Source organism: Melanotaenia boesemani, chromosome 5, assembly GCF_017639745.1.
Source record: "Melanotaenia boesemani isolate fMelBoe1 chromosome 5, fMelBoe1.pri, whole genome shotgun sequence".
Lineage (NCBI taxonomy): Eukaryota > Metazoa > Chordata > Actinopteri > Atheriniformes > Melanotaeniidae > Melanotaenia > Melanotaenia boesemani.
Window position 1 is genome coordinate 993,601 of NC_055686.1, and position 66,676 is coordinate 1,060,276.

The window sequence follows — 66,676 nt, forward strand, 5'->3', positions numbered from 1 at the left end:
AGAATACATCTAACTTTATTTTCTGTTCCCTCAATATTCCCTGTTTTACAGAACGAGGAGAAATTTAGCAAATATTTTAAATGGAGTCTGGTTCTTCGCTCCGTTCAGACACAAAAACGGTTAAAAATATGTTTTTAAAAACAAATTTATCAAAAAATAATAATTTCACAGAAAAACAAACGTGACCGTGTCAAAATATATAGAAATAAACATTAAAAACACGTTTCTTGAGCTCTTTTTTCCTAGATCTGCGAGTATTTACCTTTCCTTCCTGTCTCTCACAGGACCCCACTAAAAAGGTATCTGCTAACATGCCTGAACAAAACCATTTTTAACGTTTAATAATTTAACATTTGACTTTTATAAACACGCACTCATACAACACTACATGGTTTAATATAGGAATAAAGCTCACATGTCTGCTTGTGATTTTAATAAACCTCAACAACAACTAATGCCGTGAAACAGAACAAATCCTCGCGGCATTTACGGACAGCTCCTCATGGTCAGTTTATCAAAGAGAGAAAAGATGGCGGTAGCAGCACCTATGATGCCGATCTATGGACGGCAAATATCTTCCAAAAACGAGCTGGTTCCAGACTGGACCAGTCAAGAAGTCAGCACCGGGGTGAGTGGAGGGTCCGTGGGGCTGGATCCAGACCAGACGGAAACATTTTGGTTCCAGTTTGGAGACTTTAACTAGCGGACCGCCGCTGAATGAGACAGCAGTTCTGTGGCAGCTATCGGAGGCTAACGTTAGCTAACTAATTTGATTCAAAACTATGTTCAGACCAGCAGGAGACAAGGCTGGATCAAAGCGGACTAGTTTCAGTCAAAGTCCGCGGTCTGAAACATACAATGGTTCCAAAATATGATTTTAAATTTGGTGTGAAGCGGTGAGGTCACTTAACAGCAGCTAATGGTGATGTTTCCATTGTCGGACAGGTCCCGCTGAACAGTGTGTTGTAGCCGCGTCCAAGATGTTTGTCCGATAATTAGCTCAGCTATTAAAGGAACATTAACGGCTTCAGACGAGGAACTGTCCGATTATTGAATCAGGATGATGCTGTTGACAGTGACTCAGTTTAGAGTTAATCTGCAGCTCGCGGGTTCATGTCATGTAACTGTGTGTAAATGTCATGGCTTACCAGTATTTTTACCTGTGTGTGTGTGTGTGTGTGTGTGTGTGCCAGACCACCATCATGGCGGTGGAGTATGATGGAGGAGTGGTGATCGGAGCTGATTCTCGCACCACTACAGGGTGAGAAGAAAACCAGCCAGATTATTTTACTGTCTGCAGTGGACCGTCAGGTTAACACAAACCGTCCACCTGTCCATCTACCTGTTCGTCCACCTGTCCGTTCACCTGTCCCTCTACATGTCCGTCCACCTGTCTTTCTGTCCACCTGTCCATCTACCTGTTCGTCCACCTGTCCGTTCACCTGTCCCTCTACCTGTCCGTCCACCTGTCTTTCCCTCTACCTGTCCGTCTACCTGTCCGTCTACCTGTCCCTCTACCTGTCCGTCTACCTGTCTGTCCACCTGTCCCTCTACCTGTCCCTCTACCTGTCCGTCCACCTGTCCGTCTACCTGTCCCTCTACCTGTCCTTCCACCTGTCTTTCTGTCCACCTGTCCCTCTACCTGTCCGTCTACCTGTCTGTCCACCTGTCCCTCTACCTGTCCCTCTACCTGTCCGTCCACCTGTCCCTCTACCTGTCCGTCTACCTGTCCCTCTACCTGTCCGTCTACCTGTCTTTCCCTCTACCTGTCCGTCCACCTGTCCGTCTACCTGTCCCTCTACCTGTCCGTCCACCTGTCTTTCTGTCCACCTGTCCCTCTACCTGTCCGTCTACCTGTCTTTCCCTCTACCTGTCCGTCTACCTGTCTTTCCCTCTACCTGTCCGTCCACCTGTCCCTCTACCTGTCCGTCCACCTGTCCGTCTACCTGTCCCTCTACCTGTCCGTCCACCTGTCTTTCTGTCCACCTGTCCCTCTACCTGTCCGTCCACCTGTCCGTCTACCTGTCCCTCTACCTGTCCGTCTATTTGTTTGTCCACCTGTCCGTTCACCTGTCTTTCTGTCCACCTGTCCCTCTACCTGTCCGTCCACCTGTCCGTCTACCTGTCCCTCTACCTGTCCGTCCACCTGTCTTTCTGTCCACCTGTCCCTCTACCTGTCCGTCCACCTGTCCGTCTATTTGTTTGTCCACCTGTCCGTCCACCTGTCTTTCTGTCCACCTGTCCCTCTACCTGTCCGTCCACCTGTCCGTCTATTTGTTTGTCCACCTGTCCGTCCACCTGTCTCTCTGTCCACCTGTCCCTCTACCTGTCCGTCTACCTGTCTGTCCACCTGTCCCTCTACCTGTCCCTCTACCTGTCCGTCCACCTGTCCCTCTACCTGTCCGTCTACCTGTCCCTCTACCTGTCCGTCTACCTGTCTTTCCCTCTACCTGTCCGTCCACCTGTCCGTCTACCTGTCCCTCTACCTGTCCGTCCACCTGTCTTTCTGTCCACCTGTCCCTCTACCTGTCCGTCTACCTGTCTTTCCCTCTACCTGTCCGTCTACCTGTCTTTCCCTCTACCTGTCCGTCTACCTGTCTTTCCCTCTACCTGTCCGTCCACCTGTCCCTCTACCTGTCCGTCCACCTGTCCGTCTACCTGTCCCTCTACCTGTCCGTCCACCTGTCTTTCTGTCCACCTGTCCCTCTACCTGTCCGTCCACCTGTCCGTCTACCTGTCCCTCTACCTGTCCGTCTATTTGTTTGTCCACCTGTCCGTTCACCTGTCTTTCTGTCCACCTGTCCCTCTACCTGTCCGTCCACCTGTCCGTCTACCTGTCCCTCTACCTGTCCGTCCACCTGTCTTTCTGTCCACCTGTCCCTCTACCTGTCCGTCCACCTGTCCGTCTATTTGTTTGTCCACCTGTCCGTTCACCTGTCTTTCTGTCCACCTGTCCCTCTACCTGTCCGTCCACCTGTCCCTCTACCTGTCTGTCTTTCAGAGCCTACATCGCCAACAGAGTGACGGACAAACTGACTCCGATCCACGACCGGATCTTCTGCTGCAGGTCAGTTCTTTCCCGTCTCCTCATTAAATACCACCGTTACGGACCACCTGGACCTTTATTTATTTATTGATTGATTTATTAAATGTGTCAGGAGAAGTCCTTTGTTAGACAAACTTGTCCTCCTCCTTGTCTTTTAGGACAAATGTAACTTCTGAAAATGAGCAAATATTTGACATGATTATGACAGAAATGCTTAAAATGATGTTTTAACAAAAACATTTATCAGTTTTAATAATTCATGCCAAGCATACGTATAAACACACACGATCGTTTCCACTTCAGACTGCGATGCTTCTTACTGAGGGTTTATATTCTGGACCCAGAAGGACGAGCCGGCGTCTTGGCGTCAGCTGATGAGCATCCGTCTAATAAACATGAGAACATGCTGAGTTTACAGGATCCATGTTAAACAGCACAGAGCTGCTACAATAATAAATTTAACCCAGAAAACGTGATGAAACGTCTCTGAAGCTGTTTGAGACGGAGCTTATAAAGGAAGATGTACCACGTAGTAACGCTGGTATAAAGACCAGGAAGAACCTGTGTTTACAGGATCCATGTTAAACAGCACAGAGCTGCTACAATAATAAATTTAACCCAGAAAACGTGATGAAACGTCTCTGAAGCTGTTTGAGACGGAGCTTATAAAGGAAGATGTACCACGTAGTAACGCTGGTATAAAGACCAGGAAGAACCTGTGTTTACAGGATCCATGTTAAACAGTACAGAGCTGCTACAATAATAAATTTAACCCAGAAAACGTGATGAAACGTCTCTGAAGCTGTTTGAGACGGAGCTTATAAAGGAAGATGTACCACGTAGTAACGCTGGTATAAAGACGAGCTGGACTACTGACCGTGGCTGGGCGGCGACTCTCAGATCTTTCCTAAGACCCGGTACGGGTCCTGGACTTTCTCCCTCCACTAGTTATAAACTATCATGACTAAAATCATGGATTACTGTCCCGGGTGGCGACGTGGCCCCGATCAGGGCCGCCACCGTGGGTTCTTTTGGATCAGGGGAAGCAGAGTTAAACCACACTAAAAGGTAAAAGGTTTTATTTATATAAAAGTGGTGAACAAGCTTCGAGTCTCTGAAATGTTCACCAGTCTCAGAGTTTTCCATGTGTCCAGACATGCAGCCTCTGGCAGCGTTCCGGACGGGATCTTGCCGGCATTTCCTCTTGTGTCCATGCGGCTCCTCTCCGGTGTAGGGTCTAGTCCACCAAGTCCTGCAGAGAAGAGGAGAACATGAAGGCAGCAGTCCTCTGCTTCACTGGAGATACGTCCTCTTTTCCTGCTGCTGGCACCTCACTACAGGTTCCTCATTAGATCGTACGATGTACTCTTCCTGGGCCGACACGGAGTTCCTGCGGCTCAGGGCTGAGTAGCTCCCAGAGATCCGTTACTGTTGTCCTCCCGACACGATCCGCCCGCCACTCCTCCCAGGTCCCGCGTCGCCTTCTCCAGTCTCGGCCGCCCTGCGGAGGCCAGAATGTTACCGTGATCGGTCAGTTGGGCTGGAGAAGACAGGCTTATCTCTACATACATATACAAGATCATTCAACGTGCTTCACATAAAACATTAACAGCATCACAGCAGCCGCAGGAAGCAACAAGAGCAGCGTTAAAAACTCACTTTAAAAGAAATTGAATTAAAGCAGTAAGAAAAAAGATAAAATACATATACAGCCAGAAAAAAGTTCCAGTGTGGGGAACTAACAGCTGTTCTGATGAAAGGCAGCAAATACAAAAGTTTTAACCCTGATGTAAAACTGCTGAGTCAGCAGACCTGACCCTGATGTAAAACTGCTGAGTCAGCAGACCTGCAGGTTTCTGGGAGTTTGTTCCACATGTGAGGAGCATAAAGCTGAGTGCTGCCTCTCCACGTTTAGTTCTGGCTCTGGGAACAGAAAGTAGACCTGACCCTGATGACCTGAGGGATCTGGTTGACCAACCAGAAGATCCTGAATGGATTCTGGTCCTAAACCATTCAGGTCTTTGTAAAGATCTGAGGACTGGAATTCTAGGATCTACTTTTCTGTTCTTAGTGAGGACTGGAATTCTAGGATCTACTTTTCTGTTCTTAGTGAGGACTGGAGTTCTAGGATCTACTTTCCTGGTCTCAGTGAGGACTGGAGTTCTAGGATCTACTTTTCTGGTCTTAGTGAGGACTGGAGTTCTAGGATCTACTTTCCTGGTCTCAGTGAGGACTGGAGTTCTAGAACCTACTTTCCTGGTCTTTGTGAGGACTGGAGTTCTAGGATCTACTTTTCTGTTCTTAGTGAGGACTGGAGTTCTAGGATCTACTTTCCTGGTCTCAGTGAGGACTGGAGTTCTAGGATCTACTTTCCTGGTCTTAGTGAGGACTGGAGTTCTAGGATCTACTGTCCTGATCTTAGTGAGGACAGGAGTTCCAGGATCTACTTTTCTGGTCTTAGTGAGGACTGGAGTTCTAGGATCTACTTTCCTGGTCTTAGTGAGGACTGGAGTTCTAGGATCTACTGTCCTGGTCTTAGTGAGGACAGGAGTTCCAGGATCTACTTTTCTGGTCTTAGTGAGGACTGGAGTTCTAGGATCTACTTTCATGGTCTTAGTGAGGACTGGAGTTCTAGGATCTACTTTCCTGGTCTTAGTGAGGACTGGAGTTCTAGGATCTACTTTTCTGGTCTCAGTGAGGACTGGAGTTCTAGGATCTACGTTTCTGGTCTTAGTGAGGACTGGAGTTCTAGGATCTACTTTCCTGGTCTTAGTGAGGACTGGAGTTCTAGGATCTACTTTTCTGGTCTCAGTGAGGACTGGAGTTCTAGGATCTACGTTTCTGGTCTTAGTGAGGACTGGAGGTCTAGGATCTACTTTCCTGGTCTCAGTGAGGACTGGAGTTCTAGGATCTACTTTTCTGGTCTTAGTGAGGACTGGAGTTCTAGGATCTACTTTCCTGGTCTTAGTGAGGACTGGAGTTCTAGCATCTACTTTCCTGGTCTCAGTGAGGACTGGAGTTCTAGGATCTACTTTCCTGGTCTCAGTGAGGACTGGAATTCTAGGATCTACTTTTCTGGTCTTAGTGAGGACTGGATTTCTAGGATCTACTTTTCTGGTCTTAGTGAGGACAGGAGTTCTAGGATCTACTTTCCTGGTCTTAGTGAGGACTGGAGTTCTAAGATCTACTTTTCTGGTCTTAGTGAGGACTGGAGTAGAGGGCGGTCAAACGGTGGAAGCTACGTAGGGGGCGGTCAAACGGTGGAAGCTACGTAGGGGGCGGTCAAACGGTGGAAGCTACGTAGGGGACGGTTAACGGTGGAAGCTACGTAGGGGACGGTGAAACGGTGGAAGCTACGTAGGGGACGGTCAAACGGTGGAAGCTACGTAGGGGGCGGTCAAACGGTGGAAGCTACGTAGGGGACGGTGAAACGGTGGAAGCTACGTAGGGGGCGGTCAAACGGTGGAAGCTACGTAGGGGGCGGTCAAACGGTGGAAGCTACGTAGGGGGCGGTTAAACGGTGGAAGCTACGTAGGGGACGGTGAAACGGTGGAAGCTACGTAGGGGACGGTGAAACGGTGGAAGCTACGTAGGGGACGGTCAAACGGTGGAAGCTACGTAGGGGGCGGTCAAACGGTGGAAGCTACGTAGGGGACGGTTAACGGTGGAAGCTACGTAGGGGACGGTGAAACGGTGGAAGCTACGTAGGGGACGGTCAAACGGTGGAAGCTACGTAGGGGACGGTGAAACGGTGGAAGCTACGTAGGGGGCGGTCAAACGGTGGAAGCTACGTAGGGGACGGTTAACGGTGGAAGCTACGTAGGGGACGGTGAAACGGTGGAAGCTACGTAGGGGACGGTGAAACGGTGGAAGCTACGTAGGGGACGGTGAAACGGTGGAAGCTACGTAGGGGACGGTGAAACGGTGGAAGCTACGTAGGGGACGGTCAAACGGTGGAAGCTACGTAGGGGACGGTCAAACGGTGGAAGCTACGTAGGGGACGGTGAAACGGTGGAAGCTACGTAGGGGACGGTCAAACGGTGGAAGCTACGTAGGGGGCGGTCGAACGGTGGAAGCTACGTAGGGGGCGGTGGAACTGGTTCTTTCTGGGTGTTTTTTTTTCCTTTATTTATTTTATTTTATTTTTTTATTTATTTATTTTTTTATGTTTTTTTTTCCAATTAACTTTTGTTTAATCTCCTGCTTCCGTCACCATAGCAACTAGTTGCTCCATGTTTCAGATTCTAACATGGCTGCCCCCATCAAACATGTGTTATCATGGTATCTGAACACATGACCGACTTGAGATCATTTTATTCCTAAATCTGAGTCAGAGCTAATCATCTGATCAGCTGATCATCGGTCCATCTCAGACTGTTTTTAACACCTGTCCTGACGATGTCACAGTCACATGACCTCTGAACCTTTTTCCAGGTCGGGTTCTGCTGCAGACACTCAGGCCATCGCTGACGTTGTAACCTACCAGCTGGGCTTCCACAGGTGACACATACACACGCAGTAACACCTGTCCGTTAAGCTTACCTGGTCTAACTTGTGGCCCCGCCCCACAGCATCGAGCTGGACGAGCCCCCCCTGGTAGAAACGGCAGCCAACCTGTTCAGAGCGAGCTGCTACCGTTACAGAGAGGAACTGATGGCCGGGATTCTGGTGGCCGGTTGGGACAAAAGGAAGGGGGGACAGGTGAGGACACACCAGCTCTGGTCTCTGCTAGCTATGTCTCATAGTCTGACCAAGATCTAACCTGTCTCAGGTGTACTCAGTTCCCATTGGCGGGATGCTGGTGAGACAGCCGGTGTCTGTGGGCGGCAGTGGAAGCACCTACATCTACGGCTTCATGGACTCCAACTACAAACCAGGACTCAGCAAAGACCAGTGTCTGGAACTGGCTGCTACAGGTAGGCTGCCGCAAGGTCTGCCAAAGATATGCTGCCACATGGCCTGCTGGGAGCTAGCTGCCAAAGGTACGCTGCCGCAAGGCCTGCTGGGAGCTAGCTGCCAAAGGTACGCTGCCGCAAGGCCTGCTGGGAGCTAGTTGCCAAAGGTACGCTGCCGCAAGGCCTGCTGGGAGCTAGCTGCCAAAGGTACGCTGCCGCAAGGCCTGCTGGGAGCTAGTTGCCAAAGGTACGCTGCCGCAAGGCCTGCTGGGAGCTAGCTGCCAAAGGCACGCTGCCGCAAGGCCTGCTGCTGCAAGGCCTGCTGCCGCAAGGCCTGCTGGGAGCTGGAGTCCTGTCTCCCCTCTCTGTCCCTGTCTCACATGTCTTTGTCTCTTTGTCCTTCTCCAGCTCTGACCCTGGCCATGGAGAGGGACGGCTCCAGCGGGGGCGTGGTCAGATTGGCCACCATCTCGGAGGAGGGGGTGGAGCGGCGCGTCATCCTGGGAAATCAGTTGCCCAAGTTCTCTACCCACTGAGCATGCTCAGTAGCTCTATACGCATCATTTCTGTTAATAAAGTTTTCATTCAATCAGCCAATCAAACTTTATTTATAAAGCACTTTTCATGCTTGAGCAACACAAAGTGCTTTACATAAAAAATCAATTCTTCCATATTAAAACAAAAATCAACTGCATAACGGGAGAAAACAAAATTACAGTTGCATGCAGGAACACGCATTTATACACACATAGCATATACACCCCCACCTCCACCCTGAACAACCCCCAACCCTTATTCCACACACAACTCTTTGATTTCTTCGTACTAAAAGTAGCATAAAACACTAAAAGTGAAAACCATGTGGCTTGATGGTGCTGTAAGGAAACAATACCATGGCGATCCATCCACACCAGGAGCCAGTTATCCCATGTCCTACAGAGGCCACCGTCACGACAACCACCCAATCAGGACAGACCGGGGCCCACATCACAGCCATAAGGCTGCAGTGCAGGACCCCAGACACCCAGACAAGGGCGACCACCGCAGCAACAACCCCAGACTGAGCAGGCAGAGCCCCCGACATGGAGGATCCCCATGAGGAAAACACTGGAGGAAAAATAAATATTAAATAACCTTAAGAAACAATTATGCTAACTGTATGTAAATAAATAAACAACTAAAATAAATACAGTTGAGTAAAATAACATGAAAATAAAATAAATTTAAAAGGTCTGTTAAAATCAAGATGTTCAGATAAAAACTGGATCTAATAACATTGATTTAACTTCTGAAGTGGTCTCACATGCAGCATCTGATGCAGGCATGGAAGACTTATTAAAACTTTATTTTTATTAAAAGATCTATTGTTTTAAAAAGAAATGGGGTTATTCTTGTTTTCTGTGATAGGATTGGAAAAATGAAGGGTTCTGGCTTGTTTCACTGTTTTATTGTAGGTTTCTAAATGATTGATTTTGTTTTCCTCTCGGCTCTCCTGTAATGTCTCTTGACTTCTTTGATTGGTTCATTCCTCCACGGGTTTTAAGTGGGTTTTATTTTTTTAGTTTGGAGAGGAGCTACAGCATCAATAGCTGTTTCTGTTAAAATGATCCACAATAAAATCACATGATGCAGGTAAAATCTGAGTTTGGTTTAAAAGTTTAATAAACTGTGCAGCCACTTCAGAAGTAATATATAAATATTACTATAATATTCTCATTCTGTGTAGTTCCTTCAGCGTCCAGCAGATGGAGACAGACTGGTTTTACTGGTTTCTCTGGTCTGTGTTGGAGGTCCTGGTCCATCAGAACTGGCTCCTTTGTTTCTTTAATATATTTTATTAATTTCATTTTAGGTTTCTTACTACACAGAGTCTAAATAAAATCAGACTGATGGAGGTGGAAGACATCAACATGAGGTGACGTTGTTCCTCCATCATTTCCTGTGGAACCACCGCGATGAGGAGCAAACCGCCGTTTGCTGCAGGCGACGTGGGAAACGTTGCGCTCGTTCACGTAGTCGTGCACATGGGGCTTGCAACGCGACATAAAGTATCAGGTCTTTGTAGCTGCGCCAGACTTCACGCAGACATTATAGAGATGGAAATAAAAAGCAGTCACATGGCTCCAGGGTGGATTTGTCTGAACGTAGGTCCTGGTTCTATGTGGATCAGCCTGGAGCTCCATCAGATGATCTTCACCATGCTGGTTCCTGGTTTGTAGAACCCAGGGTGGTCTTCTCTGGTTCAGTAGAGTCCAGGTTTGTGTCAGCTCCAGCACGGTCTCTTCATCCTCCATGTCTCAGGTGAATAGATCAGCTCAGTTAGCTGGTCGTATCTGATAACAACTCATAGGTCTATACAGAAGCTTTAATGCTTCTTGTCCTGTTTACTAACCTCCAAACTCCTCTGAAGATGTTTTCACTGCGGATGATCGCCTCCGCAAGCAGGAGTCATTTGCTGCGGCGTTGCCTGAGTAGACATGTCGGTGGTACAAGCTGTCGAACTGTTTGTTCGGTTCGTCCGGCTGTCGTGGTTCTTAATTTATTTGTAGTCTTGTGTGTGTTTTCTACGTGCGCTGCTTCGCGTTATCTCCGCGTTCTCTGACTGAGAGCTGATCAGGAATATTTTTATATTTCGCTGCGAACCTTCAAAACCTCTCTGAAGATCGTCTGTGGTGTAGACGGTCAGAAGAGCTTCGACCTCCTCGTCGGTCCATTTATCGCTGCTCTGTTGTTGTTTTTGTCTGTATGTGCAACCGTGTCTTTAAATGTGGCGGGGACACAAGATGCGGAAATCTGGCAAGGATCGGAGCTACCAGTCACCAAACACCTACGTCACGAGGGTTCCTGTAGAACCCCGCTCAGACCCTGCCTCGGAGCAGGAGCTAAAATGGTTCTAGGAACTGAGGGCTTTGGTCCCTAGTTCCTATATGTCCAAAATGGTTCTAGGAACTGAGGGCTTTGGTCCCTAGTTCCTATATGTCCAAAATGGTTCTAGGAACTGAGGGCTTTGGTCCCTAGTTCCTATATGTCCGAAATGGTTCTAGGAACTGCAAAAGGGTCCTACAGTCGGAAAGGGGCATGGTGACACCATCAGGAGCCTTTCACTCAACTTTATTTATAAAGCCTTTAAAACAAGCACAGCTGGAACAAAGAGCTGCACAGAAACAAAACACATAAAATACAAGAATCAACAGGGAAATAAATAATATGATAAAATAATTGTTCATTGTTTTTAAAACAGTTTAAAACAAAGAGCGATTTTAAAAGAATAAACTACTTATAAACAAATAAAACCAATAAATAAAACAAACCACAGGAACAGTCTCACACTGGGCTGAAAGCCAAAGAATAAAAACAGGTTTTAAGATGAGTTTTAAAAGAAGACAATGAGGAAGCTTGTCTAATGAGGAAGCTCATTACAAAGTTTTGGACCAGCGACTGAAAAAGCTCGATCCCCCCCGAGCTTCCGTTTGGACCTCGGTACGTCCAGGAGCAGCAGGTCAGCTGACCTGTAGGGGTGGAGTAACTCAGAGAGGAAGGAGGGCCAGACCTTTTAAAGGTTTAAAAACAAATAAAAGAATTTTAAAATGACCTCTGTAGTGCCCTGGCAGCCGGTGGAGGGAGGCCAGGACGGGTTATGTGCTCCCTCTTACGTACTCCAGCTAGGAAGTGTGTGAGGGAGGACTGGCTAACCCCGAAATTATTACAATAATCCAGCCGAGCTGTAATGAAGGCATGGATTACTGCTTCAAAGTGTTGTTTTTTAAGAAAAGGTTTGACCTTAGCAAGCTGCCTGATGTGGAAGAAGCTGGACTTCACTACAGAGCAGTTTAAAATCGCTGTCCATCTTAAAACCCAAGTCTTTAAAAAACCTGCCAAAGGACCCAAATCAATGGAGCAGGGTTCACAAAAGCTACTGGGACCGAACACCATCACTTCAGTTTTTTCCTCATTAAGGAATAAAAAGTTTAGGGCCAACCAGGCTTTTATGTCTTTGAGACATGCCAGAAGAGGGGCAAGGGAGAAAGACTGTTTCTTTTTAAGGGGCATATATATCTGACTGTCGTCGGCATAAAAGTGATAAGAGATGCCTTCTCAGGATTGATCCCAGGGGCAGTAAATACAAAGAGAAGAGTAGAGGCCCTAAAATCCACCCCTGGGGAATCCCATAAGGAAGTGGAGCAGAGCTGGATTCAAAGTTTCCAGAGGTCACACTCATGCTTCTGTCAGAGAGATAAGAACCACTCCAATGCAGTACCACCGATGCCCACTAGGTGGCATAACCGAGTCACTAAAGTGTTGTGGTCCACAGTGTCAAAAGCTGCTGTTAAATCTAATAAAATAAGAATAATATGTTCACCAGAGTCATTTGCTAAGAGGATGTCGTTGAACACTCTTAACAAAGCTGCCTCGGTGCTGTGCAGAGTTTTAAAACCAGACTGGAACCCCTCCAGGACATCATGATCATCTAAAAACAGCTTGAGTTGAGTGTGGACAACTTTTTCTAAGATTTTAGAAATAAAAGGCAGCCTCGAAATAGGTCTGAAACTGGCCAGCACGCTGCCATCAAGGCCAGGTCTTTTAAAGTAAGGGCTGGACCACAGCATGTTTAAAACTCAACGGAACAAGTCCAGATGACAAACTACTGCTAATAACGGCCAGAACCTCCTGCCCTAGACCAGGAAACCTTTAGTTAAGAAACCAGGAGGGACAACATCATGAGGAGAACCTGACGGCTTCATAGGGCCAATCAGATCTTCCAGAACTGGAAAAGATACCAACACACTTAAAGAGCATCTTTCAGGTTGAATTTTCCACAATATGACGTTTTGAAAAAGTCCGAGAGACACTCTGGCATAAATAAAAGCTTCTTAAAATTTCATTTTTTGTAATTGCACTTAATTCAGCTCGTCTGCGATCCAGTGCTTTAAAAAACATAACTTTTCCTGTCACGTGATACGTGACGTCATGTAAGGTAAACGAGCCCATACGCCAGCGGCTATCAGCTCAGTTTATCGTAGGCATCGGCTGTGTTTTTTACTCCAGACTTCTGATAGTAAAACTAAAGATTTCTGGAACATCACCATGGTGAATACTTGTGTTTGTGCATCCTGCACAAATTCAAGTCTCTCTGGACATCGTGTCCACAGTTTCCCTAACAAGAAGAGCCCCACCTTTCGCTCCTGGGTCAGGTTTGTCCAGGCTAGGCGCCAAGACTTCACTTTCAAGTCCGTTCATCCCAAAAACTCCGTCATTTGCAGCGCACACTTTGTGGAAACGGACTATATGCCTAGTGACCTAACTGCGTTTAAGATGGGGTACAAGACCATGAGGTCAGTGCGTTTAAGGTCTGATGCAGTTCCCACTGTTCATGCTACGGCTAGCATGCTAGCAGCAGCAGGTGCCCCATCACGTCTGCCTTCACCGGGGAAGCTGCGGGCCGCCCATCGGAAACGGGAGACGAGCAGAGTAAGTTTTTCTCTCTGTTTTTTAACCTGTTTATAACCTTTTCTTATAAAACGGAATTGTCCCCTTTTTACTACTTATTATTGAGGACAGTTTCAACATATTTAATCCCGTTTGCAAAGGTGGATTCACTGTGCGTCCAGTAAAGAAGGAGCCATCATATGGTAAATAATTGAAGGCATCGCGCACATTTTCTTCAAATAATGGCCATCTATTTTCCCACAGAATTATATAATCCATAAGATTCTGGACCATCTAATATGTGCCTGTGTATTTCAGAGTGTATTTTCTATCTCTATTCTCTCTTTGTAATTCCTGTATGACTGTGTAAATTAATTGAGCTTTATTTACTTCTAGCAACAAGTTTAAATAAGATGTTTTGCTTCTAATAATTAGAACTTATTAAATAAATCCAGGAAGATGATCATAACAGAAAGATGACATTGAGATGGAAGCAAAATATTTTATTTATTATTACAATTTACAGAATAGGAAGACATGTCTTGTATGTGTTACAGGTCAGGCCATCTGAAACCTTGGTAGACACCATGTTCATCAGGGAAAGCTAACCGGATTGCTGAGACAACACATGCTGGAAGAGGTTTCCTCACATGTCGTCTAAGCACTCCATGTGCCCAGCGTACCATCTGCCTGTAGGCAGTATACCTGAACTGTTCATTTTGGGTCAGATCAAGTGGACCATGTTCCTGCTTGAAAGCGCTGTAGGCCACCTGAAGCACCCAGGGGTTCAAACAGCATGCAGAGAACCCAGGATGCTGTCCCACACAAGTAATGCCTTCGGGTTGTGGATGGAGGTCTTCGACGAGGCTCCAAATTGCAGGAATCTCCCTGCAGCATATGCTCTCCTCCGCACTGCTCATGGGCTGACAGTGTCCACATAAACACCTGTAATTAGATAACATGCTGTTAAAGAATTTCTGTTGTTAAATGTAGATACAGTGTTGTAAATATATGTTCAACCATGTAAAGATTTTTATTTTTTTTACTTTTACATACAGGCTTTAAAAATTAAATGTTTATATTTCATCCGTAGTCATAGCTGCTTATAACATGCTGAAACATTTCATGTAATACATAAAGCTGAGATGCCCTTTTTTCTGTTGTCACTGGCCTTGCTGAATATAGGGGGAAGAGGGATTACCAATTGTGGGTGAGAGTTGTGGGCTCTGGTGTTTGGGGGATAAAGTGTTAAGACTGCAGTGCACATGGCATCATATGTGGAATGACCATTATTCAGAAGGGTTTACAATCCAGTTTTAAAAATAGTTTTTCTGTTTTAACAATATCTTTAAACCTCAGAATCAGGCTTTATTTATCATTGGGAAAAAAGTGCAAAATTATACACATCCTGAAAAAGCTGAGACCAAGTGTTGGATTAGAAAAAAAAGGTAAGTTTAGCGAAAAAACAAAACAAAAAAAAAAAAAACAAGCGATGGATCTGCTCAGCCAGTGCGCAGATCCATCCTTCGTCATGGAACCAGCATCCTGGCGCAACAAATTTTCTTCCAGTTTTTTTTTTTTTTTTTTTTTAAGCGTATTTAAATACCGCATTGAAATAGTCTGCTTCTAAGTTTAGAGAGTGCTGGTAAAACTAAGACATTACAGCACGTACATTCTATGAGGTATTTGAGTTTAGAACAGCGTGGGCTTTTTTTGCGCACTACACGCACATCCAGTCTGACCAACTTCAGAAAAAAGATTATAACTCTGGTATTCCTTGATCAATCAACACAATTCAGAAAGTTGTTTATAGTCTAAAATGACTGTTTTGCGCTGTTAATTAGGCTACCCGACGTGGATTAGATGATGGAGCCTTAGCGAGGCTACTTTGGGCACTAGCCTACGTATCATCAGATGATTTGATTAGAACAGCGCTTTTCTGTCTACAACTGTGTGAACGGGGTAGCCATTGCACAGCTTTTATAGGCATTATCTGCCACAGAACTATTTTATTTAACCAATGTTTTGTCACGAATCGCTAGTGACATAGTAGCAGCTTGAAGTTGTTTTTTTTGTGGCGAAACGTGATTTTTAAAACAAACCTGTCAGGGCGGGGCAGGACAGGGATGTCTTCCTATCGGCTGCAGTAAGTAAAAGGCTTTAAAATCTATTTGCTATTGCAAACACTGTATTTTTTCACTGGTCTGCAGCATAACCAGGTATTACTTGCCCAATTCAGAAGGCTAATGTGGAAGAAAATTTACGAAACATTTGTATCACTTACCATGCTGTTTGATTAATCCTCCAGATGTTTTCAGCTGCCCATGACTGAATCTGCTGCCTGTTTCCCGTCAACGATCTCCTTTGCTGGTTGTCAGTGACTCTGTTTGTAGCTTCAGGTTCAAAACTGTATGGATCACTTCTAAAAATAAAATTATCTTCTTCTTCCTCCATAATCTCACGCCCATTCCGTTCCGTTGTGTTAGCCATAACTGTTGTGTTAGCAATAACGTACATAACAGAGTCCCTTACGTGACGTCACTTCCGGCAAAACAGATTTTTACAGTCATTTGAGCAGTTTTTAATAGTCCATAACCGATTTCTTTATTTTCTTATTCACGGACTTCAACAAAAACTAAATAGATATTAACTATAAAATATGCATAATCCAAACCATTAATCATGCTCTTAACCTGCCAGTTGCTCTTTAAGGGAGGCCCATTGATGCTGATCATCATTAAATTACATACATTAGACAACATCTTGTCTGTGCATACATTGTTCATCATACTGAAACCCCTTTCACATTCAGCAGTGCTGCAAGGAAAGGTCTGCATGCATCGAATGAGTGCTTTTAGTCTTTCAGGCTCTTTGTCTGGGTGCTCAAGGAAGTCTCTCATACCATTCACAGCTTGCTCCTCACACAGACTGAACCGGCTGCACAGTCGTTTGACTTCTAACTCACCATGCCGGATGCCAGGTGTTGGTGTCCAGAATGCTAAGATCACAAAGTATTTCATCTTCAAATGAGAGCCGCTTTTCCATGTTGGTGATCAGACTTTGGAGGAATTGCTTTCCATTGATTTGTGTGAGCTTTGCATTTGATTCCAGGGAAACTGATCCAAAATGCCCAGAAATCTGTGCTTGCAAAGCCTCTTCAGATTTCTCTCCTGGAGAGTCTTTGAATGATGCCAGGACTCGAATGGTGCGCCTCAGAAACTTATCTGCTTTCAGCAGCGTGACCGACTGCGCCTGGAGCTGCTGAGACAGGTTTGAAAGTTCAGACAGTACATCGTACATGAGTCCAAGATCACACAGAAATTCCTTGCTTTGCATACGACGTGCCAGGCCTCTGTAAGTTTGTCTCTCTTTGCTGTTTCTTGTTTTGTCTTCTGCTTCATATGACCTCCACACAGCCTTTACAGAACGGAAGCTGCTGGCCACCCATCGTGTGCTTAAAACCCTGCCGATACTCAGGACTTGTGAGCCCACTTCTTGTGCTGCCTCCTGAAGTTCCCTTGCATTCTTATTGGACTGACTGTAGAGATTGTGGATCTTCTCCATGAACACCTTGAAGTGGTTGACTGCCTGAACTTCATCATGCAGTGCCATGTGAAAAGGTTGGGGTATCTTTCAGTCAGCCTAGTTGCCACACCAGTGTTTTTGCCTAGCATCACACTGGCACCATCAGAAACAAATGAGACCCACTTCTTTTGAAGCCATTCAACAGAGCCTCCTCAATGCCTGCTGCTCTTTGGCTTTCCAGCTCAGCCAAATCAAGAAACAAAAATTCAGGAGTAGCTCCATCTGTAGAGGCTTTCACATAGACAATCATGGCAGATTTGTGGCTGAGAGATGTAGCCTCATCAATCAGAACAGACAATTTGCTTGAAGAAGACACTATACTGTCAACCATTTGTTCCTGCATCTCCTTTGCTATATGTTGCACAATTGCTGTGGAACTGTACCTTGAGTGCAAACTAGTGCCTGTTGATACCATTTCTTTGCTGAAGTTCAATGAGATCATAATGATCAGTGAACGGCCGGTTCATCTTAGCGAGATAATATGCTGTTCTGAATACAGCATCAGTCTCAGCTAGCACAGTTTCTGATGCAGTTCTCACCATGTTTCCAAGTAAATTCCTTTTGCCTTTTTCAGTAAGCTCCTGGGCTATTTCATGTGCCCTAGATGTCTCATGTCGCCGGATTTTGTTCCTAAAGGATGCTAAGGCTGTTTGTCTGTCACTTGTGCAAGAGGACTGGATTTTAAAGGACACCCACTCCTCAGACGTAGACACCCTTTTCTCTGTGAGGATGCCTGTTGATTTTGTTGCACTGCAAACGGCACAACCTGGAGGCAAACAAAAACATTGATAATTAATTTAACACATTAAAACGTATCTATATTAATGTTAGGACCTGCTTAACAGGCCATAATCTACTAATGAACTGTTCACTATCTTCAAACATGGGTTTTAAAAAATGCCTGAAAAGTTGACTAAAGGAGACAAAAATCCCACTATTTCAATAGCTTAATGTCACAATACATCAAACATATGCGTCATTTAACGGTTTACACCATATCTTAATTAATGGACCTTTATGATGTCAACAAATTCTTTTATGTTTCAATAGCATTTCTCTGAATGGGATATTAACATTTTAATATAACATTAACTTTGCAACTCAACTCAACTTTATTTATAAAGCGTTTTAAAACAACTACAGCTGCAACAAAGTGCTGTACACATCAGCTAAATGGTACCAAATAAAATAAATAAATAAAACACATTTTAACAGCCTAAAATCTAGTTTAATATTTACCTAACTTTCCGTTTCTCCATTCTAACCAAGCATGTCTGTTTTTAAATTCTCTTGCCTGACTCTCACTCCACAGGGCTGGTTGAGTTCTCGTCTACAACACACATGAACGTAGGTTTACATTAGCAGCCGCACCTCGTAACTTCAGCTAAACCTGCCAGTTAGCTCGTTTTACATGAATTCAAATGTGTCAATCATTTGTTGTAAGAACAGTGGTACTGATAACTATTAATATAATATGCACGGGTTGGTTTTCACTTACCAAGTAAGACGCTGTCAGCAGGCTCCGCTTCTCCGCTATCAGATGAAGTTGTGGCTCCAACCTCCTCACGTTCAGACTCCTTTTCCAAAGAGTTAGCATTAGCTGCTGCAGCTGTAGTGTCCCCGGAAGCGGCAGTATTATTAGAGCACACACCCGACTTGCTGAAACACTGAAGTAGTGTTATTTGGCTTTGTTTTCTTTTCATTTTTTTTCTCTCCTTCTCCACTAACTAGCGTTGGTTCAGCATTTATTAACAAACGGTATGGCGCCTGTCATACAATTTCCCTCCTTCCATTAGTGTCGAGTCCACTTCGTCACGCTTGACGGAAGCCCCTATGGTCCAAACTTGTTCACTTCGTAAAGCAGTGACAGCAGGAAGGAAAGTGAACGTTATGTGACAAATCCCCGCTGATACGTATCTTTGCGCATTTTTCAGCGGTTATACGGAAATTTGTGACATTTTCTAGTGGGTATACGGCGTATACCTGCGTATCACGTAGACTACACCACTGGTCCAGAGGGAAGCAAACTTCCCTCTGGATGATGAGCCTTTAGTGGCATTAGGCACCCCTGCTCCCCAGGAGGCCCCCCAGGGCAGGACAGGCCAGGAGAGGCCGCCCCCCACGACCGGGCCACCCAGGGACCACAGCCAGTGAGCCACCACCCACCCCAGAAAGTTCCCACCCTCCCACGCCCCTAATGGGGAATGAGAGGATGGGGACAGCGGCAGACCCACGGCCCACCACCCCCAGGCCCGCCCAGGCCCCCCCCCACAAGTGCACTTAACCACGCCCCAACCACACACAGAAACACATGAACACACCTATTTCCTTGCACACTCCCACTCCTAACTCACATATGCCCCCTCAGCCCCTCCCAAAAAATATAAACACTCGCACAGCATCCAACCCTCCCACTCTCACTCCCCAGACACACCCCCACTCATCCTAACACATGCATACGCACGCACACAAACACACCCCCCATTCACACAAACATCCAAAGTATAGACACACACACACACAACATACAAGCATCCCTTTCTCACACCCCAGCACCTCCCCCTATAATCCCCCGAATCCCACTCAGCCCTCCTTCAAACCCCCACACCCCCCCTGCCCCCGGGCCACACCCCGGGTCCCAGGGTGTCAACCAGACACCAGGGCATGCACCAACCCACACCACGGCAGCACATCCGGGCAGGCCCAGACCCCAGGCACACACGGAGCCCACCACCCTGGAGGGAGGAGGACCACCCCCGGGCACCAGAGCCCAGAACCCCCACCCAGCCCGCCCCGGAATAGCTCGGCCGCCCGGCCCAGGACCAACGCCCACCAACCCAGGCACCACCAGTGGCCTCACCCCCCGCCACGAGGCAACTCCAACCGCTGGCCCCCACAGCCCCCGACGGGGCCAGACTCAGAGCCACCCCCACCGCAGAGCAGCCCGGTCCCGCATCACGGGCAACCACAAAGAACCCGCAACCACCAGTCACTCCCGGCCATTTCTCAAACCCCCATAGCAACGAGGTCACAGTCCTCCACCTACACTAAGTGATGGAGCTAAGCACAGGGGACCAGAAGGAATGAGATTCAGCTAAATAGTTCTTTAAGGAGGCAGACATTGTCTCATTACTGATGTGGTCAACTAAGAGATTCCTAAACTGCTGAATACACAGATTATTTTTGGTTTTCCAGTTCACAAGGATAGTTTTCTTTGCGATGCATAATGCTGTGCGTATCATGTGTGCAGAGCTAATTTCCATATTAATGTCACCCACGTCACCTAGTAGACATAGTGCGGGGATTGTAGGAATATTACATTTAAACCATGTTGACATGTCCACACATACCTGAAGCCAGAACCTGCGGACAGGTGTGCAGGACCACAAGGCATGGAGGTAGTCATCTGGTGTGTTTTCATTGCAGTGTGTACAGATGTTTGATTGTGACAGACCCATCCTGAACAACCTTTGTCCTGTATAATGAGTTCTATGCAGAATTTTGAATTGTATTAGTTGCATATTTGAATTTTTAGTCATTTTAAAGGTGTTTAAACATATTTGTGACCATTTATCTTTATTAAAGTTACTGGATAAGTCACCCTCCCATTTTGAAGTTGGAAGACAGATTGAGTCTTCTAGTTTAGATAATAGTCTATATGTTTTTGATAATAGCTTTGGGGCATTGAGATTCATGAATTCTGCCACCCTAATAGGTAGCTGTAAGTTTAATTGATTAATGGTATATTTTTTACATATAATAGATTTAAGCTGGTGATATTCTAAAAATGTTTTGCTACTGATTCCATATTGTGAAGTGAGAATATTAAATGATAAGAAGTTTCCATTTTCTATTATATGTTCTGTTTTATTCCTTTATTTTTCCATTGAGTGAAATTGATCAGCTTTTTGTTTTGCAGGATGTCAGGGTTGTTCCAGAGGGATGTAAACTTACATGGAAAAAGTGAGGATTTGGTTATTTTTAGAAAATCCCACCAAGCCACTAAGGAGGAACTGATATTGATGCTTTTAAAACACTTATGTGTTTGGATGGTTGAGCTGATGAATAGCAGGTCAGAGATAAACACATCCTCACACAATGCTTGCTCTACATCTAACCATGATTCATCCAGACTGCTAGGTTTAAGCCATTTGGAGATATACTGCAGCTTGTTAGCTAAGAAAACATGATTAAAGTTGGGTAGCTCCAATCCGCCTCTATCTTTAGTCTGTTGTAAAGTTTTTAGACTGATACGTGATGGCTTGTTTTTCCATAAAAATTTAGATATGTGTGAGTCCAGTGACTTAAACCAGCTGGAGGATGGTTTAGTGGGTATCATTGAAAACAGGTAGTTTACTTTAGATAGAACCATCATTTTAACTGTGGCAACCCTCCCCATGAGTGATATGGGTAAGCGCCTCCACCGTGAGAGATCATCCTCTATTGCTTTAAGTAGCTGGACATAATTTAGCTTTGTTAGTTCTGATAACCTGGGGGAAATGTTTATGCCTAGATATCTAATGTTTCCAGACTGTATTGTAGTATTGGGTGTGTTTTGTAGGCCACAGCTGATGGGCATAATAATAGTCTTAGACCAGTTAATAGAGTAGTCAGATATTGATGAGAATATGTTAATAAGTATGATTGTCTGGGGGAGAGATGTCGGTGAGTTCTGGAGAAAAAGTAATACATCTCAGCATAAAGACTTATCTTGTGTTCTATATTTTTGGCATGGATTCCTTTAATCTCTTTATTTTGTCTTATGGCAGCAGCTAGGGGTTCAATAAAAATAGCAAAGAGTGATGGAGAGAGTGGGCAGCCCTGTCTGGTTCCTCTCTGTAAACAGAAGCTTGGAGAGGTTTGATCATTGGTCTTCACACATGCATTTGGGTTGTTATATAATATTTTTATCCAATCTATGTAAGATGACCCAAACCCAAATTTGTTTAACGTTGCAAATAAAAATTTCCAGTTTACTCGGTCAAACGCTTTTTCTGCGTCTAAAGAAATTACTGTGGATTCCAGGTTATGTAGAGTAGAATAATCTATGATGTTAATTAATCTACGCATGTTAGTAGAGGAATGTCTACCTTTAATAAAGCCTGTTTGGTCAGGATGTATTATTAGAGGGGTTATTTTTTCTATCCTTCTGGCCAAAGCTTTGCTAATTATGTTGAGATCTACATTTATTAATGAAATTGGACGGTAACTGGATGGAAGTGTCGGGTCTTTACCTGGTTTTAATAGTAGAGTAATATTGGCTAGGTTCATATTTGAAGGTATTTTTTGTTTTTCCCTTATTTCTAATATCATATTGTAGAAGGTGGGTGCCTGCATTGTCCAGAATTCTTTGTAGAATTCTGCTGGGTAACCATCTGGACCTGGACCATCTGGACCTGGAACGTCTGGACCTGGGTCATCTAGACCTGGACCATCTGGACCCAGAGCTTTATTGTTGGGCATATGCTGGAGAGCTTCTTGGAGTTCGCTGACTGAAAGGGGGGAATCCAAGACCATTTTATCTTCATGTTTTAATTTTGGAAGATTAATGTTACTAAGAAATTTATCAATATTGTCGTCTGTTGTAGTTAGTTGTGATGTATAATGTTTTATAGAATTCTTTGAAAGTGTTATTTATCTTGTCAGGGTCGTGGCTGATGTTTCCTTCTGGATCTCTGACAGAGGAGATGGTTGTTTTCTCCTTCTTTGTTTTTAACTGATTAGCCAGGAACCTTCCAGATTTGTTTCCATGCTCAAAATTCTCCAAGCGAAGTCTTTGCACCAAGAATTGCGTCTTTTTATCTATTATTTCATTAAGTTCAAGTTTAGCTTTCCTTATAGCATTCAGTGTGTGTTCTTCTGGGGAGACATGGTAAGCTCCTCTAAGGATTTAATTCTGAGTTCTAAGTCTACTATAATGACGTATTAAATCTCCAGTTTCTAGTTGCTGGTTTATTGCTCTTACTTCTCAGAGTGAATGATACTGGTGCATGATCACTAATGCTAATAGGATGGATCTTGATTTCTGACATGTCATTCATCAGCGAGCTGCTAGTTAAGAAATAATCTAATCTAGAATAGGAATGGTGAACTGAAGAGAAGAAGGTGTATTCTCTTAGTGTGGGATGGAGAGAGCGTCAAGCATCACAGAGACCAAAATCCTTCATGTTTTACAGTTTCTGAGGATTTCCAGACTCGATGAGCTCCTGTGGTACTATGTTTGTCCAGTATAATGTTAAAATCACCTCCTATAATTAGTGTGTTATCTGAGTGACCATAGAGGCGAAGAGGGAGTGAAAGAAGGAGGATCATCTACATTTGGACCAGATATATTTACAATACATAACTTAACATTTTTAATAGATAATGTAACTATTATAAATCTGCCTTCTGGATCTATGATTGGATTATCTATGTCAAAATTTAACCTTCTATTAATAAGAGTTGGAAACACCTGCAAATCACAACTGCACTTTATCGAATATTAGAAATGTCGTTTTTATTTAGTGAAATACTGTAATGGAAACGCAGCTTCTGTCTGGACTGATTGAGAGTTTTTCTAAGGTTAAAGGTTTTATGTGCATCCTAAACTCTGTTTTTCCTTATAAAGACTAATAATTGTTACATAGTTCGGTTCCACCAGCATTAAAAACTGTATTCAACCGAAACACTAAATTTAGAAATTATAAAATCCAGAACAAACTAAACGGGGAAATGTTTGTGTAACTGTGATGATCCAGAAATTCATCCATAGAAGAGTAAATGTTTAACCGGAGGCGGGTTGATTGTGAGGAATGAGGACGGTGGTTGGTAATCAGATCCTGGGAAGGTCTGCAGGGAGGTTTTCCATGAAGCTGAATGAAGGGAAAGCCAGGCTTTTCTTGGTAAGTCTGGCTCATTAGGGATCCAGTTCTGTTCCATCAGCGTGGCTTATGGGAATACCTGCTGAGTAACCATGGTAACCGATGCACCAGAGCTAGCCTGCTCAGGGTCAGGCTAACGTTAGGAAAATTCCTCACATGAACGACAGACACACAGATCGGTGAGAAGACACAGCTGTTTACTGAGTTCAAACACAACCAGAAGACACGTTAACACACAGGCCAGCTGACAATGTTAGAAGTCCAGTCTCAGGACACATCCTTACATCGCCCGTCCCCCTGGAAACAACGGTCTCTGGTGCTGGACCCCTGGAGGGAGGTTCACACTGACCGACCACAGAAGAAGAAAATAAAGTCCTTTCATGTGTTCCTACAATCTTTTCACTCCCAGGGTCTCTGAAGATTAACAGTCCTGTAAAAACAGTCCTGATCACAGCCTTTAACGACTGGCTGGGTCTTCACAGAAGGTCTCAATATCATCAACAGGGTTCTCCATCAGAAGGACGAGTCCCGACTTCCTGCAGCCATAGGACGTTTTCAGATCCTGCGTAGTTAAATGAGCTGACGTGCTGCCAGTGGGAATATCTGCAGGTAGAGGAGGAATAATAAAGGTGTAGTAAGCCAGAGCTTCAGTCATGGATCAGATGATTAATTCTGGATGAGTAAAATGTTTGTGGACCTGCTTGTGTTTCTGTTTTGGAGGAAATTTGAAATGAATAAATGAAAGTTTCAGAGATGTTCAGGTTGTGTAAATACATGTGGTTTTACCAGAAAGCTGGTCGTTCAAGGTTTAGAAGGAACCATTTATGGTCAGAAAAGAGACCATCAAGCGTGGCTGATAAAAACCACTAAACCTGAACTAATCCGGATGTTTCTGAGTGACCTGGAAACCAGGAAATCCAGCTGATAAGATGAGGAGCATATGTACAAAACCTGGTAGAACCTGTACAACCGTCCTGGTTCAGTCCAAAGGTCTGGATGAGTCGTCACACAAGGACCGGGACTGGGACCAGGACCGGGACTGGGACCAGGATCAGGACCAGGATCAGGACTGGAATCAGAACCAGGACCACGACCAGGACTGGAACCGGGACCAGGACCGGGACCAGGACCAGGACCAGGATCCAGTCTCAAATAGAGGGAACCAGAATACGACCTGAGAAAAAGAGAAGAGACAGAATGAACAAATACTGACCTGGTTCAGACTCTCCTGAACTGGTTCAGACTCTCCTGAACTGGTTCAGACTCTCCTGAACTGGTTCAGATTCTCCTGACCTGGTTCAGACTCTCCTGACCTGGTTCAGACTCTCCTGAACTGGTTTAGACTAAACTGGCCTGATGAGTTTAAACTGAGGCTGAACATAGAAAACTGGTCCAAAGTGGTCTGGAGAGACTCTGAAACTGGACTGAAGTGGTCTGATGGTGGTTTAACGGGTTCTGACCGTCTGCGTTAACATCTTCTAGACTGGTTCTTTTACTGGTTGAAGTCCGAGTCGTTGTTGGGACCTCAGGACCAAGTCTCCATCTCTAGATAAAACACGCTTTTACTGTGAAAGGGAACTAACTTCCTTTCCAGGAAGCCACGCCCACCAACCTCCCCAGCTTCAGGATGACCCCCCTGGACTTCCTTCATTCTGCCTCCCCTCCAACCAGACCTCTGATGGATCCCACCTCCAGGATACTTGAGACCAAAACGGGAAATTATATAACGGTTTATTATCCGGTTTTAGGTTTTAGATTAAGAATAAAAAAAAAAGCTAAATGTGTTTTTGTTTTGTTGTTTTTGTCCTTTTTTGTTTTTTGTTTAAAAAAATAAAATAAAAAGTAAATGAAAACCTCCTGCTGCTTGGTTAGCCTCGCTGCTAACATCACTAACCCAGAGAGAAGGAACCGGCCTCCTTCTTCTAAGTAACATCCAACTCAACACAACTGAGACCCAACCGGATACAACTGGATTTATCTGGATAAAGGATCCCTGTCCAGATCCCCTTTCCTTCCAGGACCAGCGGTTTTCATGCTGCAGTAACAACACAGACATGCAGGATGATCAGCTTTAAAGTAAATGATGTGAAGTTTATTTGTGGTTTGTACTGATTCTTCTTTGTTCTGCTGGATAACAGGTTAGTTTTAGAAGAAGAACTGGTTTAAAACTAGTTTAAATCAGAGTTAGAACCAGAATCCCAGAGGGAACTGTGTGCACACAGTCGCTCCTACCAAATAAGAAAGGATAATCAAAGTTAGTTACAATAATCTAAATAAACAGGTCCAGGATCAGTCCTGCAGTGAGTACTATGTACAGTATCATCAGTACGACAGTAAAAAGTAAAAGTATAACAGTGGATGTTATATGGAGGAGGTGTACAGTGTGATGGCTGCAGGTAGGAATGACTTCCTGTGGTTGGGTGGAACATTGAGGTGGTATCCGTCTCTCTCTGAACGTCCTCCTTAGTAGTTTAACCTGGTCAGAACTGGTTTTAAACTAGACTGTATTGGTTTTAAACTGCTCTAAACTGGTCTGAAGGGGTTTTAAACCAGCTTAACCTGATCTGAACTGGGGTAAACTAGTTTAAACTGAACTGAACTGGTTTTAAATTAATCAGAACTGGTTTTAAACTGGTCTAACCTCGGGCATTCCTCCTGTAGTAGATGAATCCAGCCAGAGATAAGATCAGACCCAGGATCAGTCCTGAGGCTCCGACGGCGATCTTGTTTCTTTCTGACTCAGGCATGGACGGGTCTGAGGACACACAGGTGAGACAGACAGATGTAGAACCAGACAGGTGTAGATCAGACAGGTGTAGATCTGACAGGTGTAGAACAGACAGATGTAGAACCAGACAGGTGTAGATCAGAGAGGTGTGGATTAGACAGGTGTAGAAACAGACAGGTGTAGATCAGACAGGTGTAGAACCAGACAGGTGTAGATAAGACAGGTGTAGAACCAGACAGGTGTGGATCAGACAGGTGTAGAACCAGACAGGTGTAGAACAGACAGGTGTAGATCAGAGAGGTGTGGATCAGACAGGTGTAGATCAGAGAGGTGTGGATCAGACAGGTGTAGAACCAGACAGGTGTAGATCCAGACAGGTGTAGATCAGACAGGTGTAGAACCAGACAGGTGTAGAACGAGACAGGTGTAGATCAGACACGTGTAGATCCAGACAGGTGTAGATCAGACAGGTATAGAATCAGACAGGTGTAGAACCAGACAGGTGTGGATCAGACAGGTGTAGAACCAGACAGGTGTAGATAAGACAAGTGTAGATCCAGAGAGGTGTAGATCAGACAGGTGTAGAACAGACAGGTGTAGATCAGAGAGGTGTGGATCAGACAGGTGTAGATCAGAGAGGTTTGGATCAGACAGGTGTAGAACCAGACAGGTGTAGATCAGACAGGTGTGGAACAGACAGGTGTAGAACCAGACAGGTGTAGATAAGACAGGTGTAGAATCAGACAGGTGTAGATAAGACAGATGTGGACCAGACAGGTGTAGAACCAGACAGGTGTAGATCAGACACGTGTAGATCCAGACAGGTGTAGATCAGACAGGTATAGAACCAGACAGGTGTAGAACCAGACAGGTGTGGATCAGACAGGTGTAGAACCAGACAGGTGTAGATAAGACAAGTGTAGATCCAGAGAGGTGTAGATCAGACAGGTGTAGAACCAGACAAGTGTAGAACCAGACAGGTGTAGATCAGACAGGTGTAGAACAGACAGGTGTGGATCAGAGAGGTGTAGAACCAGACAGGTGTAGATAAGACAAGTGTAGATCCAGAGAGGTGTAGATCAGACAGGTGTAGAACCAGACAAGTGTAGAACCAGACAGGTGTAGATCAGACAGGTGTAGAACAGACAGGTGTGGATCAGAGAGGTGTAGATCAGAGAGGTGTAGAACCAGAAAGGTGTAGATCAGACAGGTGTGGAACAGACAGGTGTAGAACCAGACAGGTGTAGATTAGACAGGTGTAGAACGAGACAGGTGTAGATCCAGACAGGTGTAGATAAGACAGATGTGGACCAGACAGGTGTAGAACCGGACAGGTGTAGATCAGACACGTGTAGATCCAGACAGGTGTAGATCAGACAGGTATAGAACCAGACAGGTGTAGAACCAGACAGGTGTGGATCAGACAGGTGTAGAACCAGACAGGTGTAGATAAGACAAGTGTAGATCCAGAGAGGTGTAGATCAGACAGGTGTAGAACCAGACAAGTGTAGAACCAGACAGGTGTAGATCAGACAGGTGTAGAACAGACAGGTGTAGATCAGAGAGGTGTAGATCAGACAGGTGTAGAACCAGACAAGTGTAGAACCAGACAGGTGTAGAACAGACAGGTGTAGATCAGAGAGGTGTGGATCAGACAGATGTAGATCAGAGAGGTGTAGATCAGAGAGGTGTGGATCAGACAGGTGTAGAACCAGAAAGGTGTAGATCAGACAGGTGTGGAACAGACAGGTGTAGAACCAAACAGGTGTAGATTAGACAGGTGTAGAACCAGACAGGTGTAGATAAGATAGGTGTAGAATCAGACAGGTGTAGATGAGACAGATGTGGATCAGACAGGTGTAGAACCAGACAGGTGTAGATCAGACACGTGTAGATCCAGACAGGTGTAGATCAGACAGGTGTAGAACCAGACAGGTGTAGAACCAGACAGGTGTGGATCAGACAGGTGTAGATCAGACAGGTGTAGAACCAGACAGGTGTAGATCAGACAGGTGTAGAACCAGACAGGTGTAGAACCAGACAGGTGTGGAACAGACAGGTGTAGAACCAGACAGGTGTAGATCAGACAGGTGTAGATCAGACAGGTGTAGAACCAGACAGGTGTAGATCAGACACGTGTAGATCAGACAGGTGTAGAACCAGACAGGTGTAGAACCAGACAGGTGTAGATAAGACAAGTGTAGATCCAGAAAGGTGTGGAACCAGACAGGTGTAGAACCAGACAGGTGTGGATCAGACAGGTGTAGAACCAGACAGGTGTGGATCAGACAGGTGTAGAACCAGACAGGTGTAGATCATACAGGTGTAGAACCAGACAGGTGTAGATCAGACACGTGTAGATCCAGACAGGTGTAGATCAGACAGGTATGGATCAGACAGGTGTAGATCAGACAGGTATGGATCAGACAGATGTAGATTAGACAGGTGTAGAACCAGACAGGTCTAGATCAGATAGGTGTAGAACCAGATAGGTGTAGAATCAGATAGGTGTAGATCCAGACAGGTGTAGATCAGACAGTTGTAGATCAGACAGGTGTGGATCAGACAGGTGTAGAACCAGACAGGTGTAGATCAGACAGGTGTAGAATCAGACAGGTGTAGATTAGACAGGTGTAGAACCAGACAGGTCTAGATCAGATAGGTGTAGAACCAGATAGGTGTATAATCAGATAGGTGTAGAACCAGACAGGTGTAGAACCAGACAGGTGTAGATCAGATAGGTGTAGAACCAGACAGGTGTAGAACCAGACAGGTGTAGATCAGATAGGTGTAGAACCAGACAGGTGTAGAACCAGACAGGTGTAGATCAGATAGGTGTAGAACCAGACAGGTGTAGAACCACATAGGTGTATAATCAGATAGGTGTAGAACCAGACAGGTGTAGAACCAGACAGGTGTAGAACCAGACAGGTGTAGATCAGACAGGTGTAGATTAGACAGGTGTAGAACCAGACAGGTGTAGATAAGACAGGTGTAGAACCAGACAGGTGTAGAACCACATAGGTGTATAATCAGATAGGTGTAGAACCAGACAGGTGTAGAACCAGACAGGTGTAGATCAGACAGGTGTAGATCCAGACAGGTGTAGATCAGACAGGTGTAGAATCAGACAGGTGTAGATTAGACAGGTGTAGAACCAGACAGGTCTAGATCAGATAGGTGTAGAACCAGATAGGTGTATAATCAGATAGGTGTAGAACCAGACAGGTGTAGAACCAGACAGGTGTAGATCAGACAGGTGTAGAACCAGACAGGTGTAGATCATACAGGTGTAAATCAGACAGGTGTAGAACCAGACAGGTGTAGATCAGACAGGTGTAGAACCAGACAGGTATTTACCCCAGTCCTTTATCAGAGGTTCCTTCAGGCTGGCGTGTTCCACCTTACAGGCGATCTTCTCTCCAGACCTGCACCAACACAAACCAACGTCACTGACATGAAACTGAACCACGAAGTCCAGAAACTCTGGAACCCTGTTAGAACCCTGTTAGAACCCTGTTAGAACCCTGTAAGAACCCCGATAGAAACCAGGTAGAAACCAGGTAGAACCCTGTTAGAACCCTGATAGAAACCAGGTAGAAACCAGGTAGAACCCTGTTAGAACCCTGATAGAAACCAGGTAGAAACCAGGTAGAAACCAGGTAGAACCCTGGTAAATCCTGTTTTGATAGTTTTTAGATTCCAGTCTTGGAATCTTGCTTAGGGACCTTGAGTGGTTCTCCTTCACTGCCAGTCTGGATACTTGAACCTGCTCCAGATCAAGTTAGTTTTTCTGCATCTGTTGCCATGGTGATGCAGCACAGAACGAATAGACCACTTCATGGTGCTGAAAACCATGATGAACCTGATATATCATTAAGATCCTGATCCAGCTCGAGACCTGAATCTGGACTCACCTGGGTGTGTACTCCAGGTGGGAGTGGATCTGGTAGTACCAATCACCGTCCTCCATCTCATCGGTGGAAGTGACATCAGAGGTGACTTCCTGTCCGTCTCTGAGCCAGCTGACTCTGATGGTTTTAGGGTAGAAGTCGTAGACTCTGCAGACCAACATGGCGGGATGGCGACCAGCAGGGGGCGTGGTGGAGTACAGCCTGACGTAGGGTTCAGCTGGAAGACACAGGAGCATCATCAGAACCAGAGACTTAAAGAAGGTAAGGAAATGTATTTGTACACACATTTCATGTACATCCAGATCTGGACTCTAAATAAAACCTAGTCCAGCAGCAGAGAACAGGTGGGTCTTTAACCTGGATCTAAATAAAAACTAGTCCAGCAGCAGAGAACAGGTGGGTCTTTAACCTGGATCTAAATAAAAACTAGTCCAGCAGCAGAGAACAGGTGGGTCTTTAACCTGGATCTAAATAAAAACTAGTCCAGCAGCAGAGAACAGGTGGGTCTTTAACCTGGATCTAAATAAAAACTAGTCCAGCAGCAGAGAACAGGTGGGTCTTTAACCTGGATCTAAATAAATACTAGTCCAGCAGCAGAGAACAGGTGGGTCTTTAACCTGGATCTAAATAAAAACTAGTCCAGCAGCAGAGAACAGGCGGGTCTTTAACCTGGATCTAAATAAAAACTAGTCCAGCAGCAGAGAACAGGCGGGTCTTTAACCTGGATCTAAATAAAAACTAGTCCAGCAGCAGAGAACAGGCGGGTCTTTAACCTGGATCTAAATAAAAACTAGTCCAGCAGCAGAGAACAGGCGGGTCTTTAATCTGGATCTAAATAAAAACTAGTCCAGCAGCAGAGAACAGGTGGGTCTTTAACCTGGATCTAAATAAAAACTAGTCCAGCAGCAGAGAACAGGCGGGTCTTTAACCTGGATCTAAATAAAAACTAGTCCAGCAGCAGAGAACAGGCGGGTCTTTAACCTGGATCTAAATAAAAACTAGTCCAGCAGCAGAGAACAGGTGGGTCTTTAACCTGGATCTAAATAAAAACTAGTCCATGCAGCAGAGAACAGGTGGGTCTTTAACCTGGATCTAAATAAAAACTAGTCCATGCAGCAGAGAACAGGTGGGTCTTTAACCTGGATCTAAATAAAAACTAGTCCAGCAGCAGAGAACAGGTGGGTCTTTAACCTGGATCTAAATAAAAACTAGTCCATGCAGCAGAGAACAGGTGGGTCTTTAACCTGGATCTAAATAAAAACTAGTCCAGCAGCAGAGAACAGGTGGGTCTTTAACCTGGATCTAAATAAAAACTAGTCCAGCAGCAGAGAACAGGTGGGTCTTTAACCTGGATCTAAATAAAAACTAGTCCAGCAGCAGAGAACAGGTGGGTCTTTAACCTGGATCTAAATAAAAACTAGTCCAGCAGCAGAGAACAGGTGGGTCTTTAACCTGGATCTAAATAAAAACTAGTCCATGCAGCAGAGAACAGGTGGGTCTTTAACCTGGATCTAAATAAAAACTAGTCCAGCAGCAGAGAACAGGTGGGTCTTTAACCTGGATCTAAATAAAAACTAGTCCAGCAGCAGAGAACAGGTGGGTCTTTAACCTGGATCTAAATAAAAACTAGTCCAGCAGCAGAGAACAGGTGGGTCTTTAACCTGGATCTAAATAAAAACTAGTCCAGCAGCAGAGAACAGGTGGGTCTTTAACCTGGATCTAAATAAAAACTAGTCCAGCAGCAGAGAACAGGTGGGTCTTTAACCTGGATCTAAATAAAAACTAGTCCAGCAGCAGAGAACGGGTGGGTCTTTAACCTGGATCTAAATAAAAACTAGTCCAGCAGCAGAGAACAGGTGGGTCTTTAACCTGGATCTAAATAAAAACTAGTCCAGCAGCAGAGAACAGGTGGGTCTTTAACCTGGATCTAAATAAAAACTAGTCCAGCAGCAGAGAACAGGTGGGTCTTTAACCTGGATCTAAATAAAAACTAGTCCAGCAGCAGAGAACAGGTGGGTCTTTAACCTGGATCTAAATAAATACTAGTCCAGCAGCAGAGAACAGGTGGGTCTTTAACCTGGATCTAAATAAAAACTAGTCCAGCAGCAGAGAACAGGCGGGTCTTTAACCTGGATCTAAATAAAAACTAGTCCAGCAGCAGAGAACAGGCGGGTCTTTAACATGGATCTAAATAAAAACTAGTCCAGCAGCAGAGAACAGGCGGGTCTTTAACCTGGATCTAAATAAAAACTAGTCCAGCAGCAGAGAACAGGCGGGTCTTTAATCTGGATCTAAATAAAAACTAGTCCAGCAGCAGAGAACAGGGGGGTCTTTAACCTGGATCTAAATAAAAACTAGTCCAGCAGCAGAGAACAGGTGGGTCTTTAACCTGGATCTAAATAAAAACTAGTCCAGCAGCAGAGAACAGGTGGGTCTTTAACCTGGATCTAAATAAAAACTAGTCCAGCAGCAGAGAACAGGTGGGTCTTTAACCTGGATCTAAATAAAAACTAGTCCAGCAGCAGAGAACAGGTGGGTCTTTAACCTGGATCTAAATAAAAACTAGTCCAGCAGCAGAGAACAGGTGGGTCTTTAACCTGGATCTAAATAAAAACTAGTCCAGCAGCAGAGAACAGGTGGGTCTTTAACCTGGATCTAAATAAAAACTAGTCCAGCAGCAGAGAACAGGTGGGTCTTTAACCTGGATCTAAATAAAAACTAGTCCAGCAGCAGAGAACAGGCGGGTCTTTAACCTGGATCTAAATAAAAACTAGTCCAGCAGCAGAGAACAGGTGGGTCTTTAACCTGGATCTAAATAAAAACTAGTCCATGCAGCAGAGAACAGGTGGGTCTTTAACCTGGATCTAAATAAAAACTAGTCCAGCAGCAGAGAACAGGTGGGTCTTTAACCTGGATCTAAATAAAAACTAGTCCAGCAGCAGAGAACAGGTGGGTCTTTAACCTGGATCTAAATAAAAACTAGTCCAGCAGCAGAGAACAGGTGGGTCTTTAACCTGGATCTAAATAAAAACTAGTCCAGCAGCAGAGAACAGGTGGGTCTTTAACCTGGATCTAAATAAAATGAGTGTTTCAGCTGATCTGAGGCTTTCTGGGAGTTTGTTCCAGACATGTGGAACATAGAAGCTGAATGCAGCTTCTCCATGTCTGGTTCTGACTCTGGAACTGATAAGAACCTGGATCCAGATGACCTGAGGGTTCTGGTAGGTTCATACTGGGTCGAGAGGTCTCTGATGTATGTTGGTCCTAAACCATTCAGAGCTTTCTAGACCAGCAGCAGAACTTTAAAGTCTATCCTCTGACGGACCAGCAGCCAGTGTAAAGACCTCAGAGCTGGACTGATGTGGTCCACTTTCTTGGTCTTAGTGAGGACTGGAGCAGCAGAGTTCTGGATCAGCTGCAGGTGTCTGACTGATGTTTTAGGTAGAACCTGTAAAAACACTGTTACAATAATCAAGCCGACTAAAGATGGAAGCTGGACTAGTTTTTCCAGGTCCTGCTGAGACACCAGATCTTTTACCCTTGATATGTTCTTAAGCTGATAGTAGGCTGACTTTGTGGTTCCCTTCATGTGGTTCTCAAAGTTTAGGTCAGGTATAGACTGAAGCTCTGTGGTGACCCTTTAATTTAAGACCATTACCTCAGTTTAGTTTTTGTTTAACTGAAGAAAGTTCAGACACATCCAGTCATTAATCTCCTCAATACATTTACCAAGAGCCTGTACGGGGCCTCGGTCTCCTGGTGACATTGTAATATATACCTGTGTGTCATCTGCGTAGCTATGGTAACTAATGTTGTTCTTTATGACCTGTACCAGTGGGAGCATGTAGATGTTAAACAGAAGAGGCCCCAGGATGGAACCTTGGGGAACTCCACATGTAATTCTTGTCTGCTCAGATGTAAAGTTACCTACTGACACAAAGTACATCCTGTTCTCTAAATAAGATTTAAACCCGTACCAGAGAGGCCACCCAGTTCTCCAGTCTTTTAAGTAATATATTGTGGTCGACTGTATCAAATGCAGCACTGAGGTCCAGTAAGACTAAGACTGACATTTTTCCATCAGGGGCGGCTGTAGCTCAGGTGGAGGAGCAGTCGTCTTTCGACCGGAAGGTCGGCGGATCGATTCCAGGCTTCCTCTGACTACATGCCGAAGTGTCCTTGGGCAAGACACTTAACCCCACGTTGCCTCCCGATGTGCCTATCGGGGTGTGAATGTGTGTGTGAATGGGTGAATGTGATAAGTAGAGCGCTTTGAGTGGTCAAACTGGCTGGAAAAGCGCTGTATAAGTACAAGACCATTTACCATCATCTGTATTCAAACTTATGTCATTAATGACTTTGGTCAGAGCATCTCGGTGCTGTGGTGCTGTCTGGAAGACATCGTAGCAGCTTTGTGTTAAAAAATCATTTAGTTGATTAAAAATTACTTTTAGATGGTCTTACTGAGAAACAGAAGATTTGAGGTCGGCCTGTAGTTGCTTATTTGTGTCTAGATTGTCCCTTTTTAGCAGAGGCTTGATTACAGCTGTTTTTAGAAGTTCTGGGAAGACACCTGCAATTAAAGACCAGTTCACAATCTGGACCAGATCTGGTTCCAGAGTCTTGAGACCTTTTTGAAGAAACCTGGGGGCAGGATGTCCAAGCAGCAAGAGGAGAAGTTCAGCTGACGTAAGATGTCGTCCAGATCTTTGCTGTTAATGGATTAAACTGTGTCATGGTGGTTAAACTGGTTTTCATGGACCAGTATGTCTCCTGTCTGACGTCCTGCTTCCTCAGGTGTAAGTTATAAGAGTGAAGTTTCTCTTTATGTCATAATGAACCTTTAGATGTTTTTCTCCATCTGCGCTCGGCTTTCCGACAGTCTTTTTTTTCATTTTTCACCAGTGTGGAATTTCTCCATGGAGACCTTTTCCTTCCAGAGACGACCTTCACCTTAACAGGAGCAACAGCATCCATAATATTTAGCATGTTAGCATTAAAACTAGCAGCAAGCTGATTGGCTGAAGCCCTGACAGGGCAGGTGTTAAAGAGAAGACCTGGTTAAACATCCCAGTCCTGTTTTCAGTTATACACGTTCTGTGATCACCTCCATTGACAGGATTCGTATCGCAAAGAAAACACAGTAATGATCAGGCAGGCCCACATTAGACAAAGTAACCATGGAAACGTCCAAACCTTCCATACCAGTAAGTCTAGAGTGTGTCCTTTAGTGTGTGTAGGCTCAGTTATATGCTGAGTCAGCCCAGCGTTGTCCAGGCTGTTTCCCAGATCTGCTTTCAGAGCAGCTGTTTTCATTAATGATGACGATGACAAATTTATTTTGTTTACGAACCTTTTTGTCATGACGATAACGAGACGGTGACGAGCTAAAAAAGGCTCTGATGAAGAAAACATGACGAGACGTTTGTAAGATTTTGTTGATGAGATGAGATTGTCCGACATTAAAAACACGACATTTCTGCCTGTTGGAGGGGAATCTGTCAATCAGCAACGCTGCTGTACCTTGGCCACGCCCACCAGCAGACGTGCAGCACACACACACAAGCAGTTTATTCATTTATAGATGAATCATGGCGGCAGCATTGATGAAGGGGTTTGGTGGAAGCGATGAAACGATATATGGACATATTTTAACTATAATCCATCATCATTCCACTGGCAGACCAGGTCACGTTGAGCATGTGTTCCTCATCCTTTGCTCATATTTTGGACATGTGTGTGTTCATAGCGGAGTTTTACACTTCAGAAAATTCTCCAAAATAAAGCCACAGTTACCAAAGTAAGAATGTTGTTGCTCTTTGCTTTTTAGGAGTAATTAATTACAGTATCTGCTGTTGGTTGGAAACCTTCTAAATCTAAAACCATTCCTTTTAATTTTGTAATTTGTGAAAATAACCAAACAACAAGCTCACAATGTGTTGCTATATGTTGAACTTATAGATCTCCTATTTTTATTTTGCAGAGTCCGCATCACTGCAGACGCCGCATCGATCCGCCTGTCGATCTCCCGCTCCACCGAACCAGATCTCCTCAACACCTCGGCTGCACCCAGAAATTCTGTCCATAAAGGTTATGAACAGAATCGGTGACAGAGGACAGCCTTGGCGGAGTCCAACCCGCACTGGAAACAATTCTGGTTTACTGCCGGCAACGTGCACCAAGCTCTGACACCAGTCGTACAGGGACCAGACAGCTCGTACATGTGAGTCCGGCACTCCATACTCCTGGTGTACCCCCCACAGGAGTCCCCGGTGGACACTGTCAAATGCCTTCTCCAAGTCCACAAAGCACATGTAGATTGGTGGAGCAAACTCCCATGCCCCCTCAAAGACCCTGAAGAGGGTGTAGAGCTGGTCCACTGTTCCACGACCAGGATGAAAACCACACTTCTCCTCCTCAATGCGACAGGTTCGACGGCCCCTCCTCTCCAGCACCCCTGAATAGACCTTACCAGGGAGGCTGAGGAGTGTGATCCCCCTGTAGTTGGAGCACACCCTCCGGTCCCCCGTTTTGAAGAGGGGGACCACCACCCCAGTCTGCCAGTCCAGGGGAACTGTCCCCGATGTCCCCTGTGATGCTGTAGAGGCGTGTCAACCAAGACAGCCCTACAGCATCCAAGAAACTCTGGGCGGACCTCATCCATCCCCGGGGCCTTGCCACTGAGGAGCTTTTTAACCACCTCAGCGACCTCAGCCCCAGAGATAGGCGAGCCAGCACCAGCTACCCCAGACTCTGCTTCCTCATCAGAAGACGTGTTGGTGGGATTGAGAAGGTCTTCGAAGGATTCCCTCCAAAGGCCAAAAAGGCCCAATAGAACTCCTTCTTCAGCTTGACGGCATCCCTTACTGCTAGTATCCACCAACGAGTTCGGGGGTTACCGCCACGACAGGCACCGATGACCTTAAGGCCACAGCTGCAGCTGGCCGCCTCAACAATAGAGGCACGGAACACAGCCCATTCTGACTCAATGTCCCCCAACTCACCCGGGACATAGTTGAAGCTCTGCTGGAGATGGGAGTTGAAACTCTTTCTGACAGGAGACTCTGCCAGACGTTCCCAGCAGACCCTCACAACACGCTTGGGTCTGCCAGGCCTGACCGGCATCCTTCCCCACCACCTGAGCCAACTCCCCACCAGGTGGTGATCAGTTGACAGCTCCGCCCCTCTCTTCACCCGAGTGTCCAGAACATGCGGCCGCAAGTCAACGACACGACTACAAAGTCGATCATCGAACTGCAGCCTAGAGTGTCCTGGTGCCAAGTGCACATGTGGACACTCTTATGTCTGAACAAGGTGTTCGTTATGGACAGTCCATGACGAGCACAGAAGTCCAACAACAAAACAATGATAATAATACGTATTATTGACCTAAATTAATTTGTTAAAAGACTAATACTTCTTTTTTATTTGATTAAAACTAAACTAAAACCTTTTTAAGTTTTTGTAGACTAAAATGTGACTCGCTGGGTCTAACAGTCCAGTAAAGTCCTCTTACAGAACTTCAGATTGGTGCTGGGACACATCATGTGACCCTGTATGGAGAACCATGGTTCTCACATTTGGGTGATCAGCCACGGCTTCCAGAATGTTCTTTCCACACATCCACTGAACATCATTTACAGCAGAATCACCAATAATCAGAGTTTCTGGCTCAGCCTTCAGCTTTCCCGTGGGGCCTTTACCTTTCTGACCGGTTATCAGTCCTCACCTCGCAGTCCTGGGATAGATGGTCGTCCCATAAAGATCCCGAGTCCTCCGATAGCGGAGAAATCTGTTCTGCAAATCTCTTCCACATTTAGACGCTTTGGAGGTTTGTTGTCAGTCTTTCCAGTCTGGGTTGTCCAGTTCTGTTTCCTACCATGAGGGTAGAAGAGGTCCTTTGTTTTGTAGGGAGTGGAGGCCAGTCGGTCTCATCACAGCAGATCATTGATCCGACTCTGGGATCGATCTGGAATCGATCAGTACGGACCAGGGTTCCTCCGGCAGATCATTGATCCGACTCTGAGATCGATCTGGAATCGGCCAGTACGGACCAGGGTTCCTCCGGCAGATCATTGATCCGACTCTGGGATCGATCTGGAATCGGCCAGTACGGACCAGGGTTCCTCCGGCAGATCATTGATCCGACTCTGGGATCGATCTGGAATCGGTCAGTACGGACCAGGGTTCCTCCGGCAGATCATTGATCCGACTCTGGGATCGATCTGGAATCGGTCAGTACGGACCAGGGTTCCTCCGGCAGATCATTGATCCGACTCTGGGATCGATCTGGAATCGGTCAGTACGGACCAGGGTTCCTCCGGCAGATCATTCATCCGACTCTGGGATCGATCTGGAATCGGGCAGTACGGACCAGGGTTCCTCCGGGAGATCATTGATCCGACTCTGGGATCGATCTGGAATCGGCCAGTACGGACCAGGGTTCCTCCGGCAGATCATTGATCCGACTCTGGGATCGATCTGGAATCGGCCAGTACGGACCAGGGTTCCTCCGGCAGATCATTGATCCCACTCTGGGATCGATCTGGAATCGGTCAGTACGGACCAGGGTTCCTCCGGCAGATCATTGATCCCACTCTGGGATCGATCTGGAATCGGTCAGTACGGACCAGGGTTCCTCCGGCAGATCATTGATCCGACTCTGGGATCGATCTGGAATCGGTCAGTACGGACCAGGGTTCCTCCGGCAGATCATTGATCCGACTCTGGGATCGATCTGGAATCGGTCAGTACGGACCAGGGTTCCTCCGGCAGATCATTGATCCGACTCTGGGATCGATCTGGAATCGGGCAGTACGGACCAGGGTTCCTCCGGCAGATCATTGATCCGACTCTGGGATCGATCTGGAATCGGGCAGTACGGACCAGGGTTCCTCCGGCAGATCATTGATCCGACTCTGGGATCGATCTGGAATCGGGCAGTACGGACCAGGGTTCCTCCGGCAGATCATTGATCCGACTCTGGGATCGATCTGGAATCGGCCAGTACGGACCAGGGTTCCTCCGGCAGATCATTGATCCCACTCTGGGATCGATCTGGAATCGGCCAGTACGGACCAGGGTTCCTCCGGCAGATTATTGATCCCACTCTGGGATCGATCTGGAATCGGTCAGTACGGACCAGGGTTCCTCCGGCAGATTATTGATCCCACTCTGGGATCGATCTGGAATCGGTCAGTACGGACCAGGGTTCCTCCGGAAGAATATTGATCCGACTCTGGGATCGATCTGGAATCGGTCAGTACGGACCAGGGTTCCTCCGGCAGATTATTGATCTGACTCTGGATGTGAACTCAGATATAAATCAGTCTGGATTAAACAGAACCTGGATGAGAGGGTTTCACTCTATGCTGATGATGCAGACGTGTGCGAATAACTCTTTAATTAACATGTAGAATAACCAGAAACCCTCTGACAGCATAGATTCATCAGGTTCATTAAACTTTAGTTATACTGTTGTTAACATTCTATTATACGTTTATTTCTTCCTTCCTTTCTTTTTTACCCAGCAGGGATGGTTATGGATTAGCTTAATGCTACGTATGCTACATGTAAACATCGGTGTTCTGTGTGTCTACGTCTGTTTGCCTGATAAAGAATAAACTAATATGATAGATTTTAATATGTTTTTCTTTATGATCAGAATTATTCTGTTTCTGTTTGAAGAACTTAAGTAATATTTATTAGTTTATCTTTTAAAAAGTGATAATAAATCAATCTAAAGTGATTGACTAAAGGAAGGATGTTCATGAAGGTGACTGGCAGGTTTTATTCAACTTTATTTCTTTCATCAAGACAAACATGAAATTAGAGTAGAGCGTGGAGGCAGCAGCGTAGAGGCAGCAGCGTAGAGGCAGCAGCGTAGAGGCAGCAGCGTAGAGGCAGCGTAGAGGCAGCAGCGTAGAGGCAGCAGCGTAGAGGCGGCAGCGTAGAGGCGGCAGCGTAGAGGCAGCGTAGAGGCAGCAGCGTAGAGGCGGCAGCGTAGAGGCGGCAGCGTAGGGGCGGCAGCGTAGAGGCAGCGTAGAGGCAGCAGCGTAGAGGCAGCAGCGTGGCGGCAGCGTAGAGGCAGCAGCGTAGAGGCAGCAGCGTGGCGGCAGCGTAGAGGCGGCAGCGTAGAGGCGGCAGCGTAGAGGCAGCAGCGTAGAGGCAGCAGCGTGGCGGCAGCGTAGAGGCGGCAGCGTAGAGGCAGCAGCGTAGAGGCAGCAGCGTAGAGGCAGCAGCGTGGCGGCAGCGTAGAGGCGGCAGCGTAGAGGCGGCAGCGTAGAGGCGGCAGCGTAGAGGCAGCAGCGTGGCGGCAGCGTAGAGGCAGCAGCGTGGCGGCAGCGTAGAGGCGGCAGCGTAGAGGCGGCAGCGTAGAGGCAGCAGCGTAGAGGCAGCGTAGAGGCAGCGTAGAGGCAGCAGCGTAGAGGCAGCAGCGTAGAGGCAGCAGCGTAGAGGCAGCGTAGAGGCAGCAGCGTAGAGGCGGCAGCGTAGAGGCGGCAGCGTAGAGGCAGCGTAGAGGCAGCAGCGTAGAGGCAGCAGCGTAGAGGCAGCAGCGGTTCATCACGGCTCGTAGATCAGTCCGACACGCGGTGATGAGGGCGATGTTTCTGCTTCGCAAACAGCAACGTTTTTTAAATACAACTGGCAGTCTTGCCGGTTTTCCCCGTCTGAGCACCACGTTTAATATGTTTTAATATATTTATTGTTTTTGTTTTAAAATTTCTTGTAGTTCCAGTGTACAATGTTCTTTAGTGACTACGGATGATGTATGTGATTGTTGAAGTGAAGTTCGTAGGGGTGGACCTTCAGTCCCACCCCTTCTAGCTCTGTTTTAAGGGACAGGGGAGGGGTAACAAAGAGAAATGGGATTGGGCCTCAGTCTGACCTTCATCATGAGGATGAGGATGGTACTCTCACCTGATTTAGGTAGAATATTGTTGTACCAGACGCCGATGTTCTGTTGGCAGTACCGCTCCTTCTCCAGTCTCAGAGCAGCCATGTATGAAGGATCCTTGTTCCAGGTTTCGGCCTGTTTTACTCCGAACTCCGAGAATCCGACGAACTTCCCCAAACTGCTGGAGAACCTGGCGAACTCCAGCTTGTTGAAGTAACTGGACCTGATGAACTCGATGTCCTTCAGCTCCGTGGAGTTAAACACACACCGAGCCACGTCAAACTTCCTAAACCCGTCTGAAACACACACACACTCAGTATTGATCACTGATCACGTTATTGATTCTACACACTGTACAAACACCATGTGTTCTCCAGCATATTGATCACAGTATTGATCAGGTTTCCTCCAGCTGCTGTACAGAGGAATGGAACGGTGTGTGTATTGATCAGGTTTCCTCCAGCTGCTGTACAGAGGAATGGAACGGTGTGTGTATTGATCAGTGATCAGTGAGTATTGATCCTACCTGCTGAGTAGATGGTGATGAAGAGGAGGGTGAGGCAGAGGAAGGATGAAGCCATCTCTCTGAGTCCAGCAGACAAACTGATCCAGTCTGACTGAGAGCTGCAGGAAAACCCGGAGGAGGGTCATGTGACCGCAGCATCAGCTGTTACCGGGTAGAAGAACCTGGCTGGAGGCTGGAACCGTGGACCAGGACTAGAGTCCCCTTTACGGACGGTTCTGGTTCTGGTAGAGATGCATTCAGGTTCTACACAGAACATTAAGACAGGTAATCAGTCAGGTGACCAGAATAAAGATTTCTAAACCTCCATAAACACACGGATTAGAAGCAGAATGAAGGCTGAGCTTTATACAGCACTTTTCAGGACTCTGATCAACATTCAGGTCCATGTGGGTCCAGGTTCTGGTATCTGGGAGGGTGTTAGCAGGATTATAGGGTCCAGGTTCTGGTATCTGGGAGAGTGTAAGCAGGATTATAGGGTCCAGGGTGCTCATTTATAAAACTCTGCGTAGGATTCCTACTAAAAGTGGACGTCCGCCAAGAATCCAGAGTTTGCGTAAGCAACAAAATATTCTGATTTATAAAACCGTGCGTGCGCACAGGTGCAAGCAATTTTCCCTTTATAAATCACACTCTGCCTGAAAGCTTGCGCAAGTGAATTCTGCTGCTAGCCCGCCCCCTACACGCCCACATTCTACTATAAATGGTCAATGCAAAGCACCTCATGGACATTTCTGCATATAAATGAACCAGCTGATCTCTGCTATTTAAACCTAAATCATGGCAACCGAAAAGACGAGGAAACGTAATTTTACGGAGACGGAGGTGGAGGTACTTGTTGGTGAGGTGGAGGCTCGCAAAAACATATTATTTGGCGGCCTCGGTAGTGGCATCAGCAACAAACGGAAAACAGAAGAGTGGCAACACGTTGTTGCAGCTGTCAATAGTGTGGGGGTGACGGAGAGGTCCGTGCCAGACATTAAAAAAAAGTGGTCGGATCTCAAGGTGGAGGCAAAGAGGCCGATGGCTCGCTCCACAACAGAGCGCGCACGAACGTGGACGGAATTGAAGCGCGCCTCCTCTGCGCTTTGCGGGTTCGCAAAAGGCGTGAGGAGCCACCGTCTCAGGGGATAGCCACTGTCACCTGCAGGTTATGGAGATTAATTCAGAACAGAGACTTTGTTGAGATTTCCACAGTGTATGTTGATACTTACCGAGAAGCCACCCATCCCGCGAAGCACCTGCCTGCTGTCTATTCCCTACACTGCTGTGTGCCAGGATGGATGAATCATGGGTTGACCCAGGCCACCGTGCCACTAAATTTGTCAGAAGCAAGTTTGAGTCGGAAATGACTTGCACGTTAACTGAATGCACATTTTTTCGGTTAACGTAGACAAACTCATTCTGACTTGGAGCCCTTATAGCAACGTGAGTGCAGTCAATCGCGCCGATTACATTTGGGAAACCGGTTGATGCTGCAAATTGCCTTTTAATGTTGGCCTGTTCCCCTACAGTGTATGGAAACATTATGTATCGACTGCTCATTTTTATAATGCCATCCAAAACGGCAGGCATTACATTACTCAGCGATGGCTGAGATATTCCAGACCTAAAATGGAATGTAACAACTTATTGAAACCCACTGAGTGTTGGGCTGGAACATGTCAGCTTAGATTAAATTAAAATTACCTGTCGGCTAATTCCCGCTGGAAAGAGCCGGTTGCCAGAATCCCGAGAGTTGTCAGCACCTGCATATGCGCGGGTATGGCATGGTTCCGGCGGGTTGATCGCTCCAACACTGGGCCCAACTCAGCACATAGATTTAAGAGCACTGCTCTAGGAAATCTAAATCGGCATATCAGCCAGTCATCATCGTTGGCCAGGAAATCTTGATGGTCTCTAAAAACTCTCTCCATCCTGATCCTGCCGTTTGCGTAATCTTCAAGGAGTGCCAGCGCATCCATTGTGAAGTTCTGCATTACGCACGGTCGTAATTCACCTATTTATGTTTACTCAGTAATTACACTCATTACTACACACCTTGTCACAATTAGTCTTCTGTGAACAAATGAGTGCATTTGCTTTACGATCAAAACAAGTAAGACCATACTGCACTGACAACATTAAATTCCTATGGGGTGCCTATAAGTCGGCTACAGGTATGATTTCAGGAACGCATCTATATTTCAGGCTTCTGTGTTTATGATTCTATGGCACTAGTGTCGGATATGATGGCATGATGGCATGCATGAATGAAGGTGAAGTTCATCACCTCACCAGCAGCACCGCCAGTTTCCCGTCTCCAAAATGTTCGTAAGCAAGTTTCAGAGTTTACGTACCGGTACGCACATTTTCCCGCCACGTTAGTTTTTATAAATCAGAAACTTTCCGTAGAAAGTCACTTACGCCGCTTTTGTGCGTAAGCAAGCTTTATAAATGAGCACCCAGGTTCTGGTATCTGGGAGGATGTTAGCAGGATTATAGGGTTCAGGTTCTGGTATCTGGGAGGGTGTTAGCAGGATTATAGGGTCCAGGTTCTGGTATCTGGGAGGGTGTTAGCAGGATTATAGGGTTCAGGTTCTGGTATCTGGGAGGGTGTTAGCAGGATTATAGGGTTCAGGTTCTGGTATCTGGGAGGGTGTTAGCAGGATTATAGGGTCCAGGTTCTGGTATCTGGGAGGGTGTTAGCAGGATTCTAGGGTTCAGGTTCTGGTATCTGGGAGGGTGTTAGCAGGATTATAGGGTCCAGGTTCTGGTATCTGGGAGGGTGTTAGCAGGATTATAGGGTCCAGGTTCTGGTATCTGGGAGGGTGTTAGCAGGATTATAGGGTCCAGGTTCTGGTATCTGGGAGGGTGTTAGCAGGATTATAGGGTCCAGGTTCTGGTATCTGGGAGGGTGTTAGCAGGATTATAGGGTTCAGGTTCTGGTATCTGGGAGGGTGTTAGCAGGATTATAGGGTTCAGGTTCTGGTATCTGGGAGGGTGTTAGCAGGATTATAGGGTCCAGGTTCTGGTATCTGGGAGGGTGTTAGCAGGATTATAGGGTCCAGGTTCTGGTATCTGGGAGGGTGTTAGCAGGATTATAGGGTCCAGGTTCTGGTATCTGGGAGGGTGTTAGCAGGATTATAGGGTTCAGGTTCTGGTATCTGGGAGGGTGTTAGCAGGATTATAGGGTCCAGGTTCTGGTATCTGGGAGGGTGTTAGCAGGATTATAGGGTCCAGGTTCTGGTATCTGGGAGGGTGTTAGCAGGATTCTAGGGTCCAGGTTCTGGTATCTGGGAGGGTGTTAGCAGGATTATAGGGTCCAGGTTCTGGTATCTGGGAGGGTGTTAGCAGGATTCTAGGGTCCAGGTTCTGGTATCTGGGAGGGTGTTAGCAGGATTATAGGGTCCAGGTTCTGGTATCTGGGAGGGTGTTAGCAGGATTATAGGGTCCAGGCTCTGGTATCTGGGAGGGTGTTAGCAGGATTATAGGGTCCAGGTTCTGGACCAGAACTTCTGGAAACATCAGCAGAGGATGAAACTAGGAGATAAAAGAGGAGAACAGGGACATCTGCTGAGGACGAGAGTCTAAAGGGTTTAAGTGGATGGTTGATGGTCGAGAACCAGAACCAGAACCAGGACCCAGAAGGACTTAAATGTTTATCTATGAAGATGAGGACACGTTCTGGTTGAAGCTGACGAACTTCGCTACGATGGGTCTTGGTCTGCTGGACCCGGGTTTCCTCCCGCCGAGCCGATGGACTCTGTGAAAGGAGATGTTTTTCACCGTTTCCTCCGGGAGCTTCAGGTGGGTTTTGATGAAGTTTTTCACCGTGGTCTCGGGGTCCTCCTCCGTCTGCTCTGGAATCCCTGCAAATACCAGGTTCTCTCTCATGCTCCGCGCCTGCAGATCGATCACCGTTTCCTTGATCTTCTTATTTTCATCTGAGAGACGGGTCAAGCCCTCGGTGAGGGATTTTACCGTCTCTCTGAGACCAGCATTTTCTACAGCCAGACTTTCCACCTGCTTCTGGCTGAATTCTAATGATTCACGTAGCGCCTGGAACTCTTTGTGGAGAATTTCTACCAGGCCCAAACACGCATCAAAACTACTGAGTTTCTTATCTATAGAGATCAGAACATCTGTTGAGTCGTTCCCCGGTGGTGAAATAGCTCCAGGTGAATCCTCATTTCGCTGTCTCTTGGACTTAGATGAGGTGGAGGGGGTGGAGGTGTTGTTTGGTTTCCCCATGACGATTCTGTCGTAACAACGATCTATAAAATCTGTCAGGCTGGCCAAATCCTCCCCGCTGTGCTCCAGAGTGTACCTTTTAAAGACACTATAGTCCTACTTTAAAGAGTATTTTAATTAGGTTGGCACAAAATACAATCGAATGAAAGTAGAAATGTTTGGGCGCCTAGTTTGAATCTGCCGTCTCCCCCGGAACTACGTCACCTACAGCATTAGCGTCACCTACCTGCAGCCCCTCCACCTACCTGGGAAACAGTTTTAATATTATAATTGTGTGTGTATAACACGGTTGGTGTTTTGTTTTAATTTTAAAACAATGAAAAATGAAAGATCAGCATTATAATAACTTATTTTCAGAAACATGTAAATGTGTCAAACTGTCTGTGGAGAAAAATATGAAATACATAAAAAACTGCAGTTTCATGAAGAACTTTAATCATAAAACCAGGAATCAGTAAAATAAACTGATGTCACGATGGGCGGAGGTGAGGACCCAAATGCAGGCAGTCGAGTCAGGAGGCAGAACCGTGCAGGTGACACGGTTTGATTTTCCAACCACAGGACATGGAGTTAACCAGCGAGAGCAAACTGAAAACTACGGGGTTCATATGCACAGGAGGAGGAACAAGGAACAGGTGGAGTGAGTAATCAGACCAGGTGACCTAACAAGCCAGACACGGGAAGACGAGGGAAAACATAAAACTAAACGTGACAAAACCCAGAACAATAAACCAGAAACCAAGACAAGAACTAAAACATGATGCAGATGACCTGATCAGGACCAGCTGTGGCAGATAAGGGACTGCAGGAGGACGGCGAAAAATGTGGCTTAGTGAGAAAAGTAAATTCAGTTTTCTGTTTTTTAATTAGAAGTAACTACAATAGAAATGTTTAATCTAGAAGTTCCTGGTTCAGTGTTTTTAACTGAAAATATTTAAACTAATTAAACTGAAGCTGAAACTCGTGGAAACAAGATCAGATTAAATGTTTATCCACAATTTTCCTGCGGCTTCTTCCGGGTTGTGGGCGTGGCCAACATTTGTGGGCAAAACTTCCGGTTTGAAGCCGCTGTCGCTTGGCAACCGGCGTATTTACTTTACAGTATTATATTTTTAATGGTTCATGATCTTCACTTAAGACATGATGGCGAGATGGGAGCACAGTAAAACAGTGATCAGAAGAGGCGATATATCGTTGCCCATTCCCTCCTCAATTACGGATTGGGAGGATGAGGTAAAGAAGTGGCCGAGAAAAACTTATGCTAACATCTTTAGCTACGTAATCAACGCAACGGATTGCGATGGTGAAGCTATGCAAAATATGAAGAGTGCCGAAGCATACCAGCACCTCCACAGCAATAAAGTAGGGCCCGTGTTGATTAGTTGTGTTGGAGAAGACCTGGTGTACCTTAAAGCCAGCGTTGAGCCCAGTCAAGCCCTGACTGTGTCGCACCACCAGGCTTGGGTTTTGGCGGAGCTGTCAGGTGAAATTCAGACAGCGGGTTGTACCTGCATTGCAGGTGCTGGGCGCTCCTGCAGCCACGCTGCTGCCATCATGTGGAAGGTTAGTCCAGTGTACAGTACAGGTCATCACAGGGTTCCTATGCATGTTGTAAACTTTGCAAAAAATAAAAATAGAATATCCTCAACAGCGATCCCGTCCCATTGTGATTTGCTGATGAGAACCAATGCCAACTACGTCACATGCGCACAATAGAAAAAAATCGATCACAGACTTCATCATCAAAGCTTTGTTCTTGTTTTTGATGATATTGATTTTCTACATTTTTAGGTGTGGAAAATGGAAACATTTGTATGGAAATATTTATCTTAATACTTATCTAGGTTTTTCCTCATCTGAAGTTACTTGGTTGATTATTTTGTATATAGTTACAATCTCCTAGAATTATTTCGGGACCCAACAGCAGTATATTCATATTATTGAAACCAAATGATTACATAAGTTATTTACCTGGTACACATCTATTAACCCATGGCATAAAGTATTTTAATTGTTTTACCAACAAGTAACCGCTACTTCCGGTTGCGACGGAAGTTTCGCCCATAACTGTTGATAATGGCGCCCCCTATGAACCGCTTCAGGAAAATTGTGGATAAACATGTACAGAATCATCAATGACATCATCAGCTCCAGCCAATCAGCTGCACTCGTTTCCTTTGATGAGGAAGAAGGTTCCAGCAGTGACACCGAGGAGTCCAACCGTCAGACCCAGTGCACAGAAAACTGCTGGTCCAACACCGGCCTGAGTCTTCTCCACCTCTGGAGACACAAAACAGAGACATGAACCTCCTCCTGGAGACGGAAAACAGAGACATGAACCTCCTCCTGGAGACGAAAAACAGAGACATGAACCTCCTCCTGGAGACGCAAAACAGAGACGTGAACCTCCTCCTGGAGACGGAAAACAGAGACATGAACCTCCTCCTGGAGACGGAAAACAGAGACGTGAACCTCCTCCTGGAGACACAAAACAGAGACATGAACCTCCTCCTGGAGACGGAAAACAAAGACGTGAACCTCCTCCTGGAGACAGAAAACAGAGACATGAACCTCCTCCTGGAGACAGAAAACAGAGACATGAACCTCCTCCTGGAGACGGAAAACAGAGACGTGAACCTCCTCCTGGAGACACAAAACAGAGACGTGAACCTCCTCCTGGAGACACAAAACAGAGACGTGAACCTCCTCCTGGAGACACAAAACAGAGACATGAACCTCCTCCTGGAGACACAAAACAGAGACATGAACCTCCTCCTGGAGACGGAAAACAGAGACGTGAACCTCCTCCTGGAGACACAAAACAGAGACATGAACCTCCTCCTGGAGACAGAAAACAGAGACGTGAACCTACTCCTGGAGATGGAAAACAGAGACATGAACCTCCTCCTGGAGACACAAAACAGAGACGTGAACCTCCTCCTGGAGACGGATAATAAAGAAGGGGACCTCCTCCTGGAGACGAATAATAAAGAAGGGGACCTCCTCCTGGAGACGGAAAACAGAGACATGAACCTCCTCCTGGAGACGGAAAACAGAGACGTGAACCTCCTCCTGGAGACAGAAAACAGAGACATGAACCTCCTCCTGAAGACAGAAAACAGAGACATGAACCTCCTCCTGGAGACGGAAAACAGAGACGTGAACCTCCTCCTGGAGACACAAAACAGAGACGTGAACCTCCTCCTGGAGACACAAAACAGAGACATGAACCTCCTCCTGGAGACACAAAACAGAGACATGAACCTCCTCCTGGAGACGGAAAACAGAGACGTGAACCTCCTCCTGGAGAGACAAAACAGAGACATGAACCTCCTCCTGGAGACGGAAAAAAACAGAGACATGAACCTCCTCCTGGAGACGCAAAACAGAGACATGAACCTCCTCCTGGAGACGGAAAACAGAGACGTGAACCTCCTCCTGGAGACGGAAAACAGAGACGTGAACCTCCTCCTGGAGACACAAAACAGAGACATGAACCTCCTCCTGGAGACGGAAAAAAACAGAGACATGAACCTCCTCCTGGAGACGCAAAACAGAGACATGAACCTCCTCCTGGAGACGGAAAACAGAGACGTGAACCTCCTCCTGGAGACGCAAAACAGAGACGTGAACCTCCTCCTGGAGACACAAAACAGAGACGTGAACCTCCTCCTGGAGACGGAAAACAGAGACGTGAACCTCCTCCTGGAGACGGAAAACAGAGACATGAACCTCCTCCTGGAGACACAAAACAGAGACGTGAACCTCCTCCTGGAGACACAAAACAGAGACGTGAACCTCCTCCTGGAGACAGAAAACAGAGACGTGAACCTACTCCTGGAGATGGAAAACAGAGACATGAACCTCCTCCTGGAGACACAAAACAGAGACGTGAACCTCCTCCTGGAGACGGATAATAAAGAAGGGGACCTCCTCCTGGAGACGAATAATAAAGAAGGGGACCTCCTCCTGGAGACGGAAAACAGAGACATGAACCTCCTCCTGGAGACAGAAAACAGAGACGTGAACCTCCTCCTGGAGACGCAAAACAGAGACGTGAACCTCCTCCTGGAGACGCAAAACAGAGACGTGAACCTCCTCCTGGAGACAGAAAACAGAGACGTGAACCTCCTCCTGGAGACGCAAAACAGAGACGTGAACCTCCTCCTGGAGACAGAAAACAGAGACGTGAACCTCCTCCTGGAGACGCAAAACAGAGACGTGAACCTCCTCCTGGAGACGAAAAACAGAGACATGAACCTCCTCCTGGAGACGCAAAACAGAGACATGAACCTCCTCCTGGAGACACAAAACAGAGACATGAACCTCCTCCTGGAGACGGAAAACAGAGACGTGAACCTCCTCCTGGAGACACAAAACAGAGACATGAACCTCCTCCTGGAGACGGAAAACAGAGACATGAACCTCCTCCTGGAGACGCAAAACAGAGACGTGAACCTCCTCCTGGAGACGGAAAACAGAGACGTGAACCTCCTCCTGGAGACGCAAAACAGAGACGTGAACCTCCTCCTGGAGACGCAAAACAGAGACGTGAACCTCCTCCTGGAGACAGAAAACAGAGACGTGAACCTCCTCCTGGAGACGCAAAACAGAGACGTGAACCTCCTCCTGGAGACGAAAAACCGAGACATGAACCTCCTCCTGGAGACGCAAAACAGAGACATGAACCTCCTCCTGGAGACGGATAATAAAGAAGGGGACCTCCTCCTGGAGACGAATAATAAAGAAGGGGACCTCCTCCTGGAGACGGAAAACAGAGACATGAACCTCCTCCTGGAGACAGAAAACAGAGACGTGAACCTCCTCCTGGAGACGCAAAACAGAGACGTGAACCTCCTCCTGGAGACGCAAAACAGAGACGTGAACCTCCTCCTGGAGACAGAAAACAGAGACGTGAACCTCCTCCTGGAGACGCAAAACAGAGACGTGAACCTCCTCCTGGAGACACAAAACAGAGACATGAACCTCCTCCTGGAGACACAAAACAGAGACGTGAACCTCCTCCTGGAGACGGAAAACAGAGACGTGAACCTCCTCCTGGAGACGGAAAACAGAGACGTGAACCTCCTCCTGGAGACACAAAACAGAGACGTGAACCTCCTCCTGGAGACGGAAAACAGAGACGTGAACCTCCTCCTGGAGACGGAAAACAGAGACGTGAACCTCCTCCTGGAGACAGATAATAAAGAAGGGGACCTCCTCCTGGAGACGGATAATAAAGAAGGGGACCTCCTCGCAGGGACAGGTTTGTGTCTGATGGTGTGTACTGTGTCGGTTCAGAGTTTAAATAAAGCTTCTTACCCCAGATCCTGGTCAGTGGCTGGGTCAGGGCCAGATGTTCCACTGAACAGCTGTAGATGTCTCCCTGCTGTGGGATGAAGTCCAGTCTGGAGATCTGGGTGAAGGAAGCATCTTTGTTGGGGAAGGGAACGTTGATGCTGGTTCCTTCAGTCACCTTCTCTCCGTTCTTGGTCCAGGAGACGTTGACCGGAGCCGGATAGAAACCAGAAACATGGCAGATCAGAGAGTTCTTCTCTCCAAGGTCCACATCGTCTCTGCTGTAGATGATCAGGCTGGATGGAGGATCTGAGGAGAAAGAAAATCCAGCTTCAAGTTAAGGATTAATAAAAAGCTGATTTATCGTTTTTATACAGCCTCACAGCAAGAAGGTCGCTGGTTCGAGTCTCGGCTGGGGGGAGGTTTGAACCTTGAAGGTGGTGGCCTTTCCGTGTGGAGTCTGCATTTTCTCCCCGTGTATACGTGGGTTCTCTCCGGGTTCTCCAGCTTCCTCCCACCATCAAGATGCATGTTAGGTTATCTCTAAATTCTCTAAAATTGTGTGTGAGCGGTTGTTTGTCTTTCTATGTGGCCCTGTGATGGACAGGTGACCTGTCCAGGTGTACCTGCCTCTCACCTGTTAAAATGCAGGGATAGGCTCCACCTTACCTGCGACCCCATAATGGACTAAGCGGTAGAAAATAAAGGTTTAGAACAGTGGATCCTCTGAAGGAACTGGGGTCTGCTTTAGTTAATGTGTCCAGGAAGTTTACGTCTCTTTAAGACCTCGGACGGCTGCATTGATGCTGATTGTGGTCCCAGCTGGACAAGGTTCTTCTTTCACAGGGAATCTGACCTTGTGTTTGACTTTTTAAAGATGCTTTCCAACCTTAAAAGTCTGCGTTCTGGACTGTTTGATGGAACATCATCCCCTGTCTAACAGTATAACCCGGTATAATCCAGTATAACCCAGTATTACCCAGTATAACCCAGTATAATCCAGTATAACCCTGTATAACCCCGTATAACCAAGTGTAACCCAGTATAATCCAGTATAACCAAGTATAATCCAGTATAATCCAGTATAACCCAGTATAAGCCAGTATAATCCAGTATAACCCAGTATAACCCAGTATAACCCAGTTTAATCTAGTATAATCCAGTATAACCCAGGATAACCCAGTATAACCCAGTATAACCCAATATAATCCTGTATAACCCAGTATAATCCAGTATAATCCAATATAACCCAGTATAACACAGTATAACACAGTATAACCCAGTATAATCCAGTATAATCCAATATAACCCAGAATAATCCAGTGTAATCCAGTATAATCCAGTATAACCCAGTATAATCCAGTATAACTCAGTATAACCCATTATAACCCAGTATAATCCAGTATAACCCAGTATAATCCAGTATAATCCAGTATAACCCAGTATAATCCAGTATAATCCAATATAACCAAGTATAACACAGTATAACACAGTATAACCCAGTATAATCCAGTATAATCCAATATAACCCAGAATAATCCAGTGTAATCCAGTATATTCCAGTATAACCCAGTATAATCCAGTATAATCCAGTATAACCCAGTATAACCCATTATAACCCAGTATAACCCAGTATAACCCATTATAACCCAGTATAATCCAGTATAACCCAGTATGATCCAGTATAATCCAGTATAACCCAGTATAATCCAGTATAATCCAATATAACCAAGTATAACACAGTATAACACAATATAACCCAGTATAATCCAGTATAATCCAATATAACCCAGAATAATCCAGTGTAATCCAGTATAATCCAGTATAACCCAGTATAATCCAGTATAACCCAGTATAACCCATTATAACCCAGTATAACCCAGTATAACCCAGTATAATCCAGTATAACCCAGTATAATCCAGTATAATCCAATATAACCAAGTATAACACAGTATAACCCAGTATAACCCAGTATAACACAGTATAACCCAGTATAATCCAATATAACCCAGAATAATCCAGTGTAATCCGGTATAATCCAGTATAACCCAGTATAATCCAGTATAATCCAGTATAACCCAGTATAACCCATTATAACCCAGTATAACCCAGTATAACCCAGTATAACCCAGTATAATCCAGTATAACCCAGTATAATCCAGTATAATCCAATATAACCAAGTATAACACAGTATAACCCAGTATAACCCAGTATAACCCAGTATAATCCAGTATAACCCAGTATAACCCAGTATAATCCAGTATAATCCAATATTTGTAATTATAATATTATTATAATATTAATCCATTGTTCTAGAATGCGCCGCTAGGTGGCAGCAGCAATTGTAGTAGCTCTGTTTTTAACTTATGATTTTTTGCAATATAGCCGTCTTTTTTAAGACATCAGCTGTCAATCTGTGTCTGTTCGGGTAGATTTTTTCGCGCTGGTCAGAGGCTGTGCTATACGGGAGATTTTTCTGAATATTTTTTCTTTTTGCAAGACTTGTTATTGTGAGTCTCCATGGCAACGAGACTTGTTTACCATCGGGATCAACTGATAAAACTCTCCAAACTCAAGATTATCAGTGAAACAACACTTCAAATCCCAACGGAGTTGAAAAGAAAGAGAAGAGGATGCAGGGCAGGAGCGAGGCAGAGAGAAAAACGATGGCGATTCAAACCGTTTCTTCCAACGGTTGTTATGGGAAACGTGAGATCGCTAGCTAACAAAATTGATGAACTTCAGGTGCTAACCAGGTCTCTTAAAGAATACAGAGAGTGCAGTATTATGTGCTTCACCGAGACATGGCTGCATGAACACATCCCAGACTGTAATGCGTCTGTACACGGCTTCAGGACGGTCCGTGCAGACCGCAATAAACAACTCAGCGGGAAGCTGAAGGGAGGTGGAATTGCGGTGCTGGTAAACCAGCGCTGGTGTCATCCTGAACATGTCACTGTTAAAGAGAAGATCTGCAATAGAGACATTGAACTGCTAGCTGTGAGTCTCCGCCCGTATTATTTACCCAGAGAGTTCACATACGTTATTCTGGTAGCGGTATATATATTACCTGGTACCGCTCCAGACACAGCCTGTGATGTCATTAACTCTGTAGTGGCCAGGCTTCAAACACAACATCCAAACGCATTTGTGGCGATCTCTGGAGATTTTAACAACATCTCCCTCTCTGCAACTCTACCAACTTTCCAACAGTTTGTCAGCTGCTCCACCAGAGAAAACAAAACGTTGGACTTATTTTATGCAAATATTAAAAATGCATACAGCTCCTTTGCCCTGCCACCTTTAGGAAGATCAGACCATAACCTAGTTCTTCTCTCCTCCTCCTACAAGCCCATCGTTCAGCAACAACCAGTCATTAGAAAGGCTATTAGAACCTGGTCTAATGAAGCTGAAGATGCTCTGAGAGGATGCTTCGAGGCTACAGACTGGAACGTCCTATGTGAACCTCATGGAGATGACATCAATGCCTTGACTGAGTGTGTGACAGATTATATTAACTTCTGTGTGGACAGCACCGTTCCAACAAGAACAGTGAGGTGCTTCCCCAATAACAAACCCTGGATCACCAGTGACCTGAAAAAGCTGCTGAACATCAAAAAGAAAGCTTTTAGGGATGGAGACAGGGAGTTATTGAAGTCCACACAAAAACAACTTAAAACACAAATGAAGAAGTGCAAGGAGGACTACAGGAAGAAGTTGGAAAGTCAGCTTCAGAAAAACAATGTGAGGGATGTGTGGTCAGGAATGAAGAAGATCACTGGCTTCGGGATAAAGGAGGATCAGACTGATGGAGGTCTGGACAGAGCGAATGAACTGAACATGTTCTTCAATAGGTTTAGCTCACCTCCTGCTTCAACCCCAACTAGCCACACACCCTCCATGAGCCCACAGCTTTCCTGTCACACCTCCACTCTGTCACCCTGCAGCTCAGTCAAGGACCTGGACACAACCTCATCTCCCTCCACATCAGGACTTCCTGAAACCTCCTCTGCCTCCACCTCCACTCTGTCTGTCTCCTGTAACCAAATCATGCAACAACTGGTGAAACTGAACCAGAACAAGGCTGCAGGTCCAGATGGTGTCAGTCCCAGAGTTCTCAAGACCTGCTCAAAACAGCTATGTCCGATTCTCCAGCACCTGTTCAACACCAGCCTGAGTCAGAGAAGAATCCCGGTGCTGTGGAAAACATCCTGCCTTGTTCCAGTGCCTAAAAAACCACAACCAGCTGAACCAAAAGACTACAGACCAGTCGCCCTGACATCTCACGTCATGAAAGTCCTGGAGAGACTCTTACTGGCTCACCTCAGCAAGCAGGTGAACACCTTTCAGGACCCATTACAGTTTGCATACCGTAATGGGCTTGGGGTTGAAGATGCAATCATATACCTGCTTCAGAGAGCCCACTCTCATCTGGACCAGTCGGGCAGCACTTTGAGGGTCATGTTCTTTGATTTCTCAAGTGCTTTTAATACGATTCAGCCTGCTCTGCTGTGTGAGAAGCTGCAGAAATTCCAGGTGGATCCCTCCACAACCACCTGGATTTACGACTACCTCACAAACAGACCACAGTTTGTGAGACTGAAAGGTTGTGTGTCTGAGATGGTGGTCAGCTGCACTGGAACACCACAAGGGACTGTACTTTCACCATTTCTATTCACGCTGTACACCTCAGACTTCCAGTACAACTCTGAGTTCTGTCATCTGCAGAAATACTCTGATGACTCAGCAGTTGTTGGGTGTATCAGTGATGGACAAGAAGCAGAGTACAGAGAACTGGTCGGTCAGTTTGTGAAATGGTGCGGTGACAATCATCTCATCTTGAATACCAAGAAAACAAAGGAGATGATTGTTGACTTCAGGAGGAACAAGAACACACATAGAAGTGTTTCCATCATGGGAGAGGAGGTGGAGGTGGTGGAGGAATACAAGTACCTTGGAGTTCAGCTGGACAACAGACTTGAGTGGAAAAGCAACACTGAGTACATTTACAAGAAAGGTCAGAGCAGACTCTACTTCTTAAGGAAGCTGAGATCTTTTAACGTCTGCACCAAAATGTTGCAGATGTTCTACAGGTCTGTTGTTGAAAGTGCAATCAGCTTTGCAGCAATCTGCTGGGGCAGCGGCATCAGAACCAGAGACTTGAAAAGAATTAACAAACTGATCAAGAAAGCCGGTTCTGTGCTTGGAGTAACTCTGGAGCCGCTGGAGTTGATCATCAAAAAAAGAATTCTGTACAAGCTGACGAAGATAATGGAAGATCCTTCACACCCTCTACACAACGCCGTGACGAAACAACAGAGTGTGTTCAGTGGGAGGCTTGTTCAAGTCCGATGCAAGACAGAGAGATACAGAAGATCCTTCCTTCCAGCAGCTATCAGGCTGAAGAACAAAGCCCTTAATTAATTAATGTGATTGTTTTACTAAAAAAAAAAAAAAAAAAATTACTACTGCTACAATATTGAATTTCCCTTTGGGATTAATAAAGTATTTTTCATTCATTCATTCATTCATTCATTCATTCATTCATAACCAAGTATAACCCAGTATAACCCTGTATAACCCAGTATAATCCAGTATAACCAACAATAACCCAGTATAACCCAGTATAACCCTGTATAACCCAGTATAATCCAGTATACCCCAGTATAATCCAGTATAACCCAGTATAACCCCGTATAACCCAGTATACCCCAGTATAACCCAGTATAACCCTGTATAACCCCGTATAACCCAGTATAATCCAGTATAATCCAGTATAACCCAGTATAATCCAGTATAACCAAGTATAACACAGTATAACACAGTATAATCCAGTATAATCCAGTATAATCCAATTTAACCCAGAATAATCCAGTGTAATCCAGTATAATCCAGTATAACCCAGTATAATCCAGTATAATCCAGTATAACCCAGTATAACCCATTATAACCCAGTATAACCCAGTATAACCCATTATAACCCAGTATAATCCAGTATAACCCAGTATAATCCAGTATAATCCAGTATAACCCAGTATAATCCAGTATAATCCAATATAACCAAGTATAACACAGTATAACACAGTATAACCCAGTATAATCCAGTATAACCCAGTATAACCCATTATAACCCAGTATAATCCAGTATAACCCAGTATGATCCAGTATAATCCAGTATAACCCAGTATAATCCAGTATAATCCAATATAACCAAGTATAACACAGTATAACACAGTATAACCCAGTATAATCCAGTATAATCCAATATAACCCAGAATAATCCAGTGTAATCCAGTATAATCCAGTATAACCCAGTATAATCCAGTATAATCCAGTATAACCCAGTATAACCCATTATAACCCAGTATAACCCAGTATAACCCAGTATAACCCAGTATAATCCAGTATAACCCAGTATAATCCAGTATAATCCAATATAATTAAGTATAACCCAGTATAACCCAGTATAACCCAGTATAATCCAGTATAACCCAGTATAACCCAGTATAATCCAGTATAATCCAATATAACCAAGTATAACCCAGTATAACCCTGTATAACCCAGTATAATCCAGTATAACCAACAATAACCCAGTATAACCCAGTATAACCCTGTATAACCCAGTATAATCCAGTATACCCCAGTATAATCCAGTATAACCCAGTATAACCCCGTATAACCCAGTATAACCCAGTATACCCCAGTATAACCCCGTATAACCCCGTATAACCCAGTATAACCCCGTATACCCCAGTATAATCCAGTATACCCCGTATAACCCAGTATAACCCCGTATACCCCAGTATAATCCAGTATAATCCAGTATACCCCGTATAACCCAGTATAACCCCGTATACCCCAGTATAATCCAGTATAATCCAGTATACCCCGTATAACCCAGTATAACCCCGTATACCCCAGTATAATCCAGTATAACCCAGTATAACCCCGTATAACCAAGTATAATCCAGTATAACCAAGTATAATCCAGTGGTTATACTGGATTATACTTGCCGATTATACTCTTGGTCCAGGATCTGGACTCCGTGGTCCAGGATGTGGACTCTGTGGTCCTGGATGTGGACTCTATGAGTCCAGGATGTGAACTCTGTGGTCCAGGATGTGAACTCTGTGGTCCAGGATGTGGACTCTGTGAGTCCAGGATGTGGGTAAAAATGTGGGATTATGGATGTGACATCATCCAGGAAATGGAGACGTCTGATTGGAGGAAAGTTGTGATGGAACCTGATCACTTATTGATGAATAAAGATCAGTTCTGGAAACATCCAGATGATCTGACTGGGATCATTTCTGTCCTGCTGTGTCTTTAATGATCAGCTGTCTGATCAGGTTTCCATGGAAACCATATCAGACCGGTCTCAAACTGGATTCAGTCCGACTATAAAATCATGAAAACTGTCTGATACTTTCTACACCTGAAGATGTAGCCATCTTGTCAGGAGCTTTATGCACCTGGTAGGGTCACCGATGGCAAACAGGTGTCTAGGGGAGGGACCAGACGAAGCACGGCTCAGAACACCCCTATGATGACGACAAATCATGATCCTAGGTTTCCCTTGCCTGGACGTGGGTCACCGGGGCCCCCCCTCTAGAGCCAGGCCTGGAGGTGGGGCACAAAGGTGAATGCTTGGCCGAGCCTTTGCACATGGAGCTCGGTCGGGCTCAGCCTGTAGGGTGACATGCCCCCCTCCCATGGCCTCACCACCTGCAGGAGGGGCCATAGGCGTCTGGTGTAGTGTGAGCTGGGCGGCTGCCAGAGGCAGGGACCATAGAGGTCTCATCCTTGGCTGCAGAAGCTAGCTCTAGGAACGTGAAATGTTACCACTCTGGTGGGGAAGGAGCCACAGCTGGTCCACGAGGTTGAACGGTTCTGGCTAGATATAGTTGGACTCACCTCGACACACAGTTTGGGCTCTGGAACCACTTTCCTTAATATGTCCTTAAGGGGTAATATGTACCCCTTAATATGTATGAGCTGACTGGTCCCTGTATGACCGGTGCCAGAGCTTGGTCCACACTGCTGGCAGTAAATCAGAATTGTTTCCGGTGAGGGTTGAACTCCGCCAAGGCCGCCCTTTTGTCACTGATTCTGTTCATAAGTTTCATGGACAGAGGTGTTGAGGGAATCCGGTTTGGAGGCCTCTGGATTGGGTCTCTGCTCTATGCGGATGATGTGGTCGATCTACGTTCCTACCCTCACCTATGGTCACATGCCCCGTGACCCGACTCTGGATGAGTGGCAGACAAAGAAGATGAAGATTTGACTTTACCATTTTCTAGAGGAAGGTCCTTCATTGCTTCAAGAGCAGTCTCCAGGCTTGTTCTGCAGATCTGTTGATAAGCCACAGCTGCTTCATAACATTCTGGGCAGGTCACATGATCTACAAAAGGAGGCTGAGGTTCGATTCCTTTCCTCTGTTTGAAGTCGGCGTACCACACCTCTTCGCCTTCCAGAGTATACATGTTCTCTCGATCATTCTCTGAACATCCACCGATAGCAAGGTCCTCATGTAGAACTGCAACACAAAGAAGCTGATTATTGATCTGCTGCGTGTTTGTTTGTTTGTTTGTCTCTGATGTCAGTAAACAGCTTCCTGTCCAACTCACCGTCCGCAGAGACCCAGAGGACACAGCAGAGGAAGAGGAGCAGCTTCATCTTCATCCTCATGTAGACTGACAGAAAGTCAGAACTCCTACTGACACAGCAGCCAATCACAGCGCAGAGAGACAGTGATGTCATCAGTGTCCAGGTAGATTCTGTCAGCAGCTGAACACAGACTGAGACGCACAGCTGCTGATCAATAATCAATAATCTGTCAGAATCTTTTCTCTGAAAATTTTATTCTGAATAAATATTTACATGATGATGTCACAGGAAGTAGAAAATATTGATTATGACATGTTTAATATTTCTTTGGCTTTGGAGGAAGAAACCTGAGAACTTTGATCCAGATATTCAGCTGATCAATAGTGATCAGAAATGTAAAACTCTCCATAGTGGTCACTCTCCAGTAAAGCCCTCCGTACTGTTTATTCCCCAGTAAAACCATCCACATTGGTTATTTTCTAGTGAAACCCTCCGTACTGGTCCATCCATCCATCCATCCATCTTCTGCCGCTTATCCGGAGTCGGGTTGTGGGGGCAGCTACCTAATCAGTGAAACCCAGACTTCCCTCTCCCCGGCCACATTCACCAGCTCATCCGGAGGGATCCCGGGGCGTTCCCAGGCCAGCCGAGAGATGTAGTCCGTCCAGCGTGTCCTGGGTCTTCCCCGGGGCCTCCTTCCGGTGGGACGTGCCTGGAACACCTCACCAGGGAGGCGTCCAGGAGGCATCCTGACCAGATGCCCGAGCCACCTCATCTGGCTCCTCTCGATGTGGAGGAGCAGCAGCTCTACTCTGAGCCCCTCCCGGATCACCGAGCTTCTCACCCTATCTCTAAGGGAGAGCCCGGCCACCCTGCGGAGGAAACTCATTTCGGCCGCTTGTATTCGTGATCTTGTTCCTTCGGTCATTACCCACAGCTCATGACCATAGGTGAGGGTAGGAACGTAGATCGACCGGTAAATTGAAAGCTTCGCCTTTTGGCTCAGCTCCTTCTTCACCACGACAGACCGATGCAGAGTCCACATCACTGCAGACACCGCACCGATCCACCTGTCCATCTCCCTCCATCCTTCCCTCACTCCTGAACAAGACCCCGTGATATGTAAACTCCTCCACTTGGGAAAGGACCTCATTGCCGACCCAGAAAAGTCACTCCACCCCTTTCTGGTTGAGGACCACGGCTTGAAGGTTCGGATTCTCATTCCAGCTGCTTCACACTCGGCTGCGAATCGCTCCAGTGAGAACTGAAGATCACGTCCTGATGAAGCCAACAGAACCACATCATCTGCAAAGAGCAGAGACCCAATCCTGAGGCCACCAAACCGGATCCCCTCAACACCTCGGCTGCACCTAGAAATTCTGTCCATAAAAGTTATGAAAAGAAAGGTCAGTTATTGCTCATTTATTATTCATCTAGCTTGTTTGTCCTCTGTTACAGTAAAATGAATATCTCTTGGTTGAGGACACAGTAAGACATTTGGGGAGGAAAAGGTTAAAATTGTTCATCACTTTGTTTTTTTTTATGATGAAAAAACAGTTTAATTCATGTGGAAATGATTAACAGATTAATCTATTAAAAAGAATCATTAGTTTCATGTTTACCTCTTACAACGTTTCCCTTCTGGAGTGTTTTGTTGGGGAGATCTAAGATTCTGCATTCGTTTGTGTAGCTGTGTACACACACTGACCCGTAGAAGACATTTAATACCAGGCCTGGACTGGAACCGGGACTGTTCCCGGTGGTCTGGGCTCTTAACCTAAAGCAAAGAATAAAAAGTAAAAAAGAATAAAGGCCAACTACACTGGTCTGCACCAATAGAAGGATTTGTGTTGGTCAGTTTTCACCTTCACCAGCTGGTGATTGATTAAATATCAAGTTTATTTTTAACAGGAGAACTAATCCCCACCAGAGGTGGAGGCGGAGCTACAGAGAGACGGAGGAACGTGGTGCTGGTAGATCCTGATGGACTCCTGATGGAAGGGGAGCAGAAGGACAACTTGAAGACGAAAATGTCCCATATTTTCAGATCCTCCTCCAGCAGAGGTGTCCACTCACCCGCGACGTCACATGAGTTAACACATGACAGATGGGGGGCAGCGTGTTGTTGGGGGGGAACTTTCATCTGAAGATAACATGAAGACCACTGGTGGAGATTCTCCATGAGGTCACATGAGTTAACGTTTAATAAATGACAGATGGGGGGCAGCGTGTTGTTGGGGGGGAACTTTCATCTGAAGATAACATGAAGACCACTGGTGGAGATTCTCCATGAGGTCACATGAGTTAACGTTTAATAAATGACAGATGGGGGGCAGCGTGTTGTTGGGGGGGAACTTTCATCTGAAGACAACATGAAGACCACTGGTGGAGATTCTCCATGAGGTCACATGAGTTAACGTTTAATAAATGACAGATGGGGGGCAGCGTGTTGTTGGGGGGGAACTTTCATCTGAAGATAACATGAAGACCACTGGTGGAGATTCTCCATGAGGTCACATGAGTTAACGTTTAATAAATGACAGATGGGGGGCAGCGTGTTGTTGGGGGGGAACGTTCATCTGAAGATAACATGAAGACCACTGGTGGAGATTCTCCATGAGGTCACATGAGTTAACGTTTAATAAATGACAGATGGGGGGCAGCGTGTTGTTGGGGGGGAACTTTCATCTGAAGATAACATGAAGACCACTGGTGGAGATTCTCCACGAGGTCACATGAGTTAACGTTTAATAAATGACAGATGGGGGGCAGCGTGTTGTTGGGGGGGAACGTTCATCTGAAGATAACATGAAGACCACTGGTGGAGATTCTCCGTGAGGTCACATGAGTTAACGTTTAATAAATGACAGATGGGGGGCAGCGTGTTGTTGGGGGGGAACTTTCATCTGAAGATAACATGAAGACCACTGGTGGAGATTCTCCATGAGGTCACATGAGTTAACGTTTAATAAATGACAGATGGGGGGCAGCGTGTTGTTGGGGGGGAACGTTCATCTGAAGATAACATGAAGACCACTGGTGGAGATTCTCCATGAGGTCACATGAGTTAACGTTTAATAAATGACAGATGGGGGGCAGCGTGTTGTTGGGGGGAACTTTCATCTGAAGATAACATGAAGACCACTGGTGGAGATTCTCCATGAGGTCACATGAGTTAACGTTTAATAAATGACAGATGGGGGGCAGCGTGTTGTTGCGGGGGAACTTTCATCTGAAGATAACATGAAGACCACTGGTGGAGATTCTCCATGAGCCTTTTATGTAGCTGTAATAATGAGCTGGTAGGATACTAGCTCCTGTCTAAACTTCATTCTACTGGAAATGTTTTATTATTCAACCACATCAGCACACACACACACCTACACATGGACATGCTACCGTTTCTACACACCAGCTCATGTTTGGCTTTCCTGGTTTAACCTGGATAAAATAAAGAACTACTTATTTGTGTTGTATTAAACTGACAGGTGGATGTTTTAATACTTGGCTGCTTGGCTGTAACAGTCTGTCCTCATACACGACCTATACATGGAAGTTTGGTAAAGCTGCATTTATTGAGGTAAAAATCCACATTTCAGCGTTTTATTTTCTGTTTTATTGCTGGTATGTATATTTATAAAGCTGAAACGCAGCATCTTCCTCCTGAACCAGAGATCCAGCTTTAGTTAAGCTATGTATATTTTATTTTACATACAAAGCTCTTTATTTTAATATTAGCAGGTGCTTGTTTATGTCCGTACCTGAAATACGTCACCTGTTAACCTTCTAATGCTGGGCTTACACCAGAAGACCTTTAAAAGAGGAGCAAAAGAAAACTAGCAGCTCACATCTAAAGACAAAAGTTTAGAGTTTAAGTCTCAGCCTGAGGTTTGATAAAGACGGTGGATCACTATTTACGAGACTACAACTGGATTCTTTCAGCATGTTTGTGACGTGTTGGACAGCTGATATGGAGCAGGGCTGATCTGCCCACAGCAAGCAAACAAGGGAGAGTTTCCCTCCAGGGAATCACACACCATCATTATTAGGTGTAGCTCTGCATCTCCACCAGGTGTTCCACCGACTCCTCCCAGTCTGGAGGATGGAGGACTTTCTCTTCTTCTCTCATTTGTTAGATCATGATACTGTAACATGAATGATCCACAGCAGACGTTTCCTTCTAATAACATCCTCCTCTTTCTGGACGCTCCACCCACGTTTCATCAGCGCTTCTTCTTCTCTTTTTGTCTCCGTTTTTGCCGGTGTTCAGACTGTGGACATTCCTGTTTGTGTCAGAGCTCATCTGTTGGTTGGTGGTCGTGTTTCGTCACTGCGACTTGCCATAATATCAAACAGGTTTGGTTTAGTCTCAGAATGAAGAGCAGGGAAAGACTGAGGTTAAACAGCCAGATTAGCAGCTTACACCTAACAACCGAGATGACGGGAGCGCGGGGACTCCAGGAAAACTCCTAAGATGTCCTAAAGACTCCGTGTTTAGTCTGCCACTGTGGACATGGTTTGGTGTGAGCCAGCATAAGTCAAACATGTGTGTGACTGTGTAGAAACACATGTTTATTTCATGGTTTAAAAGCTCACTTTACTCTGCATGAGGTTAAGAGGCCTTGACTTGTCTCATTTTAACATTAAATTGTACATTTAAAGAAGGTAAAAGGTGTTCGGGGACGACCACAAACAAACATTCACATTACTCTTCACGCTGTGATGAAACTGCTGCTTTTACGTCATGAAATATTTGGTGGCTTCTGCTGAAGCAAACATGGCTCCACAGGGGGGCTGAAAAGTTTGGGAACCCTTGATAAGGTTGGACAGTGTCTCATGGTTTTAGGGTGAGTCAGCGTTTTTATTTTCTATTAAATCTATGACAGTAATCTGGCCTAGAAGAAGTCATGTTGTTGAGCTCATCAGGAATCCTGCTGTGCTGTTGTACTGAAGCTTTGGATGAGTGGGGGAGGGAAAAACTGCTGCTTTTACTTTTCTCTTCTTTTTGTCCCAGTCCGGCCCTGTTTGTTTCCAAGCAACTACTAAAATCATTCAGCATGAAACACTTGTGACGTGGATGCACTTGGTTTGTGTTGGTGAAGCCTTGGTCCTGTAGGAGGGGCTCGGACAGTCCTGTTCTGGTTTTGATGGTATCTGGGTGATTCTCCATCCTGTTGGATTGTAATCATCCCAGTCATGGTGTTTTGGACGAGCCGGCATCTGAGCTCCTTTGACTTTTCTCTCTTCGTTTTTCTTTGACGACTCAGAATATTGTTGGCGGACTTGCTGTAGTAGTGTCTGTGTGAAGACACGTTCTGGGTAACTCCATAACCTTTTCAGGGCTTGTGTACTTTGCAGGAGTCGTGTTGATGGGCGTGGACGTCCGTCACATGGGTGACTCATTAATGGAGGAACTGCCCGACGATTTCAAGTCATCTTGGCCACCAAGACGACTTCTACTGCAAACTACTACAAAATGCAACATTTATTTTTCTCCTTGAGGACACAGCAGCCCTGCAGGTTTAGAACGAAGAAATCTGTTCCCTTCGATCAACTAACTGAAGACATATGGATGGTTATGTATTTAGACCGGAGATCCTCTCAGAGAGCTCCTGACTTAGCCTGAAAATCCCAGCAAGGACTGTTAGCCTAGGAGGGATTCCAGAACATTCCCAGAGAACTCTGACCCAGGAATGGACAGAAGCTCCTGTCTTAGTGAGGAGGTGTGGTTGCTAGGTAGGAGTCATCACTTCAAGAGCTGTGATTGGTTGAGCTTTAAAAGCTGTACACACCTTTGTTGATAATGAGCAAAGGATGGACGTCAACCCAATAAACTTAACAGCACAGCCTGTAGCCATACATGACAGCACCTGGGTCCACCTGGGTCCACCTGGGTCCACCTGGATCCACCTGGGTCCACCTGGGTCCACCTGGGTCCACCTGGATCCACCTGGGTCCACCTGGGTTCACCTGGGTTCTCATGGGTCCACATGGGTCCACCTGGATCCACCTGGGTCCACCTGGGTCCACCTGGGTCCACCTGGATCCACCTGGGTCCACCTGGGTCCACCTGGATCCACCTGGGTCCACCTGGGTTCACATAGGTTCACATGGGTCCACCTGGATCCACCTGGGTCCACCTGGGTCCACCTGGGTTCACATGGGTTCACATGGGTCCACCTGGGTCCACCTGGGTCCACCTGGGTCCACCTGGGTTCACATGGGTCCACCTGGGTCCACCTGGATCCACCTGGATCCACCTGGGTCCACCTGGGTTCACATGGGTTCACATGGGTCCACCTGGATCCACCTGGGTCCACCTGGGTCCACCTGGGTCCACCTGGGTTCACATGGGTCCACCTGGATCCACCTGGGTCCACCTGGGTCCACCTGGTTTCACATGGGTTCACATGGGTCCACCTGGGTCCCACCTGGATCCACCTGGGTCCACCTGGGTCCACCTGGGGTCACATGGGGTCACATGGGTCCACTGGATCCACCTGGGTCCACCTGGGTCCACCTGGGTTCACATGGGTCCACATGGGTCCACCTGGACTCCCAGCAGGCTGACTACTCTTAATGATGACGTCCCTGGTTGGTTCCTGCTGGTGTTCTTCCTCTCAGATGTAGGTCGTTTGGAGAAAAGCGTCTGTTAC

The 66,676-nt window shown here is 45.9% G+C and overlaps 4 protein-coding genes across 5 annotated transcripts in view; 1 reads left to right on the forward strand and 3 right to left on the reverse strand.

Annotated features, from left to right (window-relative positions):
• Positions 1 to 354, reverse strand: part of trappc1 (trafficking protein particle complex subunit 1) — a 1,800-nt gene extending 1,446 nt beyond the window's left edge. Inside the window, exon 1 of the mRNA XM_041986489.1 lies at positions 263 to 354. Within this exon, the coding sequence (XP_041842423.1) occupies positions 263 to 313 (51 nt within the window). The 5' untranslated portion in view covers positions 314 to 354. The remainder of the gene's footprint in view (positions 1 to 262) is intronic.
• Positions 355 to 495: 141 nt separating this feature from the next.
• On the forward strand, positions 496 to 8,533 carry psmb6 (proteasome 20S subunit beta 6). The gene is made up of 7 exons (XM_041986488.1): positions 496 to 628; positions 1,194 to 1,261; positions 3,002 to 3,067; positions 7,481 to 7,546; positions 7,618 to 7,747; positions 7,818 to 7,962; positions 8,350 to 8,533. The coding sequence occupies exons 1-7, from the start codon at positions 503 to 505 to the stop codon at positions 8,475 to 8,477; spliced, it is 729 nt and encodes a 242-aa protein (XP_041842422.1). The 5' UTR covers positions 496 to 502; the 3' UTR covers positions 8,478 to 8,533.
• A 15,459-nt stretch (positions 8,534 to 23,992) lies between these two features.
• On the reverse strand, positions 23,993 to 42,044 carry LOC121639615 (H-2 class II histocompatibility antigen, E-S beta chain-like). Its single transcript, XM_041984945.1, has 6 exons — positions 41,882 to 42,044; positions 41,379 to 41,651; positions 30,462 to 30,675; positions 29,905 to 29,972; positions 26,458 to 26,571; positions 23,993 to 24,990 (listed from the first exon to the last, which is right to left on the reverse strand). Exons 1-6 carry the CDS (start codon positions 41,934 to 41,936, stop codon positions 24,965 to 24,967), a joined length of 750 nt encoding a protein of 249 aa, XP_041840879.1. The 5' UTR covers positions 41,937 to 42,044; the 3' UTR covers positions 23,993 to 24,964.
• Positions 42,045 to 46,524: 4,480 nt separating this feature from the next.
• On the reverse strand, positions 46,525 to 60,178 carry LOC121639614 (RLA class II histocompatibility antigen, DP alpha-1 chain-like). 2 transcript variants are annotated; one of them, XM_041984944.1, is made up of 5 exons: positions 60,041 to 60,178; positions 59,704 to 59,949; positions 51,434 to 51,718; positions 48,228 to 48,391; positions 46,525 to 47,103 (listed from the first exon to the last, which is right to left on the reverse strand). In XM_041984944.1, exons 1-4 carry the CDS (start codon positions 60,171 to 60,173, stop codon positions 48,270 to 48,272), a joined length of 786 nt encoding a protein of 261 aa, XP_041840878.1. In that variant the 5' UTR covers positions 60,174 to 60,178; the 3' UTR covers positions 46,525 to 47,103; positions 48,228 to 48,269. The 2 variants fall into 2 exon arrangements, with proteins under 2 accessions (XP_041840878.1, XP_041840877.1); XM_041984943.1 differs by having other exon boundaries at positions 46,525 to 48,391.
• Positions 60,179 to 66,676: the final 6,498 nt, after the last annotated feature.

Coding starts and splice junctions, on each gene's coding strand:
- psmb6 (XM_041986488.1), top strand. CDS start 503: ATGGTCAGTTTATCAAAGAGAGAAAAGATGGCGGTAGCAGCACCTATG. Junction 629..1,193: donor GTCAAGAAGTCAGCACCGGG/GTGAGTGGAGGG, acceptor TGTGTGTGCCAG/ACCACCATCATGGCGGTGGA. Junction 7,748..7,817: donor ACAAAAGGAAGGGGGGACAG/GTGAGGACACAC, acceptor AACCTGTCTCAG/GTGTACTCAGTTCCCATTGG.
- LOC121639615 (XM_041984945.1), bottom strand. CDS start 41,936: ATGGCTTCATCCTTCCTCTGCCTCACCCTCCTCTTCATCACCATCTAC. Junction 29,973..30,461: donor CACCTGGAGTACACACCCAG/GTGAGTCCAGAT, acceptor GTGTTGGTGCAG/GTCTGGAGAGAAGATCGCCT. Junction 26,572..29,904: donor ACCTCTGATAAAGGACTGGG/GTAAATACCTGT, acceptor GTGTGTCCTCAG/ACCCGTCCATGCCTGAGTCA.
- LOC121639614 (XM_041984944.1), bottom strand. CDS start 60,173: ATGACATCACTGTCTCTCTGCGCTGTGATTGGCTGCTGTGTCAGTAGG. Junction 59,950..60,040: donor CCTCTGGGTCTCTGCGGACG/GTGAGTTGGACA, acceptor TTTGTGTTGCAG/TTCTACATGAGGACCTTGCT. Junction 48,392..51,433: donor GCCACTGACCAGGATCTGGG/GTAAGAAGCTTT, acceptor TTGTGTCTCCAG/AGGTGGAGAAGACTCAGGCC.